General features: G+C 39.4%; 3 protein-coding genes across 15 annotated transcripts; 1 reads left to right on the top strand and 2 right to left on the bottom strand.

Moving 5' to 3' along the window:
- Nucleotides 1-11007: 11007 nt before the first annotated feature.
- ZBTB8OS (zinc finger and BTB domain containing 8 opposite strand) lies at nt 11008-23960 on the bottom strand. Of its 11 annotated transcripts, none has more exons than XM_031464635.2 (7): nt 23673-23960; nt 16506-16530; nt 16111-16284; nt 15664-15746; nt 14675-14727; nt 13044-13080; nt 11008-11663 (listed from the first exon to the last, which is right to left on the bottom strand). In XM_031464635.2, the coding sequence occupies exons 3-7, from the start codon at nt 16244-16246 to the stop codon at nt 11577-11579; spliced, it is 396 nt and encodes a 131-aa protein (XP_031320495.1). In that variant the 5' UTR covers nt 16247-16284; nt 16506-16530; nt 23673-23960; the 3' UTR covers nt 11008-11576. The 11 variants fall into 11 exon arrangements, with proteins under 11 accessions (XP_031320495.1, XP_031320492.1, XP_031320498.1 ...); XM_031464632.2 differs by having other exon boundaries at nt 16111-16232; nt 23637-23958; XM_031464638.2 differs by having other exon boundaries at nt 16111-16232; nt 23673-23958.
- A 237-nt stretch (nt 23961-24197) lies between these two features.
- RBBP4 (RB binding protein 4, chromatin remodeling factor) lies at nt 24198-42565 on the top strand. 2 transcript variants are annotated; one of them, XM_031464644.2, is made up of 12 exons: nt 24198-24349; nt 24915-25062; nt 28126-28271; nt 35428-35601; nt 35844-35959; nt 36073-36233; nt 36330-36456; nt 36591-36668; nt 38179-38255; nt 38362-38419; nt 38509-38619; nt 41580-42565. In XM_031464644.2, exons 1-12 carry the CDS (start codon nt 24334-24336, stop codon nt 41643-41645), a joined length of 1278 nt encoding a protein of 425 aa, XP_031320504.1. In that variant the 5' UTR covers nt 24198-24333; the 3' UTR covers nt 41646-42565. The 2 variants fall into 2 exon arrangements, with proteins under 2 accessions (XP_031320504.1, XP_031320505.1); XM_031464645.2 differs by having other exon boundaries at nt 24212-24349; nt 24918-25062.
- On the bottom strand, nt 42376-56369 carry SYNC (syncoilin, intermediate filament protein). Of its 2 annotated transcripts, XM_031464642.2 has the most exons (5): nt 56259-56369; nt 51130-52276; nt 45454-45578; nt 45198-45274; nt 42376-43937 (listed from the first exon to the last, which is right to left on the bottom strand). In XM_031464642.2, exons 1-5 carry the CDS (start codon nt 56309-56311, stop codon nt 43927-43929), a joined length of 1413 nt encoding a protein of 470 aa, XP_031320502.1. In that variant the 5' UTR covers nt 56312-56369; the 3' UTR covers nt 42376-43926. The 2 variants fall into 2 exon arrangements, with proteins under 2 accessions (XP_031320502.1, XP_031320503.1); XM_031464643.2 differs by lacking the exon at nt 45198-45274.
- Nucleotides 56370-56608: the final 239 nt, after the last annotated feature.

Genomic DNA, 56608 nt, shown 5'->3' with positions numbered 1-56608 from the left:
AGTTCACTGTCTCCCAACATGACCATTCCTGAGTCAGGAGTCCTAACAAATTGTACCAAATGATGGTGCAACTTGTCATTGTTTGGTCTCACCAGATGGTGGTAACATCTTTCAAAATTATAATCTGATATTTAATCATTGGAGCCAATAGGAAAAGTGACTGATTTGAGCTTTATAGAAATGAAGTAGTGCTTGCATGTGTATACTCTAACGCACTTTAGTCTATGATCTAAATGTTCTTTGATGCTACTATCTTCTGCACGCAAACATCAGCATGAGTCCCAGCAAGGTCCACTGAACATAGTGCCACCAGCACGTGTAGAGCCTTATCAGAAATAATGCTTTCTCATAATTGTTTATAACAAGCACCAAGCAATCCCCACAAAAGAGCTATCAAGTTCACAAACTAGACAGCACATCTGTTCTATCATTTTAGTACCATAAAAGAACATTCATGACATGTTTGTAAGTTGTAAATAACTACAGTTATCGTATAATATATATTTAAGACTTTAGAGACCAGTTCTTTTCTCGAGTGAAATTGTCTAATAATGGTTTCTAAAAAAACTGAATTCTTTAGCTCTTAAATGTGGGAAAATGTTACATGGGGTATAATATGTTAATATAAGCTTTATTTATGCCAAGATTTTTTTTTTAATATTAGGAAAATAATGGAAGTTGTTTAGACCAAAGTTTGCTCTTACAGGAATGCTGTTTATCACCTTCTAAACACCCTTCTAAGTCTATGGTTGTCAAAAGAGTATCTGGTTGATGGGATTAAGTTTTGCAAAAATAAAGCACCACTGCAGTACTGCCTAGTGTCTGGAGGAAGCAAAACAGACTAGATCAGTGGTTTAAAAGATTTTTTTTTTTTTTACCCAAGAAGCCCTTTATTGAAATGAGTTGTCTCATAGAGAAGATCAACATTTAAGGGAAACACTTAAGTCAGAGCTGCTCGGATTCAACCTCCTGTGAGACTCTCCCCAGACCCTTCTGCAGAGCTGAGTGCAGCACCTTGAAATGGATCACTTTTTTGAATTCCCTTTGAGCTTTACAGCCTCACCTCATTACACCTGTTACTGCGTTTATAAGTTTGTAACCATAGCATCTCTTAGAGCAGCAAATCACATCTTTCCTCTACAAGGTTCCTCCTATAGTTACCAAATCTCAAGACTTCTTAAGAACAAATGTTTCAGTATTGTTTGTCTGAGTGATGAAATCACAATTACCTCTTTTATATGGCCAAGTTACTGCTTAATGGATGAAAAATTTGTTACTTTTGAGCTCAGAGCTCAATTCATTAAAGTTATTTTGCCAAGTCATGCTAAAATATATTGAAATTTCCACTCAGATTCGTTATATATATTTTGAGTCCTAATATTAATACTCCGGAAAAATCACTAAAAACCGAACAGCATAAGATGTGTTTAACTGGGAAGGGTGATAATAGTGGTACTGGAGGGCCAAACTTTAGATTATAAATGGAAAGTTCTATGTTATTTTATATTAGAGTGGATCAGTATTACTATTTATCATTTATATGGCATTTTATATTTGCAAAGTATTTAATGATTTTTATGTTATTCTTTATATATCTATAAAATAGGACATTTATCACATGAAAGGTAAAGAAACTGAGGCACAGAACAGTGAAGCAACCTACCTAAGACAACCCAGTGAAACAATGGCAAAAAATAGGAATTAGAATTACCAGATTTTCTGAATCCTAGAATATCAGCTTAATTCACTGAGGTTTGTTATGTATTACTTTATTTTAAAAGATGATTTTATACAAATAACAGCCAATTGTTTTAAAGCTGATGTCATTGTGTGTGGATAAATCCTATACAGAATAAATATTATGTAAAGGATGTGACTTTGGTTACAAGAGTTTCAATGACAAAAATTCAGGTTGTCATACAAATGGCATTATTTAGCCAGCTGCTTTATATATTGTGAAGTATAATTAATATTTTATTTTGATACAGAAGTTTCTTAACTATTCATGCTAATGGAGCCATGAATAGACCAGAAAAAAGAAATCTACAGAGAATCTGTAAACTTCATTTTCTAACTTGTCAGTGTTCTCCCTAAAGTACTTGTATTAATGCCAACAAAAAGTGAAATATGTTAGTAAGCAATAAGCCACAGACAGGAGAAGCTACAGGGCTTTTTAACTTTTAAAGTCAAAATATTTTGAAATGTACTTACTTAAAAACACGATAAACACTTTTCCCCATCCCTTTTTGTTTTCTTCACACATGCAAAAACCATGGCATACTTCAACACCTTGAGATAGGAAACCAGTGACCAGGGTAATGCTGGTCGCCTCTTTACCTTTGGGCTTGATTAGATTATTTGCAAACATTGAATAGAGCTTGTAAAGTACATCTAAGAATTGATTATACTTTACTTCATTCTTTCCAATTTCTAGATACACATATCCATTATATAGTTTCTTGATCTTCCCATTGGGAAAATCTTTTAATTCCTTGTTATTATTTACAATTACTCAATTCTTTTATTAAAGTAACTCATTTTTATTCAACCCGTAAGGGGGAAAAATGGAACATTTCTGCCTAGATCAGTAGTTCTCAACCTTGGATGCACTTTTGAATCACTTGTGGAGCTTTAAAAATACAGATGCCTCAGTAAAGCAGAATTTCTGGCAGAACGGGCCCTGTGTGTATTTTTTTTAAATCATCCCAGTATTTTTTTATATGCAAAATAGGTCTCCTAGTCAAGGTTTCCTTCCCAGATAGATTGATGCTAAGGATGGACAGTGGAACCATTTCATCTTCCAGTGCACTGGTTCTCACCCCTATAAGTAAGGAAAAAAATTTAAATATGGATGCCCAGTCCAAGAAAATACTAATTTTTGTGAAATTTCAAGATATTGTGTATGTTCCTTTATTTAAGGTTTTTATTAGGGTCAAATAGTATGGACACTAAATTAGTGGATAGTCTTAAAATAGACCATTTTTGCTTTGGGATGCATTTGCATTTTTATTTAATTATGGGTGCCTATTGCATTCTGGGAGTTCACACAGTACTTCAGAGTAATAAAGAAACTATATTAGGAATATGTGACTGAAATACTATAATCTGAAATTTTACATGCTTTAATGTTTTCTTTGCTTTTGAATAAAAACCAAAACACTCTCCAAGCACTCTGAGGCTTAACTGCTACATATTAGAATCCCATCAATGAACTGAATTAAATTAGTTTTTATTCAAGTTAAATGTCATACTACAGAAATAGGACTCAAAACCAAGATGTCTTATTTAAAGAAGCTTTAGGATTAATTTGGAAGCAAAAATAAAGGTCTTTGCTTTACTTCAAGTATTGCCATTAAAAAAAACAAAACAAAACCTTGAAACAACTTTTGAGTAGGTTACCATCTTCATTCCCACGTTTGAGGTTATGTTTGCAATTCGAACTTGACAAGTATGTCCCTTCAGCAGTATTGTGTATACAGACACCATTGCTTAATCAACCAAAAAAAAAAAAAAATCATCCAGTAACGTAGTACTTTCTTGCATAATTCAGAAAGGTTAAATGCTGAAATAAAAGAGATAATGTGCCTTTTGTTGCATATTTGAGTTGATTTAAAACTTTTTTCCCCTGGAGGAAAAAATCCACAAGGGACATAGCAGTGGGAAACGGCGCCTAAAAGCATTGGCACCAGGCGCCCCAGTATTTCGGGACCGTGTTAAAAAAAAGAAAGTCTGGGGTTTTTCTCTGAGCAGCAGCGACATTTATTGGCGCTTAGGCTAGACCCCCAGAGAGGGCCCCCACCTACCAGACACCCCTAAAGCTAGATTTTAGGGGGGCGGGGTGGTAAATAGAAAATGTGATGTGCGTGGTGGGCGCCCAATAAAGAGCCCCTGTTTGCCGGCTCCCCACTAGATGCAAGGCCTCTTTAGGCACTCACACCTCCGTATTTAAAACTGGAGGAAACCGAGGCTTGAAACCTTACCCCAAAGCCATCACGATTCGAGCCCACGCGGTGCCCCAAACCGCCGCCCTATCGCCAGGGGGAGGTAGTCTGCTTTACCCAGACTCTCGGTTCCCAGGTGGTTCCCAGGTGGTTCCCAGGTAGCGGTCCATGCGTCACCGCGCGTCACTGCCTCGGGCGTCGCCCCTCTCTCCCCACAAAGCAGGGACTGCACGCTTGACCTTGCCGCTGGGAGTAGCAGCCCTGATGAGATCCCGGAGTCTGCAGCCCAGCTCGCCAGATGCAGCTGGTACTCCTTCACTGATGTATTTTCGTTTATCCCTCTTCCCTCCCTCCCCTTCTTTCTTTCTGAGGGTGTCATCACTCTTAAAGAGAAACACAGAGCAACAAATGTTTTAGCCTGACAGCCATGAGAGGTAGGCACTATTACAGCAGATGAAGAAACCAAGGCTTAGAGTGGTGAAAAGACTTGGTCAAGTTCACCAAGTTAGGAAGTTTCAAGAAGGAAACTGGGAAGAAAAAAAAAAAAAAAAAAAGAAAGAAACTGGAAGCAGAGGCTTTAACTCCTACCTTTAGGTAATAGACATAGATATAAATATCGTCATATTGGAAGATGAGGCATTTATAATGACTTCGGGAACCCCTGTCACATGCAAGGGAGAGAAATAAAGTCCTGGAGCAATTTTACATTCCAGCTGGAGAGACACATACATGGCCAATGATGATGTGAGGTAGAAAGTACCAAGTGCCAGAAGTACGTCCATTTATTCATCCAACTAATGTCTCACCATCTACCATTTGCCATCTCCTCCAAGCACCCAGATTCCTAGATGGAATTTTTGACAAATAATTTGAGCGGGGAGAGTATCACATTTATTAATTTTGTTTTTGCACAAAAACAAATACAGATAACAAAAATGGTCCTTAATGCTAACATGCAAAATAGCGATTCTATATTTAAAAAAAATTTTTTTGAGCTATGCCTTGAATGACGGAAAGGCCATCCAATTAGGAGACACAACGAAAGGAAGAAAGTTTATCAATATAACTAAGGAAAACTAGCAAATAGTTGAGAGCAGAGAATGAAAGTGTAAGAGGGGCTCAAGACAACTCCAGTGTGGGCTGTGGGAGGGTAAGGGCACTACTGATCGCAACAAGGAATGGGGAATTTGGATATGAAAACTTGATATTAAAGATCTCTCCCTGAGGAGCATGTCACCAGGGACTTTGGAATCAGGAAGAACTGGATGTGTCACTGAAACAGACCATTTAAAGATGGAAGGTAGGAAGATACAAAACCAGAAGCCAGTTCCCTTGCTCCTTAAGGTGCTTGCAACTTAAAAGGGGGTTGACTACTAGATATATTAACTGACTTAAGGAACTTTATGAAATTTGTATTTGTAATTTAAAATGTTGTCTAAGTATTTCACTGGAACTGAGAAGACCCAGTAAAGCAGGAATCAAGCAGGTGGGATGAATCCACACAGCTTAAGGGGAAAACTTTCAGTTATATTGAAAAAGGACGAGATTGGCAGTAAGAATCTGGACAACAGGACAGATTTGCAGAACAGAAAGTAGATTAATTAGTGGTTGCCTAGGACTTGGAGGGCTGGTCTGGGGGGTGAGTGCTTAAAAGGCAGTGGGCTGCTTTTTATGAGGAAAGTGTTCTAAAAACTGATCATTGCAAAACTGAATATACTAACACCCACTGAACTGTATGTACACTTCAAATGGGTAAATTGTATAATATGTGAATTATATCTCAAGAAAGTTGTTATAAAAACAGAGAGGAAAAGAATCTGGACAAAAATTCAAAGAATCTGAGTTGTGTGGCGTGAACTCTGACGGTGGATGACAGCAGGTGGCTGCACTGGTACTGAGAGAAGACTCCTGGAGAGGCTATGGGAACATGGATAGAGGCAGAAACAAAGTACCCCAAATTGATTCATCTTTCTCTTCACTGTGATATGCCCCCTGAATGATTAATATTGTGAGCTGCAAGGGAATCAGGGACAATAAATGGAAGGGAGCCCCATGGAAGGGCACCTGGTTTGGCATAAAGGGACAGTCAGCTTTTGAAAAGAGTTCAACTCAGATATGAGAGAAAGAAAACACAGGAACAATGTGGAGCAGAGAAGTGGAAAAAGAAACTAAGTATGAAGAGAAAGCAGGAGAAGCAGAAGGGAGTGGCTTTGTTCGCCATTCCTCATAAACAAAGACTAACAGAATGGCACTGGCTGCCAAGGTTGTCCTTGAGGCTGGCCACACCCCCTAGCCAAATGCAGTGGACTTTTTAAAAAATTAAGGTGAAAAAGTAAGGGGGCTGTTAGCATTTAAGCTTGTCTCAATAATAGTACTAGCCCTCACTTACCAAGCATTACTATGTGTCAGGCACTGTCTTGAGTTTAATTCTCTCAACAACTCTGTAAATACTATCTCCACCACTTAAGATTTGGAAATTGAGGCACACAGAGGTTAAGCACCATGCCCCAAAGTGGACAGTTAGTAAGTGGCAGAACCGGGACTTGAACCCCCATGATCTGGCTCTAGTTTGTGCTATTAACCACTATACCTCCAAAATCTTCAAAAATGTTAACACAGTAGTGTTTAAATTCTGCAGCTCCAAGTATAATTTCAAAAGGACTCCCTTTTTCTTCTTTTACAAAATAAGAATCTTAACTATGGTAGCAGAGCTGGGGACACCTGGTCTGTGAGTAGTCATTACCTCCATTTTAGAGTTGAAGAATCTGAGCCTCGGAGAGGTTAAAGAAATTTCCCATAAAAATAGACTTATCATATGATCCAGTAATCCCACTCCTGGGCATATACCCAGAGAAAACGCTAATTCGAAAAGATACATCCACCCCAACGTTCATAGCAGCACTATTTACAATGGCCAAGACATGGAAATCACCTAAATGTCTATCAACAGATAACTGGATAAAGAAGCTGTGGTATACATATATCACATATACATACATACACACACACACTGGAATATTACTCAGCCATAAAAATGAAATGTCATTTGCAGCAATATGGATGGACCTAGAGATTATCATATTAGTGGAGTAAGTCAGACAGAGAAAGACAAATATATGATATCACTTATATGTGGAATCTAAAAAAAAAATGATACAAGTTATATTTACAAACCAAAAACACTCATGGACATAGAAAACTAACTATGGTTACCAAAGGAGAAAGGACAGGGAGGGATAAATTAGGGGTTGGGGATTAACAAACATATATTATTATGTATAAAATAAACAAGGACCTACTGTATAGCACAGGGAACTATATACAATTTCTTGTAATAACATACAATGGAGAATAATCTGAAAAGAAAAAATATGTATATATGTATAACTGAATCACTTTGCTGTACACCTGAAACTAACATTGTAAATCAACTACACTTCAATTTAAAAGAAAAGAAATTTCCCAAAGTCAGCTAGTGAGAGACAGGGGCAGGATATGAATCCATGATTCTAATGTATTTAAAGTTTATATTTGGAGGTAACTGAAACAACACATAGTTCTGTATTTATTTGGCAGTGGGATAAAAACAATGTAAGTCCACTATTTCCTACTATCTTGTCTTGATGCATTTCTATAGTCAAAATATTTTTGCTAAATAACATTAGCTTTTGAACTTTCAGAGTGTCAAGAGAAATTGGGACAGCCTTTGTCAATCATCTGTTTTTGAGTTGCACCTTACAAATATCACCCAAACGTTAAGTGTTTTCCTTATATATAAAATGTGAGTAATAACAGCTGTTGTACTAACCTCACAGTTACTATCTGAATCAAAAGAACAATAGAACGTAAATGTGATTTGTTATACATTAAAGGATATTATATAAATGTAGTGAACAGAATCTGAAGTCCCAAATCTGCCTCTTCTAGCCAGATGGTTTTAGGTGTCACTGATCTCATTTGTAAAATGTAGGACAACTAAACTACACAGAGAATTGCTAGGACAAATGGGTAATATACTGAAAGCATCTGGAAAAATGTTTTGTACAGAGAAGAACTGGATATGCATTTATGACAAAATAAGTATGTTGGCCCTAAGAGTTCCTTCTTGCATGTTCAGAATTCAGCATTAAGTACCTGTTCATTTTACAGGTAACAAAACAAAACAAGAAAATGTACAGAGCATATTATATGGGAAACAACATTGAAAAAGTCCCACAGTCATTAAATTCTGAGGAAGTTTGCTCTAGAAGGAGCTTGGAGAGGGTATCTTTTCCAATTTCCTGGGTTTTTTTAGAGGAAGAAACTAAATTCTCAGTTTCAGTGTAGAATACTCAAATCTTCTGAAGCTAACTTTTTTTTGTTTTGTTTTGTTTTTTAAGTCTTTTTTTTTCTTTTGGAGGAGGGGGGTAATTAAGTTTACTTGTTTATTTTTGGAGGAGGTGCCAGGGATTGAGCCCAGGACCTCGTGCACGCTAAGCACACACTCTTTGCTGAGCTATACCCTCCCCCTTGGGTGGGGTGATTTGGACCTTTTAGGCTAAATAACTGAAAACTGTTTCAGTAACAACTACCTTCTCTTTCTCAGCTCAGTTGTTTAGAATATTACTGATCACAGAAACTTAGAACTGCGAAGGAATTAAGGAATCACTAAAACATACCTGTAATACATAGATGAGGAAGTAGGTCCAACGTCAAACAGTAGAGCAAAGGCTAGGAATTGAGGCTTGTGACTTGCGGTTCTCACGTTCTCGTAGACCAGCTCCAGGAGCTGACCTGCAGTCTCTGTCTAAGTCTGATGTAGCCCTAAAGATGCTTAATCCACTGAGCATTGTTATAACTTAGTAACTGTTATGTGCTATCTAGGAGTTTCCTTCTATTTAGAGAGACAAGACTAGCGAACATTAAACAATTGTAAAATTGAATAAGGCTGCAAATCTTTAAAGCTAACTGGAGAGGCATAGTTCAGACCCCTAAAGACTAAATGGTTAGGGAAGCATCATGAAGTGTGATTTGAGCTGGGTTGTAAAGCAGAGCTGCAGACTAGCAACCTGTGGACTGGATTCAGCCCCCCCACAATTTGTTTCTTCTTCACTGTGATGACCCACAGTGGTTTGGGTTTCTTTCCAAAAATTAAGGTGCCTTCACATAAAAATCCCAGTTCCCAGGGTGTCATGAAAAACTGCCACACTAGGCTTGTATTCCCACTAGTGTTAAGGGCTGGAGCTAAGAGGCAGCTGCTGGCTTGACCACCACATAAACCCTCAGCTCAACACCCACAGCCCACTCCCGGTACCTGCCTGATTGCTTGGGCAGTGGATTTGCTACCTTGACATCTTCAGAAATGAGAACAGCAGCCCAGACAAGAGAACAGTAAGACAGAAGTGAAGAGGAGTGGGTATGTTATGGGGTAGAATTAGCTCTGCGATGGGGGTATCTGTTCCCTTGGATAAGACACATACCTGAAACTAGGAGAACGATCTGGTGAGTGCAAGCATCTCAAAAAATAAACTAAAAATAAACAAAATGTGTGCTGCTGCTGCTGGATCAGAAATGCCATCATTACACTTATAAAGGGTAACATACTCAAGGTGGGGGTCAGACATACTCAGGGGGCCAGGGAGGGTGTAGCTCAGTGGTAGAGTGCATGCTTAGCATGCACAAGGTCCTGGGTTGAATCCACAGTACCTTTATTAAAAATAAATAAATAAATAAACCTAATTACCCCCCCCTAAAAATAAAAAAAAAATTTTTAAGGGGTAACATACTCATTTTCTTTCTATTTAGTACCTTTGTTTTAGCATATTTTAAAACGAACACAAACTAAATTTTAAAATGTACCTGAAATTGTAATGAATTATAAATTGATTATAAATATGGAAATATAATTTGTATTGCATATTTACATCTGACTTGTTTTTACCAAACCCCATTATACAGCTCTGGTGGTAAGAGATATAGCTACACTTTTTTCCTAGTCAAGTCTGTACCCAAGTTTGTACCCTACTTGGCTTAATACATCCCAAGAGCTCTTACTCTGGCTTCGGCTCTCCCATTGCCCTCAGTGATATCCCACTGATCATTTTCACCATCAAACCCCACCCCCCCAAGTAGCCCATGATGTGTAAAGGCGATGAAAAAAAGAGCCCCATCTCAGCCTGGAAATTCATCCTAACAGAAGGTTAAAAGGTTCTTCTTTTTTTTTGCTTGGAGGTCCACAATTTAAATTTAGAAAATGTGCCAGAGAACAAAGAAGATGGAGTGCTACCTCAGTGATCCTGCTGTGTAGCCATCTGAAGAGCTGCTATTCAAACCACAGGCTCTTGGCCTAGTCTCCATTACCCCTACTTTCTGTTAAATACCCAGAGGAAAATAATGCAGTGCTCAGAGAGAACACCAAGAAAGCTCACAATCTCTTCCTATTAGGCAAAACTCAGCATGCTGTAATGACATCTGGCACCACCCAGTGGCAGCCTTTTTTTCATGTACCAGTGAGTAAGCAGCAACTTTGCAAAGTCTTTTAATATTTGCTTGCACATTTTTTTTTTTACAAATTAGCTTTATTTTTTAATTGTATTTAATTGTTTTATTTTGGCAGGGGGGAAGTAATTAGGTTCATTTATTTTTAGAGGAGGTACCGGGGATTGAGCCCATGACCTCATGCATGCTAAGCATGCACTCTACCACTTGAGGTATACCCACCCCCCACAACTTTGCAAACACTTGCATCACAAGGGTAACTGCCTCAACCAACAGGGAATGGAACAACGTTACAAGTCAAATGAAAGCACTTTCATTTTTGAAAAATTACCTACTTTGGAAAGTTCAGATAACTTTAAAGTTATTTTCCTGGACTCCTGTCTTGTTAGTAATGAAGAACTTAGGTAATTCTTAAAAACCAAAGAAATTTTTAAAAATTCTTTTTTCTTCTCTAGTTGTATAAATATACTGGCTTTAATATAAAATTACATGTTAGAGAGAAGAGCCCATCTGTAAATGCATCGAATTTTTCTTACGGGAAAATAGGAAAGTGTCAGTATATCAGTGCTTAAAAAAAAGTGAGAGTAAATTAGGGCTCTTTCTAGAGAAGTCTTTTCATTGTTCAACTATAATTACTTCATCTAAGAAAATCAGCTGGAATACAGGATGGCTCTGTCCCACAGCAATGTAAAACACAACCTCTTTTAATATACATAGAAAATATGTCTCAACCAATTTGGATGAAAAGCAAAAGACTGGTTGTAGGAGTTCTCAAATTACTTTTTAAACTGCACAGATAAGAACACAGGTTGCCCTTACATCAATGAACCTTTCTGGGACCACGCTGGATGGCTTGCATTCTACTGGCAGGTTGTAAGGCACCTGCTGCTATCCAAGGAATTAATAAATGAGGAACCGTATTTGTCACCTGAAGAATCCTTTAAAATTTGATTACTTGGGTAACACAGACCAAGGCTGTTCCTTGATTTTCCATTTCTGAAAGTCACACTTCAAGTTAAAAAGTTCTGTTCTGCAGATCTCCATATACTAACAGATATGGTAGAATTTATGTCATGGTATCATGGTATCTTCTCAAAAAAACAAAAACAAAAACAAAAAACAGTTCTTCATAGGAGTCTCTCTCTTTTTTTTGGTATCTTAAATGTCAATTATCACAAAAACTTCCGGCTTCTCTTCATTATAGACCTGCATTGCTGAATATGTTATTGCTTTGACTTCAGTTCCCTAAAGTTGGGGTTAAAGGGAAAAAAAAGGGGGGGGGGGAAGGATATCAAAATCAGAATCATTAACTTTAGTAACAACTGGCAGGAAGTCAAAATTTTAATATTATTCTGATGACTCACATGAAACAATTAGTTACCAAATAAATATAGTATTATATGCTGATCCAGTAAAAATGAGAGGCAAATGTGCACAGCAGAAAAAGCACTGACCTGGAGTTAGGAGATGGAGCAGACTATAGTCCTGGCTTTGTCTGTACCTGGATATGGAAGCTGTTCGACCTCTCTGGGCATCAGCTTTTTCATTCATCAAATGGGTTGAACCCAGTAACACAAAGCTTTCCTACTGTTTGGCTCAGGGCTCCTTCTGAAGACTTCTTCCTTACATTCTAACCTGGGCCCTGGGAACTCAGCCCATTCCCTTCTCTGAAGGACAATCATCCTACAAACAACTGTTATCCAACATCTCCATTTAGATGTCTAATAGGCACCTCAAACATAGTGTGTTCAAAGGAAAATTCCACGGTGTCATTTATATTACAAAAATAATTTGTTTTCACTCCACATGTTACCCCTCTATTGATTTCTATTCTTTTTCTGCTTCTCTCCCTTGAACCCCCTCACCAGGCTTCATTTCATTATGTTGTGGTTGAAGAAATGCTACTGCAGCTACCGGAAGCAAACAGGATTTCCCAGTCACCTCCAACTAAGTTAGGTCTCGTTGGCCTAAACACAGGGGTCAGCGAACTACAAATCAAAGGCCAAATCCAGTCTGCCACCCACTTTTGTACAGCCCCGCAAACTGAGAATAATTTTTACATTTCTAAGTGGTTGAGGGGGGAGTCAAAAGTTCTACTGGAACACAATTACATTCATTTATTTATGTATTGTCTATCTCTATTTAGTGCCATACATAACATAAGAGTTGAGTAGTTGCCCTTGCATTGTTCTCTGCCCACAAAGTGTAAAACATCAGAAACAAATTGCCTACTCCTATTCCAACAGATTTGAATAGTATAGAGTGAAGCCATACATGCTGGCAAACACAGAATCTGGAGAAGCACAAAAGGGAGAAGGTACTTTAGAGAACATCCAATCCAACACCGTCATTACAGGGGAAGATATCAAAGTTCAAAAAGACAAAAAGACTTTTAAGCCCCATAACTTCTATAACAAGCACCACCCTATCACCCAAGCACTGACTCCTAACCCTCCAAATCCGATGTGTGACATCACGGTGTTTGAACATGTGTCCAGACAGGTCAGAGAAGTCTGAGAAAGATGTAGGACTTGACACCAACTTATTAGAACTAGCAAGTTAACTGCCATAGATACTGACTTTATGGTAAGGTGGTGTTTTTAGTGGCTGGATTTAAAAACATACCTGAGGGTGCTTGGACAATGAGAATTCTTCTCCCCACCTTGAGAAGGAAAAGTAAAACATGATTTAAGATTTCCACAATTTAACATTTGTTCTCTTTCCATATTTTAAAATAAGCCTTATAAATGTGGTTAGGATACTAGAAAGCCAAAAGCAGATGGGGGAGCGAGCTATTAATTTCAGTCTAACTGTCAGCAGATTCAGTTGCTGAGGGACTTAGCCATTTCAACAAGGTTGATAGCTGCTCTTTAAAAAGGGTCCTCGGCGGGAGGGTACAGCTCAGTGGCAGAGTGCATGCCTAGCATGCATGAGGTCCTGGGTTCAATTCCCAGTACCTCTACTAAATAAATAAATCTAATTACCTCTCTTCATTAAAAAAATTTTTTTAAAAAGTGTCCTCATATAGTGCACGTAGGTAGAGACTCAATAAACATTGTTTAATGAACACTGGTTCATAGCGGGAGGGTATAGTGCAGTGGCAGAGTGCATGCCTAGCATGCACAAGGTCCTGGTTTCAATCCCCAGTACCTCTACCAAAAGAAATAAATAGATAAACCTAATTACCTCCCCCGCCTAAAAAAAATTTGTTTATATGAAACAATAATAAATATTGGTTCATAATAGAGTAGTATGTTCAAAAGTTTTACTAAACTCAGGGCTATAGAACAAATTAAATAGTATCTCCCACTGGAGAAAGCAGGTCTGAGCATCATAAAGGCAAAATACTAGATTCTGTAATATGGTCTGAACTTGGTTTATATTTTTTAACCTTTCAAAAAATGTCCATGGTCTGTACATAGAAGGCCTGGCCCTAGGAAGGTACTCTCGGAGAACCTGGGTAAGTATCCTCTCTCTCTTCAACACTAACATGGCTGAAGATCACAGCAGCAGAAGCAGTAGCAGGAAGAGCAAAGTTTTAAAATTCTGTTCAACCATTTATTAGCAAAATACCCTTAGACCTTGGACAAGCGTGTTTTCTTATCCATCACTTTACAAAAAGAAACTTAAAAATTCAACATAACACGGAAAAGATGGCTTCATATGGAAATAACCTAAAGATATCATTAAGTGACTGAACAAACTTAGAAAACACCAAATCCAATCAAAGTGGCCTAATCAAGTGTTTGCAGACTCTGGAAGGAAAAGTATAACTTGTTAACACGTTGATCGCCCACTGTGGATCAGGTGCCCCTGAGAGAACACAACTGTCACCCAGATTTGGGTGGTGGAGTGATCAACGTGTAAATAGAAGGAACTGGTTTGAATGGAGTCAGGTGTGAGGATCTACAAGAAAGGATGCACCAGTGTTTCCCACCACCAAGCTAGGCTGTATGCAAGTTATCTGTGCCATCTAGCAATGGTATCTTCTTTGTGCTAAAAATCAAAACACTGGGCATCAGGTTTAACAACCCAAATCAACTTTGTTCTGGCAAGTTTCTGGTTCTCCAAAGCTGAGGTGAACCCTTGCTCCTAGGTATCTCACAAAGCTTAACCTGCAAAGCCCTACTGGCTGCAATTGGTCTTCTGACTTAACATTTCTATCTCTCTTCCTGCCCACTGAGTTCAGTGAAGAATATAACTAAACATTTTCTACTTAAACTAAACCTACTACTTAAAAGGTTTTCAGGACTTACCCAATTGACCGTAATTTGAAATTTCTTTGATCAATATTAAGCACTTTCACTTCCTAAAGAAAAAAAATTTTTCTTTTAATTTTAATATATGTTCATACCAGATTGCCTACTAAAACTTGCCTAGTTATCACTTTTTCTAGATAACAGCATAGAACTTCTCTGAAGCAAAGGAAACAGAACAACAAACTAAATATTTCAAAGAAATAAGGTTTTTTCCTTACATACTCAAGGGAAGTATTCTTGAAAATGTACAGTCTAAAAATATGTGTCAAAAGGATTTTTATGTAAGATACATAGAGGAGGATGACAGGATTTCAATCACTCTGGGTTTTTTTCAACTTTATTTATTTATAGTTGACAAAACTCTCAGCCTATCTTTATATAATATGGTAAGCACTTGAATTCTGTAGGACAAATGACCCAGTTGGAAGAATATACGTAGTGGAGCTGGGCAGGGAGAGAATGGAGGAACTGTGGAAGCAAGGAAGGCCGTGTTTGTCAGATAACAATGATGCTGGAGAGGCGTTCCCTTCTAGAGGTTGATGGCAATAAGTAATCACCATTTGGCTTCTCCTTTTTCACATTAAGGAAAACTAAAAGCTTCAATTTTTAAACTTAGGCCAAGATGGCAGAACTGCTAAATTTCAAATGGGACAAAAGAAACATATGGATGGATATAAATATAGCTCAAACTTAGGAGACATAAAAAGTTCAGATGGAGACAGTGAGGACAGTAGGTGCATTCTTATCATACAATCCTGATGAGTGGCAAGTTTGGAATAAGAGATTTAAATGCAAAATGCATATACAAGGGCAAACTCAGGTTAACCAAGAAAAGCCTATGGTTATTATAATTTCTGCAAATCATCATCTTACATATCTCTGTGGCTAGGTTTTGCATCACATGTTCTATTTTAAATCATTAGTTTTATTCTAAAATATGAACTAAGAATCCATTTGCTCAGTAAAAAAGAAAAACTTTTGCTTACCCGGGGTATGAAGAATTCATCAGCGCTGAATTTATAAAGCCACTCATCCAAAAAGTGAAATAAAAGAGACTGTAAGTCATCTCCTACACAGGATCAAAAAGAACCACAATGAGGGGGAAGGGTATAGCTTAGTGGTAGAGCACTTGCTTAGTACGCACGAGGTCCTGGGTTCAACCCCAGTACCTCCATTAAAATAAATAAATAAATAAAAACCTAATTACCTTACCCCCAAAATTAAAAAAAAAAAAAAACCCACAATGGTATGGTGTTTAATAATTCTCATCTCTAAAAACTTGCTTGAATTTAACAGTGCAATGAATTTCTTGGGCTACTTGAAAGAACAAGCTCATAATCAATTTTGTTGTTCTTACTGTGAACATTTACAGAAATTATGTAGAATACTGAACACTTGTATAACAATTTCTTCCTTATGAATAAACTGGTTACCTTGAGTTTCCACTTCTACTGTTTGGAGGGGCTCGACGGTCCCCGTATCTGTCATGTAACCAAACATGGCCATCGCACACTGCTCAAATGCTTCCTCCAGAGTATCTCCCCATGCATGTAACCTAAAGAAATGCATTCATGCCCTGTGTAATGTAATTGCTGCAAGAGAGAAAACTTGACAGCAAAGAAAAAATAAAATCAACATGTTAAATACAAAACCAAAGGCCTCAATCAATTTAATGACACAAACTGGGTGCTTTTAAATATTCATTTTCATGTTCTAAAGGAACCAAAATAGGCAGAGAAAAATTAAAACTAGGGACATCAAGATTAAAACATCAGCCTTCCTGTTTTAAGCACATGATTTCAAAGGCATAAACTCCAGCTATACTCACTGGACATCCGCTGTATGATCCAAATCTGAGGGAGAGAAGGAAAAACACTTGTAAGTAACTAAGACTGACTTGCAAATCACAAGAAAATAACTCTAGATCATTATTAAGAACATCATCCCTGAAGAACAAGAAAATGTGGGCCGATCACACACCTTTTACTAACCATTACCCCAAAGCTAATTACTTTCTTAAGGGTTATTTTTTGTTTTCAAAAATTTCTTCTAAGCATTTACAGTTATTCTGCTAATGTTAAATAACTGAACTAATATTAAATAAAAGAACTCATAGTTACATAATATTAGCATATTGATACTAAAGAGTTGTTTTTTTAAGCCAAGATTTATATTTAAATGAATGACAATTTCCGGAGGGCCACGGTCTTCTAAGGTTATTTACAAAATGTCTCATACATCGTAGTTTCTCAATAAACAAATGCCATTTGCTGCCTTTGTTACTTCTCCTCAATAAAACAAGTCAGTATCTTTTCTAAATATCTACTATGTAAATGATCAAAATTCTGGGAACTACATCATCGAAGATAGAAAATTCCAGATTTCCCTGTCTCACCTTTTCACGAACAGCTAGCCAACTCCCAGACAAAACAGGTTTTTATTTTTAACATAAGCCAAGTTTTTTCATTTCTTGGTTTCTTGCATTTGAAGGACTCCTCAATGATATCCTTGGCCAATAAAATAGTTTTGGAAAGTAAACTCTACAATATATATTACAAGCTTTTTCCTGATACTCTCACGGGAACACCAGGAAGTAACAGCTGCCAGGAACAGCAAGGTCCCCCTTGATCTGTTATCTCAACATTTCAGAGTCTACTCTTCACTCTTAGTATGACTTCTATCAATTCTTTCTACTTAGGATCATAGAATATTCAGGCTGGAAAGAAGTCTTAGAGATCATTTAATAGAATTCCTTCACTTACAAGAAGAAACCTGAAATCCAGAGACTATGTGACTTGTTTAGGACTACACTGCTGATTAGAAGCAGAGTTGGGACTAGAATTGAGATTTTCTCACTCCCAGGTTAGTGCACTTTACATTTTAACACATCTTCTGGTGGCATTCAAGATTCAAACTTATCTCTAATTTACTCAAAAATATTATCAAGGATCCAATACATTTTAATCACAAAGGGGCTCCATGACTAATAGAGATGACAAACAAGATAAAGAAAATGACAGGTATTAACCCTAGAGAAATGAAAGTATGTGGCCACAAAGTATGTGGAAATATCAGAATGTTCACAGCAATTTTATTCCCCCAAATAAAAAATCCAATGTCTGTCAGAAAATGGATAAACACACTGAGGAATACAATGCAACACCACTCAGCAATAAAGCAGCATGAACTACTGATACGTTCATTAACATGTGTCTTTAAAAATGTTAAGTGAAAATTGCAGAACTCTCAGCACAGAACAACGCCATTCAAACCCCCTGGACTAAGAGACCTGACCAAACTTTAGCGTGGCTTCCAACAGCTTGAGGCTGTGTTCCTAGCATCACCCCAGCCCCACCATTATAATGCCTGCCTGAGAAAGCTCTACACTGAGTGAGAATTTACTGTTCTTTCCAGCCTGACAATAAGCCCTTGACCTCCCTTTCTTAGCGCATTTACTAAAAAGGGCTTACAATTGTGAATATTTATCTCTTACAACTCAAAGTGTCTTTCTCAAGGACTGGAGGCCATTCCTTTGAAATGTAATCATCAGGAAGGACTCCCGGTCCCTGTGGGAGGATAGAATCCTGACCTTGATAACTGCCAGCCAGCAAACACTGAGGGCTTAAACGAATTTCTACTGACCAACCTTTGTGATTTTTCACTTCTCAGTGTCTGCTAAGCCCCTGCTCTCCCCTCACCCCTCATTTTCCCTTTAATAGGCCCAATCACCTCTGCACAGATCCAAAGGGAGCTCAGCTCTTTCCCCTACTGCCAGCAGTTACTGAATAAAGTCCATTCACCACTCTAATGTCTAGCTGTGTTTATCTTTGATCCGAGTGAAGAAATCAGGCATCAAAGAATCTATACTGTGTGATCCCACTTATACGCAACTCTAAAACAGACGAAAGTAAGCTGTGGTGAGAGAAATCAGAGCAGTGCTTGCCTCAAGGTAAGGGGGTAGACTGACTGGAAAGGGGCAAAAGGGAACTTTCGGAGGTGACAGAAATGTTCTAGAGCCTGACTGGAGTGTTCCTTACACAGATGTATCTGTTTATCAAAACTCACTGGACTTCATACTTAAGATATGAGCACTTTTGCTACATGTAAACTGTATCTCAATTAAAAACACAGTTTAAAAAGTCAGTGACAGATTGCTGTAGGGCAGTGATTCTCAGATCTTTTGGTCTCAGGAAATCTTTACTCCTTGAAAATTATTAAGGACCCCAAAGACCTTTTGTTTATAAAGGTTGTATCTGGCAATATTAACTATACTAGAAATTTTAATTTAAACAATTTAAAAATACTTATCAATTCACTTAAAAATAATAAGCCCATTTTATTGAACATGAATTTCACATTTTACAAACCACAACTACATTTTCAAAAAATTTAGTGAGAAAAGTGGCACCATTTAGCATGTCTGCAAATATTTTTAATGTCTGACTTTTCAACGTGTTGCAGTGTTGATTAAGTTGAAGTACATAAATAAAATCTAACCTCACAGATATGCAGGAGAAAAAGGGAGACATATTTTAGCAGCTTTTAAAAAAAATTGTATATAGTCTTTCTTGATATCACACCAAACTAGAATTGTGGCAGTCTTTTAAAGGTTAGTTGCAATGTAGGGGACAATTTTTTAAGGGTTAGTTGCAATGTAGAATCTGAAGCTGTAACAATGAACTTTTCACACTCTGTAACGTTAAAATCCATTGCTCTATCTTGTGCTTAGAACAGATCATATCCATGCCTGATTATATAATATTAAACATTGGTTTTGGGTAAAGTATTAGTTCATTGAATTTTACAAATAATGTTGACACATCATATAGAATTTATAAAAAAACCTGTTTGTTAATAGCACCACCAACCTCCACCTGAAAAAAATCTTTAAGCACTGGGAACCTGTCAAGCTTATGATGGCAAATACAAGTTTTCCAAAATTCTGATTTCGCTTGAAAGTTTGAATTTTATCACTGCAAACAAATACTGTGTTATTTCCCTTGATGTGACAGATCACTTTATTTTTAAGAAGATATCTGCCAAATACCCAAGTCTGAATAACAATGGTATGTCTTTTTTTATTCTTTTGAGAAAAAAGTGTTCCATGAAAAAAAGCAGCCCACAACTCAATTAGACAAGTTCTTTTCCTCACGGTAATCATCAATACTTTGAGATACAGCAGAAACACTTTAAGCTTACTTCCTGCTTTGCCAAACAGAATACTAAAAAGCCGTGTACTTATCTGTAATAAAATCAATAGTTCTTATCAAGATATCAAGGATATTTTTAAGTAAAAAATGACTTTTTCTTTTTTTAATTCTAAGTACATGGTGGTAAACAATACAATGACAACAATACAGTTGGATGCTGTTGCCTCAATTTGTGCTAAGGAGCCAGGACTTCTACCTTTACTGCTTTTGAACCACCAGTGCAAATATTAACACAGTGAAAGACCAAATAAAAAAGTAGTTCTGACTTCACAGATCCTCTGAAAGGGTCTGGGTAACCCTAGGGGTCTACAGACCACACTTTGAGAACCGCTATTATAGTACAGTGTAAGAGATACACTAACCTCGGCTAAGAGGGTCAGGTAAGAATTCCCAAAGGAAACAGGACTTAACACTTTTAAGTGCCAAGAGACTAAGGATGATCTCTATCTGCCTGCTTGTGCCATTTATTACCAATTTCTACTTAGTACCTGATACACAACAGGTGCTCAGTAATATTGCTGAACGAATAAATGGGAGGACAACTGAGCTGAGTCTTGAAGGAAAAACAGCTACAGGGAAGCTTCGGGTAGATCTGGGGGCAGTCAGTGGCAAAAAATGAAGCTGGAAGAAAACACAGACTAACATTACATCCATGCCAAGATTATGCACAAAATGTTAGCAAGTAGAATCCAGTAATGACCAAGTGGGATTTATTCCTGGAATGCAAAGATTCAATTATTAGGAAGTAGGTTAATGTAATTCATATAAAGGTACAGTCATCTTCATAGATGTAATCATGAAGCATAACATGAAAATGTTAACAGTATTTTTCAGCAAAAGGTCTTTCCTGCACAAAAAATTAAAGTTATTTTTCTCTCCTTTAAAAAAATTTTTTTTGTGGGGTAGGTAATTAGGTTTATTATTATTATTATTTTTAATGGAAGTACTAGGGAATTGAACCCATGACTTCGTGTACCCTAAGCACACTCTCTACCACTGAGCTATACCCTCCCCCTTTCTCTCATCTTAATTGCTGCTTTTTATTTAATGTCTTTGTGGTGTAATAAAAATATATATTTGGTCTTTGTCCCTGGTCCCTGGCACAGAGCTCTTAAAACCCTGGGAATTTTCTGAGTGACAGGAATGTCTTTCATTATTCATATAGAGCCCCTTTTGACCACACCTGAGTCTACGCTAATGCGGTGACTCAGAGTGGAGCCCCTGCAGAGCCTCAGGATGGGGCAGTCACCTCGAAGAGAAGATGAAACAAATGATCAAAGGGGCTAGGGGAGAATACCAATAGTAATTTTTATGGATCTGAGCAAGTTGATTTTTATCTACATATAGAGGGAAAAAAACAAGAATGGCAGAAAAGAAGCAAGTCCTGAGAGGGAGATTGTCCTACAAGATATTAAAAGATACAATAAAGCCTCAATAAATAAAAAATGTGGCACTGGCACATAAGAGAGCAAGAAAAAAGGAACAGATTAGTAAGTCCAACTCTAGACATAAATATAGGTAGGGGAATTCTGTATACAATAAAGAGACCGCATTTCAATCACATGGGCAAAAACAGACTGCTGATAAATGTTATATTATCTGGTAAGTCATCTGGAAAATAATTATATCAGATACTTAATTTCCACCTTACCCTAACTGTAAGGTAGTCAAAATGTAATTTTTTTAAAAATCGTAAATACTAGAAACAGGAACAAGCTGTAACTATCAGGAAAAATATTATTCTCACAAATATGAGCAAAAGAGGCCAAACACAAAAAGAATACACACTGTATGATTCCATTTAGATAATGTGCAAAAATAGCCAAAGCTAATCTACCATGTTAGAAGTCAGATTAATGGGAGAAGCAGGGAGAGAGAAGGAGCATCACGAGGAGCATCTGGGATGCTGTAATATTCTATTGATCTGGTTACTAGTTATACAGGTGTATCCAGTTTGTGAAAATTCACTTATGTGCACTCTTCTATATGTATATTATATGCCAATATAAGTTTAGTTTTCAAATGTACTAGAAAAAAAATGGAAGAATTATCTTACAGTCTCAGAGTAGGCAAGGCCTTCCTAAGAATGACATCCCAGAAGCTATAAAAAGGGTAATAAATTTCACTACATAAAAATTAATTTCTCCGAAAAAGACCAACAACTTAATAGAAAAATGGGTTAAAAAATATGAATGTACACATCTCAGAAGGGGAAATATGAATACTTCCAAATATGCTAAAATATTTTCGACCTCACTTATAATAAAAATGCACTTAGTGTTAACAAGACACTTAACAAATTGGAAAAGACCAAAAAGTATGGTAACACAGTAAACTGGTAAAGGTGTGAGGGAAGAGGCACACTCATACAATGCTAGTGAGAGTGTAAACTGGCACAACCTCAATAGACAGCAATTTGGCAATAATCAATGAAGTTAAAAATGCAGATATCCTTTGACAAAGCAATGTAACTTTTGGAAGTTTCTTCTCCAGACACATTTGCATGTGTGCCAAACAGTGATTGTACAAGTAATTCACTGCTGTATTTTTTCTAATAGCAAAAGAGTATAAACATAAATGACCACCAACCAGAAACTGGTTAAACAAACTAAAGTAAATGTATGTCTTTGCATGTACAGAGAAGAAAATGTTAAGGATGGTTGATCTGGAGAGGAAGACTAGGTGGCTGGGGATCAGTGCTGAAAGAAAGACTTACTTTTCACTGCATACCTGTTGTACTTCTTAAAGTTTGAATCATATATAAGACCTATTAAAAGTAACTTTTAAAAACTGTTAAGTGAGAGAAAAATGACCTAGGGAGGTATGCCGGGTTCAGAAAGTACAGAGCCTAGTATGCTGTGGCAAATAGTCGGACACCGGGAAATTAATGAAAGATTTTAAGCAGGGAAATAAGTCAGATTTGTGCACCCCCAAACTACACTCACCTTTAGGGATAACAGCTTAACTTTTATATATAGAACTCCAGGGCCTGCACTACACTTTCATATTTATTATTATCTCATTTACTTCTCACATGAAGGAACAGAATGCAGAGAGGTTGTGATTTGCCTAATTTCACTAAACCAAAAATGGCAAAACCAGATCTTTTTACTAAACCAAAAATGGCAAAACCAGATCTTTTTACTAACAACACGATACAGGTAAAACACCAAGTTAGAAGTCCCCTACCTACAGCTTTCCGAGTCCTCTAACCTAGCCACACTCTATAAACTATCCCACTGCTGGAGATACACAGAGGCGACAACCCCGCCAAGTTTGAAAACGCGGTTATCTTTAGAATACACTAGTAAAATTTCCACAAAAGAAGTGTGATTAGGCATACAAAGAAAAACTTCAAGAGACTTGTAAATGTGAGAGCCTGGGTTTCCCGACTCTCAGATCACGTGGTTTTTCCCTTCGGCATCCCTTATACAAGTACAGAAGGGACTACAATACAGGGCGAAATAATAATTTGCCGGAAGCACCCTATGGGGCAAAATGGAAGGCGAAGCCGGAAACCAGGGCAAAGAGAGAAGTGAGCCACCTACTCACACTCGTACTTCCGATTGACTGGAGGATACTTAGCCTTGATCGCCTTCTGCTCCTCAGTCAAATTGTAATCTCTAACATCTTCCCCTTCCTGCGCCATGATTGCGGCTTTGGATCCAAACCCAACTTCCGCCCTTCATCAGCCGGACTTCGGCCGTGACTTACAACTTCCGCCCTAGACTCCGCCCCTTAGCACACACCCTTAAAGGACCAGGACTCCATTCTTGCGGACGTACTTAATCCGCGAAAGCTGCCGTTCTAGGTCCCATCGCTTCGAGCACATCTTTAAAAGTCCAAGGCCCCATTTTCTGTGCTTGCTTCATCAAGTTATTTCTAATGACTAAATTGGACGACCTGGGAGTAAGGGATACTTAAATTAGAAACCTTTAGGTCTGAGTGATAAAGACCTTTGCTTGCTGCTTCACCCCTACCCCCAGTTGATAACTAGATCCGAAAGCATCCTAGATTTCTCATCTAAAATACTACTTTGAAGGGGCCGGTAGCTCAACACCCTTCAAGAAAATGGCTGCCCCCAGGAGCGTGCGGATTAAACCTCTCACGTGACCCTGGGCGGGCGCACTCCCACCAACCCCGCGCGCGCGCGCGCAATCGAAGGAAGTCGGCTCGGGGCCGTGTGGGGGCAGGGGCGGAGCGCGCGCCTCAGCCCCGCGACCAGCGACTCCGCGCGTCTGGATAGGCTGTGAACGTGGCTTCCCCGCCCACTTCGCCGTTCGGCGCGCTCCGATTGGCCGGTGTTGGCGCGAAGGTGCGCGAGTCGGCCCTCACGCAGGGGCAGCAGGAAACAATAGAGGCCGCGCGCGCACAGCGAGCGCCCGCAGCTTCCCCGCCCCTCCCGCAACGCTCAACCCCGGGATCCCCTCGGCTTGCCTACCCGCCATGGCCGACAAGGAAGGTGAGGGTGCTGGGGTCGCCCCAAGAGAGCGAGGGGTGCCAGGCTTGCGCTGCGGCCTCGACACGGCCTAACAGTGAGGGAAGGCCGGACTCTGCTGAGTGCCGTCCCCGCCATCGCAGGCGTGAGGAGAAATCGCCCCGCGGGGCGGGCTAACGGCGCGCCAGCTGCTCGGGAGCAGAGGCCCGGCGCAGCTGCGTGAGGCTGGCGGTGGGGGCCCCGGCGGGCGTTTGGTCCCTCCCCGCGCTCGCTGTCGGTCTACCCGCCTCTCCGGGTTCTCCCTGCAGCGCTCGCTCCTCGCAGGGGTCGGTGCTGGAACCTCCTCGTCGGTTGCGTGCTCCCGACGCCCGGCGCCGTCGCCCGAGCGGCTAACAGGGAGTCTGGCCGGGATGACCCGAGCCGTTCCGACCCGGCGGAGCTGGAGAGCGGCGTTGCTGCTTGCGCCTCTGGCAGATTTAGACAGCTCTCCATTTCAGAATCAGGGCTCGGGAGCCATGCCGGTAGCTTTGGAAGTGTTTACTCGGTTTCCATTTGTGTTCGCTAATTTAATTTGTTTCTAATTTTTTAGCAGCCTTTGATGACGCAGTAGAGGAACGTGTGATCAACGAAGAGTACAAAATATGGAAAAAGAACACCCCTTTTCTTTACGATTTGGTGATGACCCATGCTCTGGAGTGGCCCAGCCTAACTGCACAGTGGCTTCCAGATGTAACCAGGTGATAGGAGTTACTTGAACGTTATTTTGTTGTGTCCTCATTGTAGATTTCTCGCATTGATTTTTCCCTGTTTTCTTCTCTCCAGTCACCCGTGGAGGGCACGTGATCAAAACCTATTGGTGACATTTTTTTTCTAGGTCAAAAAGTAAGGCAAAGTGTGAAACTATTTTGTTAATTTGCCTGATAAGAGAGAACATGTTGCTGTTTTCTTTTCCTGATAGTGAATTGAGTAGTCATGTTATAACTAGTTGACCAAATAATAATGTAACGTTTTTTAGCTTTCAGAAAGTATTATGATGAGCCCAGTTCTTTAAACAAGACATTTGAATCTCACAGTCATTGATAGTACCTGGTTAATACAAAGACGAGTGTAACAGGGTACGTGCCTTCAAGTTTAGTTGAAGAGGCCGGTATAATTATAAAAGTAGCAAAGATAAAATGATCCGAGATAGGAAAAATTACTTCAACTTAGAGTATCAGGAAAGGCTTTCAGGAAGTGACAGTGAAAGGTGAAGGTTAATTTACATAATACAAAATTTTAGCAAAACCAGTATGCCTATGGGAATAGTGAATTTTCTGTTACAAAACTTCGTTGTGGAGGGAGTAGCTCAGTGGTAGAATGCACGCTTGGTGTGCACAAGGTCCTGGGTTCAATTCCCAGTACCTCCCTTAAGGGAGAGAGAAAAAAAAAACTCCGCTAGTCAGAATAACATTTAAAAATTATATGTGTATTAAAGTAAATTCTTTCAAAACTCAGGTCTTTAGAAGTCAAGATATTTGCAAAATGTGGCTATTAGGCTATGGTTCAGCTCAACAAGTAATAGGAATTTATATAAATGTTATTGATAAGAGTGAGCCCGCTACCTTCACAGTGGCATTTTAAAAAATGGGGAAACCTGTCATAAGATTTTAGTTAATTTTAGTTAATATTTAGAAGTTTAAAGTTGGAAGCTGCTTTATCATGACCAGGAGTTCCCATATTCAGCTGATCATCAGAATTACTTCAGGATAAGTGGAGTAATTTCTGTCAGGGGTTCTCAGTAGTAGTTCAAACCATTTAAGAACTTGTGGTAGAATAATTGAGAAATAGCTCCAGATTTACTGTGGTTATGTGCTAAATTATATTGGATCAGTGGATCCCAAATACAGGCCACTCCATACCTACAAAATCATTCTGGAACCCATGTTTTTAAAAAACTTTGCATATAATGTGATTAGCTAAGTTTGGAAAGCAGTGAATAAGACTAAGTTCCCCCAAGGCTGCAGTCTCTACTGTCTTAGTAACTTTCTGCTTTTAACAGATTTAGGTAAATAAACTTTTCTGGATTGTTAGACATTGGTCCAAATATCCTTCCTTTTGCTTTTCTACTCATATAACAATGTTTTCTGGTTTTTTGCCATCCCTAATGTCTAGTGTTTTTTTGTTTTGTTTTGTTTTTTATGTGTTCTTTTTTTGGTATTTGTTTTCTTTTTCTAACGAAAAAACACACGGTTGTAGTTTTATAATACTCTTCTTCCCTCCCTCACTTCCTCTGGTTCTTTGTTTAATTTTCTAAACGCATTCCCAATTTTATGACAGCCCTCTTTTCTTTCCACTACTTTTCTTACTTACGATATAGATGTCTATTACCTCTGTGTCTTCGGAGTATCTTATTGGCTTCCCCAACAGGACATGTTCCAGACTAAGTACAGTTTTCCCTGAAGGTCCCACCCCAACTTTCTTCTATTGTTTCCAGTTCCCTTTATCATAGTTGACTTTGGTTTTACACTTAGTAGGTTTTTCCCCTTTATCCACTTGTCAGGCCATTTGTAAGCCCTGATCAATTTAACCTATGCAGCATCTTTCCCATCTAGGCCAAGGATTCTCAGATTTTAACATTCATTGTAATCAGCTGGAGGGATTGTAAAACAGATTGTTGAGCTCTGCACCCCCCCCCCCCCCAGTATCTGGTTCAGTAGGTCTGTAGGAGATCTAGAATTTGCATGAAGTTCCCAGATGATGCTAATGCTGCTGTTTCTGATGCCACACTTGTTGAAGAACCTCTGTTAAATTAATCCTTCTGTGTTAACACAAATCATGCTGTCTCTTAGAAATTTTTCTTGGTTCTTCATTCTGCAGTATACAGTGCCTTAAGCTGGCATTCAGTACCTTAGAGTCTACTTTTAATCTGCTTTCTAGCCTTCTCTCCCAGTATGTTTTCCCACATTCAAAATCAGATTTGGACTTCAGTCCTAGTTCTTTTTCTTAGTAGTTGTGTGATTTCAGGCAAATTGCTTAATTTTCCCAAGCCATCTTTAAATTAGAATAGTACTTCATGTTTTGTTACGGTGTTTAAATGATACACAGTATGTAAAGTGCTTGACATGCTTAACGTTCTCCTTTGCTCAGTTCAGTTTTCTTGGAATACTGTCTTCCAAAGCCCTTGTCACCCTCCCTTGGGTTTTATCTCTTATTTTGAGATCTACTCAAGTGTCACTTCTTTCAAGAACATTTCTTCATTCCAGAAGTAACCTTTCTTACTTAAACTTCCATACTCTTGGGTATCTTTCATGAAGTGTATATTGACTTGTATTCTAACCATCTGTGTATAAGACTGTCTAATTGTCCCAGGTTTTTTGAGGACAGGAATCCCATCTTAATCATCTTTGTGCTCTCATAGTATTTGAACAGTTACTTTACCTGATGTTATTTCCTTTCCCTTTTAATGAAGTTGATCTAATGAAGTAACCTAAAATGTTAATATACCCACAATTGTTTTCTTTCCTTCCAATCCATTGTAAAGGGTGAGTCGTTAATTCATATTTTATTCCATTTATTACACTTTTCCCCAAAAGTAATTGTAAACTTTTGGCCAAGTTAAAAAATACTTAAAAAAGTAAGTGCTATGTAGTCCTTATACTCAGCTCCATGGAATATACATTGAAAGTAAGAAATGTGGCTTTTAATGACTTTTTCTTCAAAACCTGGTTAGAATAGTGCCTTTTGCATACATTTATGTGACTGACTTCATAATCTCCTTTAGTGTTACTAATTTGAATAGTGACCATATATTGCTGTTACAGACCAGAAGGGAAAGATTTCAGTATTCATCGACTTGTCCTGGGGACACACACATCGGATGAACAGAACCACCTTGTGATAGCCAGCGTGCAGCTCCCTAATGATGATGCTCAGTTTGATGCTTCACACTACGACAGTGAAAAAGGAGGTAGGAATCTTATAGGTGAAAGAAGGAATGATATATGGGTGATATTTTCATATCTTTGAATTATTGTGTAAAGTGTGTATAGTTTGATAAAGTAGCCTCTCCAGTTAAAAACAAGATACTAAGCTTTGGAAAGCCTGAGTTGGCAGTGTATACATTAAGTGTCAATACATACTTAACACATACTTGGTTCTGTACCTTTTCTATAAACCTTCCTTGACTAAATTTGATGGTGGAGAAATTTCTAGAATTTAGAGCAAAAATCCAACCCACCATATATTATTGCTGTGCATGATGCATTCTCAACATGGGTGATACTGCCCCTGGGGGGTTGAAAACATTCTTTGAATTATTGAAAGCACAGATGAACATAGACAAATATACAGGATATCTGTGGTATTACAGTTTCATCAGCGTGTCAGGAAAAATGTCTTACAAGGTTTCTTAGAGGGGCAATAATGAAAAAACAAAAAAGATTGAGAAACACTGGCTTAAATTACCCATTCCAGGTTTAAGTGGTAAAATTGACTTAACCATGGCATTTGCTTTATAGTATATAAAAATTAAATGAGTAATTATACCCTATTTTTAGGAGAGAACCAAAGGGTTTGACTGTTCCTGAAATATTTTTTCCCTTTCAGAAGAGGTGGAAATGAGTGAGTTTCTTTTATTGTTGTCCTTGAGCTCAAATTATAACCAAGAGGTAGAGGACAGATAGGCTCTCAGTATTGAGATTTGTGCTCTAAAAAAAATGAATGGTTAATGTTTTTTATCATACATTTCTCCTGATGAGCAGAATCCATTCTTTTATCAAAGTTATTTTGGGCTCCAGTTTTTTGCCAGGATTATAGCGTGTGGTTAATCTTTTAATCATTCCATATTTAGCTTAGGGTGATGCAGAATGCAAAGTAAGCTCTTAGGATAAAGGTCAACAAACATAATTCTATGTCACTGACCCAAGTGTGTGAACTATAGGATGTGGTTACTACAAAGTTATTCTCTGGGTAGGCATCAGTGATGGAAGAGGAAAAACACCAAAATTTAAGAATAAAAGACTAGGGCTTGAGACCCCGTGTGCTACTCACCAGCTGTGTCGTTTGGAGATAAATCATTTAGCTTCTCTGAGCCTGTTTCCTTTTTACTAAGTGAAGATAAATTATCTTTAAATAGGATTTTTGGTTATTTAGGCACAAAGCAAATACTCCAACTGGTGATACAATTATTTTTAAAAATCAAAAAAGCAAATACAAAACTGAATTCCTGCCCCCCCCATATGTCTGTCTTTTATGGATCACCATTAAATTGGTAGTTTTCTGAATGACTTATCTATCTCATTTATTGGATCACTTATACAACAGATATGTTGAGTACTTACTATATACCAGGCATTTTTGTTGGTACTGGGATACAGCATAGAATATGCTCTTCCAGCCTGATGTATCTTGGACATCTTTCTATGTGAACATATGGAGACCTGTCTCCTGTTGGTGGCTGTATACTATGCCACAATTAATCATCCCTTATTTATTGACATTTAAGTGATTTCTAATCTTCTGGTTTCAAAAACAGTTCTACACATCATCTTGCATAGTTTTGCTGTAGAATAATTTTTTAAGTGGAATGCTGATCAAATGGCAAGAACATTTTCAACTATAATGCCGCTAAGTTGTTCTCCAAAAAAACTTAGAATTTCAGCAATAGCAGATGTATTGATGTCTGTTTCTCCACGCCTTTGCCAACATTAGACCTAATACTACATTCTTATTTTACTTTGCTTTTTAAGTTATTTGGGATGTTGGACTTACTTAAAAAATATTTGTCTCTTGTCTGTCTCTCTTAAGCTGACTATTCATGTTTTTTGTTCATGTTTTGCTCTTGGGTTATCTCTATGTATAAGGTAAGTTATCCCTAACTTATTAAGGTTGTAGATAACGTTTCCTCATTTTATTTTATAATCTTAAGTCCTGTTGGTAGAAGCTGTGAATTTACATTTTTATTGACGTATAGTCAGTTTACAATGGTGTGTTAATTTCTAGGTGTACAGCATAGTGATTCATTTATCCATATGTGTATATTCCTTCCCATATTCTTTTTCATTATAGGTTATTACAAGATATTAGATATAGTTCCCTATGCTATACAGTGGGACTTCGCTGTTTATCTATTTTATGTATTGTAGTTACTATCTGCAAATCCCAAACTCCCCAATTTATCTATCACCCCCCTAGCCACCCCCCTGTAATCATAATTTTGTTTGCTATGTCTGTGAGTCTGTTTCTGTTGTGTAAATAAGCTCATTTGTCTCTTTTGTTTTTTATAGATTCCACATATAGGTGATATCATACAGTATTTTTCTTTCTCTTTCTGGCTTTCTTCATCTAGTATGACAATCTCCAGGTCAATATTCCATTGTGTATATATATCCGGTCATCTGTCAGTGGACATTTAGGTTGCTTCCATGTTTTGGCTGTTATAAATAGTGCTGCTGTGAACATTGGGGTGCATGTATCTTTATGAATTAGAGTTGCCTCTGGATATATGCCCAGAAGTGGGATTGCTGGATCATAGGGTAAGTCTATTTTTAGTTTTTTAAGGAATCTGCCTACTGTTTCCCATAATGGCTGCACCAAACTACATTCCCACCAGCAGTATAGGAGGGTTCCATTTTCTCCACACCCTCTCCAGCATTTATTGTCTGTGGACTTTTTAATGATGGCCATTCTGAGTGGTGTGAAGTGATTGTGTAGTTTTGATTTGCATCTCTCTCTAATAGTTAATGATATTGAGCATTTTTTCATGTGCCTATTGGCTTTTTGTCTGTCTTCATTGGAGAAATAAATGTCTATTTAGGTCTTCTGCTCATTTTTTTATTAGGTTATTTTGTTGTTGTTGTATGAGCTATTTGTATATGCTGGAAATGCATCATTTGCGAATATTTTCCATAAGTTGTCTTTTTATTTATAGTTTCCTTTAGTGTACAAAAGCTTATAAGTTTAATTAAGTCCCATTTGTTTATTTTTGCTTTTATTTCTGTTGCCACAGTAGACTGCCCTAGGAGATTATTGCTAAGAATTACGTTGGAGAATGTTTTGCCTATGTTTTCTTCCAGGTTTATAGTGTCTTGTCTTATGTTTAAATCTTTAAGCCATTTTGAGTTTATTTTTGTGTATGGTGTGAGGGAATGTTCTCACTTCATTGGTTTACATGTAGCTGTCCGGTTTTTGAACACGACTTGCTGAAGAGGCTGTCTTTTCTCCACTTTATATTCTTGCCTACTTTGTCAAAGATTAACTGACCATAGGGGTGTGGGTTTATTTCTGAGCTCTCTAATCTGTGCCATTGATCTGTCTGTTTTTGTGCCAGTACCACACTGTTTTGATTACTGTCGCTCTTTAATATTGTCTGGAGTCTGGGAGGATTATTCCTCCTGCTTCATTCTTTTTCTTCAGTATTTGTCAATTCTGAGTCTTTTTGTGATATCACATAAATTTTAAGATTATTTGTTCTAGTTTAGAAGTGGTAACTTTTTAATTATCCAACTTTTCCTCTGTTCTTCAGATTTTGTCATTCTGTTGAAAGGCCCTCGTCATTCCAAGAATTTTAAAGCTAGCTGTTGTTTTCTGGTACTTTTATATTTTGACCATTAAAACTTTAATCCTTCTGGTATTTGTTTTAGATTTACATAAAGAATAGGAATCCAAGCTTTTCTGAGTGGTTAACGGGTTTTTTTTTGTGGTTTTTTTTTCTGTCATTTGCTGACTATTCCATTTTCTTCACTGTTTGGTTTTGTTGTTTTAAGTATAGTTGATTTGCAATAGTGTGTTAGTTCTAGGTGTACAACATAGTGAATTGTTGGGAGGTTTGTTTTTTTCTTCATTACAAGATATTGGTTATAATCCTCTATGCTGTATAGTAAGTCCTTGTTGATTATCTGTTTTACATATTATAGTTTTTTATGTGTTAATCCCATACTCCTAGTTTGTTCCCCACCACCACCCCGTCCCCCCCCCTCCCCTGTGTGAACCATAAGTTTGTTTTCTATGTCTGTGAGTCTTTCTGTTTTGTGTATTCATTTGTATTATTTTTTAGATTCCACATATGTTTTCGCTGGTTTTTAAAGTGGCATCATTTAACATGGACACTCCAATCTTTTTCTAGTAACTGCATTTTTTGAGTGGCATCAAACCAGTTTGCTTTTATGGTTTTTTTGTTGAGCAAAAAGGGTAGCCACGTTTTTATGGGCTTGGTAGCTTCATATACTAACAAGTGGGAGGACCATTCCAACCACCCTGGTAAAGGGGCTGGGATTCCCAGGAATTGGGCCACCGCCCACTATGACCTTTTGTGGCTAGACTTGAAAATGTCCTGGCGCCTGTGGGCTGCTTTTATGTTCTGGTAATACCTTTATCCCCCTTACTAATGCTTAATAATAGAGAAACTATTAAAAATACTAGTAATAATATGTATGATATATTTGTTTGACTATGTAAATCACCCTGTGTTATCCTCTCAAGGAAACTGATACTCATAATTGTTTTGTAACTTGCCCTAAAATTACATAGCATATCGCCTCCCATTCCTTCTTTTCTCTTCCTTTTACCTCTCCTTCTTCCTCCAAATTATCCTCAGATCACTGGATAAGCTTAGTGCTTAGCACAAAGGTGGTCAGGTGTTCTCTCCATATGGTCTCAACAAGGGTGAAAGTAGTTTCTTGGATGGTTCTGAGCTTCCCAGTCTCTCCTTGTCCTCAGATGAAATGTCCTGAACGCTCAGATTGAACTTTTGTAATTGATTACCATCTGCTTGACTCCATTTGGCTTGAGGTAATTGGTGGCAGACAGCTTCCAAAGATCATTGATCTTTCAACGTGAAAGAACTAAAAACTGGTTTAGGCCTGTTTTGACATTAAAAAGAGTTTGTGTGTTTATGTTAGATTCAGCTTGGCTACAGTCACATTTTAAGCCCTGGAAATAGGTGAGGTTTAAAATTTTACTTCAGACTCTTACCAAGATCTTCAAATATCAACAAGTTTGTTTTCAGCAACTTATTTGGGGAATTGGTTTTGTTTTTAAATCTGTAGTCTTTTGTCTGAACTATGTATAATAAACTTACTAAATCATGAAATAATTGAGTATTTGACTCAAGATGTTAGCACTTGTTCTTTTTAGTATGAAAATGTTTATGGTCTCAAAAAGTGGCATGGTAGTAGAGATCACAATACTGGTTGTCTAGTTTGGGATAGTATTGATTGGGAAGGATACGGTAGCACCCAGCGGAGAGGGGTGGAGACTGCAAATGTTCCATATTTTTATCTGGGTGGTAGGTCCCCTGATGTATGCATATGTAAAAATTCATCAAAAAATTTTTTACTCTATTATATTATATCTCAAGTCTTTTTAAATAGTGTTTTACATGGAGAAAAGCAAACAAAATAGGAATATAATTAGAATTTGATATTAATTCAGTTTATTGTACATTGATAGCTTAATCTTTCTTACTTCAAATTTGGCCTTTTGCATATCAGCTTCAACTTGGGAAATCCCTAATTATTTTTCAAATAAATACTTGTCTTCATAAACCTCAATTCTAAGCTAATTTCTTAATACTGTGCCTTAACTGCTGTTCGGGCGACCCTCTGTTTAGTATATAGCTGATGCCTGAATAACCCCCCCACATTGTGTAACGAGTACCCCCTTTCTGTGGGCTCCATGGCAGCTATTGCTCTTCCCTTGTTGATACCACTTTTCTGGCATTTGTTGTTGTTGTTGTTGTCGTCGTCGTCGTCATAGTCATCCTTGTGTGCTTATCTCCCTGTGTCAGGACTAAAAGATTTTTGAGATCACATACCATATCTTGCCTTCTTTTTTTACATTATAGATGCTTGTGGTCTAGAATTCTGGGGGGATGTTTTTGTTTAATGTGGTTATTTTCCCTTTTAGATTCTATTTTGAACTTTAGGTTTTTAACTTATTTGAAACACTGCTTTTCAACTTACAAAGTTATTTTGAGGTTAAAAGTTCTCTAATCTGCCAGCCTTATTACCCAACTACATCTCTGCTTTTTGAAAAGATTTTTGTCCTTCAAAGTATAACACTTGTGTAACAGTGCTGTTGACAGCATTTTCATCTACAAGTTACTCTCACAACTTTGTTTTATGGATAAGGTGTTTGAGGCTCAGAAATTGAAAGCCTTCACCAAATCACCAAGATACTAAGTGGCAGAGTCAGGCCAAGGTCTGACTCCTAGGTACCTCATCATTCTGCTTTCTATAATTCTTTGACTAATCATTAACTACCTTTGTTTATATATTGCTTTGCCAGGATTTACATAATCACCAATTACATTGTTACACATTTTATAATGGTACTTGGGAGAACTCTGTAAGTGCGCTCAGTAGTCAAATCTGAATAAAAAGTGGTTTTGTCTAGTCCTTGCTTACTTGGTTTATTTCAACCTAGGACACTGGTTGGCAAGTATAAGTGGGGAGGGCGGGTCAGGAAAATGGAAACAGCTGTTGTGGTTCTGTTTTTCCTCACCAGATTAAGGGAAAGGATACGGGGAGATGATACAGTGGCGATATTTCAGAAAGGTCATCCCAATGTAAAGTTTCAAATAGTATAAGAGGGACTCTTTAGTACCTAGCACACCATGTACTTGATATTCATTAAAATAGTAACTTTGATTTTATTTATTCAGCACATTGTTTTGATAGTTTAAATGAGGCTTGAAAGCCACTTACTGAGAAATTTTGAAGTAGAGTCAGTAGTGTTCCTTACTTTCAGATAGTAATATATAATACTTCTTAGTATATAACTACCTAGAATCATTGTAGATATAGTGGAAAGAGTACCAGTATAGGGATCAGAAAAATAAGGATTCAGGTTCTGCTATTGTCAGGTCACCAAGAACAAATTAACATAGGTCATCGGAGCTTCTCTTTTCCCATGTAAAATTTTTGGAGGCAGTAACTTTTCCATACTCTGTAGTGTTGTGGTAAGAATCAAATGAAATAAGGAGTGTGAAAGCACTTTGTACTGCTAACAAGTCTCTAAATTGCTTCTAGTATTAGACTAGTTTGCTGATTGAAAATCTTGCCTGCATCATACTTGGACAGAGTAGCTCTTGCTTTGTCCTCATTTGCAGTTTATCTTATTTACAGAATTCGGAGGTTTTGGCTCAGTTAGTGGAAAAATTGAAATAGAAATCAAGATCAACCATGAAGGAGAAGTAAACAGGGCACGTTATATGCCCCAGAACCCTTGCATCATTGCAACAAAGACTCCATCCAGTGATGTTCTTGTTTTTGACTATACGAAACATCCTTCTAAACCAGGTACCTGCCCTTTTTGTGATTTATATTGATGTGTGTGGGTATTCATCCTTCTTTCTAGGTGGGAAGAAAATGTTTTACATAGAACAGAATGTGCAGTTTTAAGCATTATATATTGATCATAATGGGTCTATATTGCTTACAAAAATTAAGAGGTTTAGATCTCTTGATCAAAATTCCATTATGCTTAGTAGATCCAAAGAAGCAGTGGGCTGGATAGACTTGATGTGTCTGTTACTTTGCAGACCCTTCTGGAGAGTGCAACCCAGACTTGCGTCTCCGTGGACATCAGAAGGAAGGCTATGGGCTTTCTTGGAACCCAAATCTCAGTGGGCACTTACTTAGTGCTTCAGATGACCATGTGCGTATCCTTTCCGTTTTGAAGCAAATCTGGGCTGGTTATCAGTTCTTTTTCTGGGGTGTGTGGGGAAATGAGACTCTTTCTTTTGTATAATAATTAATTTTACGTTTAAGACCATCTGCCTATGGGACATCAGTGCTGTTCCAAAGGAAGGAAAAGTTGTGGATGCGAAGACCATCTTTACAGGGCATACAGCAGTAGTAGAAGACGTCTCTTGGCATCTGCTCCATGAGTCTCTGTTTGGGTCAGTTGCTGATGATCAGAAACTTATGATGTGAGTAGAATCCATCTTTTTCTCAATATATTATCTAAGTTTTATATTTAGTTACGCATTTCAAGCTTTTTTTCATATTTTTTCTTCTTACTAAAGCTGGGATACTCGTTCAAACAATACTTCGAAACCAAGCCACTCAGTTGATGCTCACACTGCTGAAGTGAACTGCCTTTCTTTCAATCCATATAGTGAGTTCATTCTTGCCACAGGATCAGCTGACAAGGTCGGTTTGATTTATTTTACAAGAAAACAGTGAATTTCTCTGCCTTTTTTTGAATACATAGCTTTTTCGTTTTAGTGTTCTCATTTTAAAAAAATATGTTCATCTACTGATCTTGCTTTCTTTTTTGTATGTAGACTGTTGCCTTGTGGGATCTGAGAAATCTGAAACTGAAGTTGCATTCCTTTGAATCACATAAGGATGAAATATTCCAGGTAAGAAATGAATGCTCCCAATTTTTTTTTTCTTTTTTAAGGAAAACCTGAGTGTGGAAGTGGGCACACTTGTGTTTTATCCCATTGCTATTTAAAAAAAAAATCTTCTATATGCCTGTGCTAATTTGTATAGGAATTGGCATTGTTTTGCCTCCATTGTGTCTGTACTTCTCAGACTGGTCATTGGTCACCTACCTTCTTGAAGTACTAAGAATTACTGCCTGATTATTTTATCAACCTCATTCCTGACACTTATCTCTTCCCTTATTTCCATTCCTTTATCTTTCATAACTTGCTATGTCAGTTTCACAGTTCATGCCTAAAGTACTGGCTCCATGTTTTCTGCCTCATCAGTTTAATTAAGCTTTCTGTGTATACTGAGCCTTCTGACTCAGTTCAAAAAATAATTGTTGAATCAATTATATGTGGAATCTGAAAAAAAAAGACAAATCAACTTATTTACAAAACAAACAGATTCACAGGCATAGAAGACAAACTGGTTATGGAGGGGAAGGAGGTGGGAAGGGATACATTGGAAGTTCGAGATTTGCAGATACTAACTAATATATATAAAATAGATAAGTTCATACCGTATAGTATAGGGAACTATATTCAATATCTTGTAGTAACTTATGGTGAAAAAGAATATGAAAACAAATGTATGTATGTTCGTGTATGACTGAAGCATTATGCTATACACCAAAAACTGACACAACATCATAAACTGACTATACCTCAATAAAATATATATATAAATTTTTTTTAATGTTGCATTATGCTCAAAGCTTCACAGCATTGTAAGCTGACTATACTTCAAAGAAAAAGGAAAAAAAGAATTGTTGCATTATGATCAAAGTTTAATGCAAGGGCACTGTGAGGAGTACATTATAGTCTGCTGTCAAAGAGCTTAAAATTCTATAATGAAGAAGAACCCATTTAAAACTGCTGTAGTAAAAGATTGTTTCATCAAATATTACATACAGAAGGGTAATCAAAAAAACTAATTTTGGTGTGTGAATGTGACATCTGAACTCGGCCCTAGGTGAGCCATACCCGTATACACTTAATCTCTTAACCTTATTTTTTTACTCTTCAGCCTACTCCAATGAATATTTTGTCTTCACTCTCTCTGTCTTTGCTTGTAATGGGGTTCTTGCTGAGAGTATCCAAATTCTTAAGTACTGGTCATGTGATTGTTGCATGTGTAGTGGCTAAATTTAATAAAATCATTGTTGTAAAGAGTCATTTTTAATCGGTCCTATGTATAATACTGAATTCGTTATAAGTACTTTATTAAATAATTGTTGTGTGTGTGTGTGAGGTTAAGTCAGCACTAGATGACATTTAGCTAGAGGCCAGATTTAGACAATAAGTATAGATGATGAAATCTTCAAAAAAATGCAAGATAAAATAGAATATAAGCTAGGGCTAATAATGGGTTAAATTGTTAAATATAATGTTAGGTATTTTCTCCTCAATTTTCTAATTGATGGCTTTTTCTTACGTATAGGTTCAGTGGTCACCTCACAATGAGACTATTTTGGCTTCTAGTGGTACCGATCGCAGGCTGAATGTCTGGGATTTAAGGTAAATCTTGTATTAATTACTCTTTGTTGAGTTATTTTCTTATACTTTCCAGAATTTGTTACTCAAGGTAAATCTGTTTTAACTTTTAAAAATCTTTTTGTGCTAGTAAAATTGGAGAGGAACAGTCTCCAGAAGATGCAGAAGATGGGCCACCAGAGTTGTTGGTATGTTACAGATATTGCGCAATACAGAAGGAGTTTGTAATTTATTGTCCTCTATCTGCTTTTCATCTTTGTTTTCCTTCCTCTTTCAGTTTATTCATGGTGGTCACACTGCCAAGATATCTGATTTCTCCTGGAATCCCAATGAACCTTGGGTGATTTGTTCTGTATCAGAAGACAATATCATGCAAGTGTGGCAAATGGTAAGTGTTTAGTTATTTGGGCAAGTTCAGATAAATGAGACCTAGTATCATTTCATATTTATATTACTTCATCAGTACAACTGGCAGCTCTGTTCATTTTACTCCCCGAGTGTGTCTTTAGTGCTTACCTGCACATTATCATTTTCAACTGCTTACTCTATCTAGTTGTCCCACTGGTATCTCAAACTCAGCTAAACAAAGCTGATCTTTTTTCTCTCCTCCCTTTCCTTACTTCCCTTTCTTTTCTCCTGACTTTTCTGTTTTCTGTACTGCTCCAGTGTTTCCCCAGCTCATCAAACTTGAAAACTCAGTAAGTTTCCCTCCATTGTCTATTCACCTCTCCGTCTGGTTTACTTATCAGATTTTATATTGTCTATCTGCACTATTTCTCCCATCTATATTCATGTTATGAATACAGACATACCCAAACTTTCCTGTTTCAACTCCACACCCTAGTTTTTTGGTCAAGTTCTCATACTGCTTCCTAGGCTGTTGTAGTAACCTCCTAATTGTTGGCTTGCCTCTTGTTTCTCTATCTTTGCAAGCATTTGAGTTCTTTAAGGAATGGTCATTCCCTTGAAATGACTTGTGAACATGCCTAGCATAGTTCCTACCACAATGTCACAGCATAATAGTACCATTTCTCCATGAAACTTGCCTTAGATTGCAGAAACATTCCCTGCCTTTATACCCCTGTTGAAGGTGATCATCCTTTGAATTTTCAGAGTACTTAGAATTTAATAAAAATAACTATAATGTCTGATAAATAGCAACATAAGAAATGGTTGCTCTCTGGATATGGGTAGTGGTGATGGTTGCACAAAGTGTGAATGGACTTAATGTCACTGAACTGCATAGTTAAATGGTTACAATGGTAACTCTTGTTATGTGTCTCTTACCACAATTTAAAAAACAGTTAATGTAAGTTTTAAATGACAGTATCCTAATAAGTCAAAAGAATTCAAAACAAACTTGTCTCAGAATTAAATAGGAAGAAAGCAGATTATAGAACAGCAGGATAGAATCCCTCATATTCAAATATGGGTATCTAGTCTTATATTTAGTTATATGTGACGACTTAATAAAAGGTTATTTGCCAAAATGTAGTTGGTATGTTTAGGAAATTCTTGATTTCTTCTTTATCTCTTTCTGTATTGTAATTTTTTATAATAAGGATGTTTCATGTGTTAACGAAAGTCTACCCTTTCCCTTGTAACGCACCCACACAATTTACATAAAAATTAAAGAGTTCTAATGGAAAGTGCAGTGGGCTACCTTGGATAGCCTATCAGTTGAAAGTATTTTAGTAGTTGTCATGGGAATGTTGTAGATTAAGCTATGTCACCTTCAAGGCCATCATCTCCAGTTTAGGTTGTTACTTTACTCAGTTTACTCAGTTGTTCTGGGTTTTTTGTTTGTTTTTTAGGAATTATTGTGGTAGAATAAGTAGTATTTGGTCTTTGTCTAGGTTCCTGGCACACAGTTCCTAAAACCCTTGGGATTTCCTGAGTGGTAGGAGTCTCTGTTGCTATTTATGAGAAGCCTCTTTTGGCCAAGCCTGAGTTTTAGGCCAGGGAGGTGACTTAGGGGCCCCCTGTAAACACTCTAGGGAAAGCTCCATAAAAAGCTTTTGATTTGATAAGCTTCTGGGTTGGTGACTATTTCCATGTCACCAGAGAGGGTGTGGAAGCTCTGTGCTCCCTCCCTCACCTTGCCCTATGCATCTCTTCCATTTGGCCATTCCTGAGTTGTAACCTTTATAATAAACCAGTAAAGCACTTTACTGGGTTCTGTGAGTCATTCCAGGAAATCAGTCCTGAGCCAGGGTTGTGGGAACCCCTCAAGTTTGGCAGAAGTGCTTGGTTATCGTGGGCACTCAGGGTTTAACACTGGCCTCTGAAGTTAGGACAGGCTTGTGGGATTGAGCCTGCTGTTCGAAAAGACATTATACATTTGTTTTCAGACTGCATCTCCTTTTTTTTTAGTTTATGAGGGGGAGGTAATTAGGTTTGTTTATTTATTTATTTATATTTGGAGGAAGTACTGGGGATTGAACCTAGGACCTCGTACGTGCTAATTATGCGCTCTACCACTTGAGCTATACCTTCCCCCGAGACTACATCTCCTAATTGTATACATTTCCCCTGTAGTCAGATTGTAAGGTAAGACTATCCATCCTCTGCAGCACCTACCCTAGTGATTTATGCATAGTAGATACTAAGAACAGTAAATTTTGCCCAAGGGAAAAGTGGTTTCTATATTTAGGATGCTTGTGGTGTGGATACTTCATCAAGTAGTAGAAGTGGAGTTTATTTTATACAAGAGCAGTTTCTCTTTTTTAAATATTTATAGATTGAGACTTGGAACAAGATTTTGCTGGGGGGCCAGGGATTCTGTCTTTTTTTTTTAATGTACAATTCAGTGATACTTAGTATAGTCACACAATTGCCCAACCATCACCAGTCAGTTACCCCCAGAAGAAACCCCATACCCAGGTAGCCATCACTCCCATTTTCCTCCAGTCCACCCAGTACTAGGCAGTCATAAAGGTACTTTCTCTGGATTTGCCTGTCTGCACGTTTAATATAAATGAAATCATACAGTATATGACTTTTATTCATTCATCAGTTGATGAACATTTGTATTATTTTTACTTTTTGACTATTCTAAATAATGTCTGGTTAAAGGCAGATGGTACCCATATTTCAGTTTTGGGGAAATATCCTAATCCAGGGGGTTGGCCTGTGGACAGCTGCGTGTTTCTATTGGTACACAGCTGTACTCATTCATTTGTAGGTTGTCTGTGGCTGCTTTCATGCAGCAACTGCAGAGTTGAATAGTTAAAACAGACGATGTGCCCCACAGTCTGTCTCCCTGGCCTCATGTATTTGAAAGCTTAACTTAAAGAAACGGCCTTCAGTTTGCTCAGTATCCTTTTCTCTTTTTCTTGTTTTTGGCAGGCAGAGAACATTTATAATGATGAAGACCCCGAAGGAAGCGTGGATCCAGAAGGACAAGGGTCCTAGATAATGTCTGCACTTCTTGTGATTTTAGACTCCCCTTTTCTTCCTCTCAACCCTGAGATTGATATAACACTGGTTTTGATATAACCAGACTTTGTTTGGTTATCCCTCTGTAATAAGTTCCATCAACAATGTTATTAGCTCAAACAGAAGGTGTTTTCTAAATATTAACTGGGGGGCTTGATTCAGCAAAGCCACAGACTTATATTTAAATTTTCTTCAGGAATTTTCTAGTAACAGAGGTCAAAGGGGGAATATTGTGTGTGGTTATTTTTCTTCTTATGCTATATCCCCAAGTTTTTCAGACTCATTTAAGGAAAGGCTAGAGTGAATAAGAAATAGAGCCAAGTGAGGTAGGTGTCTGAGCCATGAAGTATAAATACTGCAAGATGTCATTTTTATTCAGGAAATAGGGAAGATTCAAGTCATATAAATTCCTACTCTAAAATCTTCACACCTAACTTTCCAGGATGCACATTTTCTTAAATAGACCAGTCCCCTCTAATTTTCTTCAGTTAAATCAAAACTGCGTGTTCTTCTTTCCCCATATATTTTTGCTTGTAGTGTATTTCTTGAGCTGTTTTCATATTCTTTCCTTTCTGTGAAATGGTTTTTTTAAAAAAAACAAACAAAAAAAACTTGGGACCACCAAGTTGTAAAGATGTATGTTTTTACCTGACAGTTATACCACAGGTAGACTGTCCAGTTAAGTTGAGAAGAGTGAATTGATAGCTTGTATTTGTTTTTAAAATTAAATTAATCCTGGATAAGAGTTGCTTTTTTTTTTTTTTTAGGAGTTAGTCCTTGACCACTAGTTCGATACCGTCTCTTATTCTGGGTGACCTGTTTCACCAGCAGGCCTGTTACTCTCCATGACTAACTGTGTAAGTGCTTATAATGGAATAAATTGCTTTTCTACATAACCCCATGCTGATGGGTTTTATTTAGTATGTAACATCCATCAAACACCAGTCTCTGGCTTCTAGAAGAGTTGTTCAGATGACAGTTGTTTTCTATGATCTCTGACAACCAAGAGCAGAATTAAATATAATAGACCCAGAAGTATAGAAAAGAGCTTTACTCCTTCCCAGGGAAAGTGAAAGACATAAAATACTGAATCAGAGGTGCACAGATTAGTCTTTGATAAAATAACACATTTTTGAAGTCTCTCTCTAAGAACTACATGGACTTTCAAGAACATCAAAGGCAGTGTGGCAGAGAATTTAAGGCAAAGTTTAAATTTGGAAAAGGTGTTTGACCTTTTCTCAGAGAGAGGTTGAATCTCCCCAGTATGTTTTTCACTGGGGGCCTATAGTTAGAGGTTAGGAAAGTAGGCTCTTGAAAGCCAAGTGCCATAACCAGATAAAACTTCTGGTTCCTTGCCAATCACCCAGTTAAACTGAGTAGATTGCTCTCACCCCACATCATTGTCATGAGGTAAGGTGTTTGGAGAAATCTGAATATCCGTAAGCTTTAAGTTCAAATCTGGATTGGTTCTTTTCTGTAAGTCAGTAGTTCTTTTAGAGTATAGTGAAAATTGACACATAATCTACATGAGTCAGCACAGACTTAAAGAAAAGTAAACTTTGTAAAGGAATTCATTTAAAGTCTTAACACTCATGGCATAAAAGTTAAAATTGTAAACCCATATACAGTTAACCCTTGAACAACGTGGGTTTGAACTGTGCAGGTCCACTTATACACAGATATTTTTCAATAGTAAATGTCACACAGTACTACACCGTCAGTGGTTGGTTGAATCCATGAATGTGGAGGAACCTCAGATACCAAGGACCAACTAAGTTATATGCAAATTAACCCCCATGTTGTTCAAGTGTCAACTGTAATGAAAATCTGCTGTCTTTGACCCCATCTGTGTTCCTGAAGAGGTTTTTGGTTTGGGTCAATACAAGGTAAGATAACATTCTTCACAGCACTGCAAGGTGGGTGTGTCCATACATTCATCCTTTACTCAGTGCCACGTGGAGGGTTGCTTCTGGGTGATAGGCACATTTATATATTCTTCAGTCCGCTGAGATCAGTACCAGAAGCTTACAAAACAGAATCCAGCCAAGAGCTGATTGATAGTGTTCTGCCTCCAGCCAGCCCTAGAATCTTTTTAAACAGGTCAGCCAGTATTTGTAACTTCCCCAGAACTGCTTGCCAAGTCCCTGGCACTCCCTTCTCTATTTGGAAAAAAAAGTCTGTCCAAAGGATACTTAGTGATCCTTTGCTAGGAAATGTTTTTCTGTTGTTTCTCAGTTACAGATTCGGCCATAGGTTTCTAAACAGCCCCTGTAAGTTTGAGAGAAAAAAGGATGAGTTTAAATTTTCTGCAACTTGAAATAATACAGTATAAAATTTTTAACAATGAACTTCTGAAGCTTAGTGCAGGCCATGTTGGGGAGAGATTGCTAGAGTGTGATTGACATCAAATCAGGGATGACTTTTCCCCCAGCAAATATTTGAGTATCTCCTATGGTGGTGATGGGAGGGGCTAGCTAAAAATTTTCTCTGCCCATGTTAACTACACAGGTAGTACAAGAACTGAAATTCTGTACTTGTGATTCTTTGGATGAATCGTTGTATTTTCCCTTGTGAACTTTGATCCACACAAAGGCAATTAGCAGATCATTTTCTTCAATTACAAGTTTTTAGTAACCTCCCAAACTATCAGTTATGCCTGGATAAAACAGTAAAAGAAAATCTTAGTAAATTAGGGAAAGCATGAGTTATAATAGTTATTTGCGGGGAAGGTGTTAAAGCTCAGTGGTAGAGTGCGTGCTTTTAGCATGCACGAGGTCCTGGGTTCAGTTCCCAGTACCGCCATTAAAAATAACAGTAAAATAAACTCAATTACCTCCCCCCAAAAAATTTTTTTAAAAATAAGATTTTTTTTTAATTTTTAAAGCTTTAAAAAAAATTGTTATTTGTGTCCAAGACGTAGGATTAATTAGGAAATTTAAATTTATGGACATTTATCTAGTATCCAGCTTGGACTTTTTAATCCTAAATTTATCTAAGAGAATATAGGACTTTATAAGGAATATAAAAACATAATTGGTATGTAAAGAAATTGATGGATAGATGTGTTGCTTGTTTCACAAATAAAGCAATACTGTCGGCCTTCAATCTCAACAACACCCTCTTCAGCTTTTTTAATGATTATTTAGCAAATTAACTTAGCCTTCTTGGCTTCCTTTGTCATAGTCTGAATTTGGTAGCATAACTGCCTTCTCTGCTATTCTAAGGAAACTTTATGAATAGCAGAGAGGGTCAGATAGGGTGAGGAAAGTAAGACTGCACAGAGCCTAGATGTTTTATCCTGTTCCAGGTTTCCTGGTGATAATTAGGGCATATTTTGAGTCCTACTAAAAGTTAAAACATTACAAATGAACCCTGAATGCCTGCAATGGGCCATTTGAAGGTATGTGTTATCCCTAATTGGGATATCCTTACTTGTCGTTAGACACATTTTTTTTTTAAGGCATTAGTATTGTTAGGTTAGGATAGCAGCATCAATGCAAACACCACTCTTAAGCCCACAAGGATCACCTTGTGACTGTGTCTCAATTCCCCCTGCCTCAGAAGTGGGAGCGTTAGCCTGTTCCAGGCTCCTTGGTAGCATAGCCCTTTAAAAAAAGAGAGCAATTTTCCATCTGGTCATGGATGAGCACAATTTGAAAATCACTGCAAATTATTTTTTTGTTTTTCACTTTAAAGTGAAATTTCCCGTGAGGAACATCTATCTCCCCTCCCCACCATCCCTCAGCCAGTGTTAGTTGAGATTTGCATAGCAGCAAAAACTGACTTGTAAGCTGAGAGCTCTTCAGCAAGGTTGATCCTTAGCTGCTCCATCTCTTTGTTCTTCTGTTGCTGGAGTTGCACCGCGCTTCTTAGCTGCCTCTGTCGTTCTTCCATTTCCTCTAGCTGTTCCTGCAGGAGAAGGCCAAGAACATTTCTAATCAGCCAAACAATAAAAACCTGACTTCGCCCATACTATTATAAAGCACCTTCTTACACATCATTTAATCTTCATGGCAGTGTTGAGGTTAAGAACCTGAGATTCAAAGAAACTGTTTTGACAGAGATGCTGTTTTTGAAAATGGTGACCTGAAAGGAATCTTGTCTGTTAACCACAGCTTCTTAATGTATAGAATCCTGCAAAGGGTGGACAAGTTCTTAGAGGGACTTCTTTGTTTCACAATCTTCAGAAGGTGAGGATTTTGTCTAATTGGTGAGCTGAGAATTTTCTAGATCCCTCACTCTATGTGCAAATTTAGATATTCCCATTAAGATAATGAATAGTTTTTATAGCATTCTGCAACTTAAACAATTTAAGTTGGAAAAAAAACAAGTCTTTGTGTGAGCAGTTATTGAAATATTAACTAGAATTCTAGGAGCATTGTTCAGCTAATAGAATTCCAGGTTTAGAAGATTTTTGAGTTGTTTGGTTAGAGGAAAAACAGTAAATACAGTTTCATATTTGAAGCTCCCTGAAGTCAGAAACCTTAACTTAGTATTTACTACAACTTGACATGCAAATAGATGCCTTAGTAAGGATGTTGGCTATCGTGGATGTTAATTTCCTACATCCTTTACTCATTACACATAAGGACAAGTTGTTCTAAAATGCTAAGTTGGAAGGTGAAGTTGGTATGCCCTGGAGGCCCTCAGGAGTCTTCAGGTAACTAGTTCCCATTCTGCCAAAACAGGTGGGATACATTCTGTAAACTGTCTGCCAAGGTTTAATGCCTGAGGCATGAAGAAAGGAAGATGTCAGCAAATCAGCCTGGTTTAGTTGCTAGCTGACGTGGATCCTCAGGAATCAGGAGGGAGTTGGGAAGGGAAGGGAGTGTTGAAGGGCATATTTTTAAGGGGCAATGACTTCAGTGCAGACTTTGAAGAATAACAACATAGGAATCCAGTTTGGATACATGCTATCATTAGAAGGATCTAAATAATTTGTTCTGAGTCGCCCTTGATATACCTGTGGCATGTCAGTCTGCAGGGTTTAATACTCTGGTTGAATCTCAACTTTTGTCAACATTGTCAAAAGTTCTTTTTTTAGTGCCTAGCCATGCTTTGACACTACACAGAGATGTGGCCTTACCGTCAAAGAGCAGGTTATCTAAAGGAAAGCAACTGTATACCTCTGTGCCCCAGTTTCCCAAACCTCACAAAAGTGCATGCTTGGGAAGGCAGGCTGCACATCACTGATAAACTCTTGACAAGGAGAACCTCACAGATTGAAGGAAGTATTGTTACAGTGACAGACAGTAAAGGACAATCTCCAGTCTTAATCCTATGTAGCACCGCTAGGTTAACTTTCTAGAAACTGCTTTATCATCTCAATTTCATAAATTCCACTTTCCTTAGTCCCTTAGGGCATTCAGAACCCCTCTAGTTTGACCCTTACCTCTAACTAGAACCTCCATGACTCCTATATTCACACTGTCCAGTATGGAAGTCACTAGCTACAGGTGGCTACTGAGTACTTGAAATATGGCTAGTCTGAATTGAGATGTGCTCTAAAGATGAGATACAGCAGATTTCTGAGACTTGGCACCAAAAATATGTATGTATAAAATACTAAGTATCTCAAATTTTAATGTTGATTACATGTTACAATGATAATATTTTTGACGTGGGTTAAATAAAATTACTAATTTCACCTCTTCTTACATTTTTTAAATGTGGTTACAGGGAAATTTTAAGTGACATCTGTGGCTTGCATAGTACTTCTGTTGGACAGTGCTGCTCTAGTCTGACCAAGTCGGACTTCTGGGCCTTGACTCCTGCCATTTCTGTGACCTAGACAGCATCTGCTCCCTTATGTTGCAATTTATTCATGTCTAGCTCCCAACCAGACTGTAAATTCCTGGTTCTTAGTATGTCCAGCACCCTACACACAATGCTTATTGATGTGAAGCATGCAGATAGTAAGCATATTCCATCTTTAGCATTGGCACACTACCAATTTCAAACTAAAAACTATGGCAAATTCCTCACCCCATCACTGCAGTCACCAGATCCTACCCATTTTACCTCACATCTCTCATCTCTCTTAAAGTCTAAGTGGACTTTCTAGGCTCTATCAGTCCACCCTCCACATTGCCATGTAAAGAGTACATACCTATGTGCCAGGCCCCATTGGAAGTGCTGTACAAATACTAACTAGTTCATTTCTTGCAACAGCTCTATTAATCCCACTGTACATGTAAGGGAGCTGAACCACAGAGGTCAAGTAATTTGTCCAAAGGTTCCCAGTTGGTAAGTGGTAGAGCCAGGATTTGCCATTGGTTTAGAACTCATCTTCTTAATAACTGTTATATTGCCAGTAGAATCTTTAGTGGTCTTCAAACTGTTTTCCATGAAACCCCAGAAGGAGGCCATATTGGAGTGTCCTTGCTACTCTTTAGTTAGAAGTTAGCTCCACTTTTGCCTGCTTTATATCTTGGCATTTATATAAGATTGTTTTGGGGAAGGGGTCTGTGGCTTTGAAGAAAACTTTTTGAAAACCACTGACCGAAAGACTACATAAAGCCCTTTACAACCTGGTCCCAATCTACCTCTCCAGCCTCATCTTTCTGCTTCTCAAATTCCTTATGATCCAGCCACACCAAGCTGTTCGCGTCCCACAACATGTCTGTGTTTTCATGCTTTTGTATAAGCTGTTCCCTCTGCCTAGAATGCCTTTCCCTTGTCTACACAGTGAATTCATTCTTTAAGGCTCAGCTCAGACATCTTGTAGTGATGAATGTGGACTTGAGAAAGATTGCACACAGTGGCATCCTTCCTCCATCACTTGCTAGCTGTGTAACCCTGGACACATGACTCACCTGTTTTCTTGTTTTTCAAATGGTGACAGTAGTTCAGACCTATCTCAGAGGTAAGAATTAAATGAATTATTACACGTGAAGAACTTCAAGTACATGCTAGGTATTGTTAATCTTATGAAATACCCCGTTTCCCCAGGCAGGGGTAATTAGACCTGCTTCATCAGTACAATGCCTTATTCCTACAACTATTACAGTATCACATTGAAGCATATTAATTATTTCATTGATTCTAAAACTCACACTCTTTAACATCTTAGCTCAGGATAGATCTTAAAATCAAGTGTCCTAGATTTTTGAAATCATTTTATCTGGTATCCTTCCTGGACTATAAACTTTTTGGGGGTGGGGACTGCCTCTCCACCCCCAACCCCCAATGCCATTTCTTATCTGTTTTGCCAGCACATAGCTCACTGCCTGGCACATAGTAAACAGACACTTAGAAAATATCTGTTGAATGAATGGATGGTGGTGATGAAAGAGGCAAAGTTTGCAATTGTAAGAATGATGCCTATCCTTGAAAAGTAATCAGATGCTACATGTAACCTCTGGCAAACAGTTTAGGAAGAAGCCATTTCAGAAAGAAGAATTAGCTCCTTCAGACCTTTAGCCCTATTTTAATCATGGCATAGTGATAGAAGACAGTCACCGAGATTGTTTTTCATATAATGGAAAGCTGCATAGATCATCAAATCTGAAACAAGTACAGTGATGAAAATCACGGGGGAAAATTCTGCAACTCCAGTACCATGTCAGAACACTCTAATCCAGGGAATTCCTTATTTAACAGCACCACCATCCTAGTTAGCCTTGCCTGAAATGTCAGCATCCTCTCGACTTCTCACCTGTCTCTGCCTGACTCATTCTATAGCCAAGTTCATTCTACAGTTGTTCTTACATCCTTCCCCTTCCTTTTATTCCTGCTACCGTTGTGTTCTCTTACCTACTGTAGCTTCCTAGTGTCCCTTGCCTCTGGGTACCTAGCCCATTTTACACACTGACACCAATACTGTTTCTAAAAGTAGAGACAATCATGTTAAGCCCTTGATTAAATACTGTTAACAATGCAACTTATCGCTGAATAAAGTCCAAATTCCCTAGTTTGGATTTCAAAGTCCAATGTGATCTGCCTTGACCTACCTTTACAGTTCAACTCACCTCTCAGTTTTTCACCTTTCACATGCAGCCAAGTTACTAATTATATTTTAGATCTGTTGAGTCAAATAAAATATATTAAAATTACCTTCATGTATTTCTCCTTTTTAATGTGGCTATTAGAAAATTTAAAATTATATATGTGGCTTGCATTATATTTCTGTTGGACAACACTGTTCTAGATCTTGCCTATACTTCAATACCTAGCTCAAACAACACCATCTTCTGTGAAGGGTTCTCTGATTTAATCCATGGCTAAAATACGTCATCATCCGATAACACTCTTATCTGCACCTCTTAAATCACATGTTATTTTCTACCCTGGGTTACAGTTATTAATGGAACATCTGACTGAGTATAAGCTGCTAAGGATAGTATTTGTTTATGCAAAAATAATTAGTGCCCTAACACTAGATTGTGACCCTATAAAAAAGCAATGTGTTGGAGATGGGTCCGGTGTTGGGTGAGTGAGGGGTGTACACATATGCCTAGTTTGAAAATATTCAATATTATGACAAAAAAAAAAACCACCACGGTTTTCATAATACAATCTTCAGTGAAGTGAATGCAGCTGTTTTCAAAAGAGGACACATTCCCTTAAGGATGTATCAAAATCTCTGAGAGGGCATAAGTTTTTAAGTTTATCTAAAAGAACATGTATTTCACAAGACAAATGTACTGCTCTGAAAAGCACCACACCGTAGTCTTCTCACAGCGCCTAGCAGCACTTAAGTCAGCACTTGACTGATGTGTACTCTGAGCCTGGTGGCAGAGACAAGTAAAATATACTCCCTATCTTCTGAAAGCTCACAGTCTGGGGGAGAGAGAATTGTTTATGCACCTAGTGTTTATATCCCACTAGTGTTTATATAAAAGAGATTACAACTGGCTTATCAGCAGAAGCAGCTTGAATACAAGTGAAATGGTAACAAATGCACAAAAAAGGAAAATAAGGAATAGAGCTTTATAGATTTCATCTCAGTTTTTTAAGACTGGAAGAGATCAGCAGAGATCAGCCAGGTGGGACTTGAGGGTGAATATGGGAAAGGGGAGAGCATGAATTCTACCCAGCCCCATTCCCTCCTGCTCTATATAAACCCAAGTGTGAATCACTCAGAACTGGAAAACTGTGCTGTGGAAAGAGCACTGAAATATTTGGGGCTGGTTAGACTAGAGTTCAGATTACTCCATCTCACTGAGCCTTAGTTTCCTCATCTATGAAAAATGATAATAGTTGACTTGGAGAGTTAACAAAGATCAAGTGAGATAATTGGTGCCAAAGTGCTGTGTAAACTAAGAATGCAGATAACTTTCAGCCCTAGCACAGTCAGAATGAATGGAACGGAGCATGGAGTAAAGAAGTGAGTGACTGACCCCAAAGAACAGATTGTTCTTACATATGACAGTATCCTTCAGCCCAAAGGTATTTGACGGGTCACCTGTTCCTCCCCAGGCTAAAAGACCACACTTCCTTCCATGCCCAGTGGGCCTACCCTGTACTGCTGCACCTCCTCGTCTCGTTTTTGCCTCATGAGGGTGATCTGGTCCTCCAGGTTCCTGTTTTGCAGATGGAGCTGCCTGGCCTCTGCTTGCAGGGGTCTCAGAGCCTCCTTCATCTCCTGGATCTCGGCCTGGGTCTTCTGTAGCGCTTTGGCTGCGGCTTCTTTCCTCTCAAGGAGCCGCAGCAGCTGAGGCTCATACTCCTCCTCCAGGCCCTGGCGGCTCTCTGCCATGAGGTTCTCAAACTGGGTAGAGAGCCGTCTGCTTTCCTGGAGGAAATGCCCATCCCTCTGGCTTGGAGGTGCTTCGAGTTGCTGCCGTAGCTGCTCCTTCTGCCTCTGATAGGCATCCCGGAGCTGGGCCAGTTCCTCTGAGAGCTGGGCTGCCCGTGCGGTCAGCACTTCCCGGAGCTCGGCAAACTGGGCCACATCCTGCCGTCGGCACTCCAGCTGGTACTGGTAGGCCACACATTCCTTTGTCACCTTGAACAGCTTCTGCTTGACCAGCCGGATATCCTCTCTCAGCCCATCCCTCTCCAGCTCTGCCTGGGCGTGCAGTTTGTAGGCAGCCAAGATGTCCTGGTGGACCTGCTGCACCTCCTGTAGGGCTGGTTCTCGGAGCAACACAAGCTCGTGGATGAGCTGATCCCTCTCCTCTTCCAGCTGGGCCACGGCTTGGACACATTGCTGGAAACGCCCCTCCAGCAATTCCAGGTCCTCTATGCTCAGGCTTCCCTCTGTGCTGGGACTTGGCCCAGCTCTGAGGCTCTCCTCCAGGTTAGGTTTCTCCTCGCTCTGGGCAGTCTCGCCCCCATAAATCACCTGCTCTGGGTTTGTGGTCTTTCCTGGCTCCGCAGGCTCCTCCACACACACCGTCTCCTCGGGCTTCACTGGCTCTTCCACATACAGGGCTTCATCTGGTGGCCTGGCCTCCTCAATATACAGTGTCTCCTCCGGCATCTCTGTCTCTTCCACATACAGGGCCTCATCAAGGTTACCTGGGTCCCCCAGGTAGAGAATGTCCTCTAAGTTCAAGGTCCCCTCCAAAGACAGAGTAACTTCTGGGTTCCAGACGCCCACCTCATACAGGGAGTCAGAACTCTCCTCCTGAAGAGGAGACGTAGCCTCTGCTCTTGCTTCTCTGCAAAAGAAATGACAAGGTGAGAGGGCAGTCACAGTCCCCAGATGGTTGGTGACTAGAGCCACTAGACCACAGGCCTAGATTCTATCAGTTCTCACAGCTCAGAGGACATTTGTCCGCCCCTACCTGCCTTCGATCTGTCCCCACACAGCCCACTGCTTGGATCTCCTGACAACATCCCATGATGTCAATGTCGAGCCTTTGCCTACATACCTTCAAGGACAGGAAACTCATACCTGAGCCGCTATTTGTCACACTGTCAAAAGAAACTTCTAGCATTGAGGTAAAACCTTCCCAGCAAATTTCCCCTGGACTTGATTCTTCTTTCTAGAATCAGACAAATCTAACTTCTTTTCCATGTAAGTTCTTTAGACACTTGAAGAGAGCTGATTCATCCTTCTATTATTCCATGCATGCCAGGGTTTCTGGTGCCCTCGTCATTTGGGTCACTTCTTTCTGATAGGCTCCAAATTGACAGGGTCACTATCCCTTGGGGGTGGGTAGTGGAAGCAGCATCCAGGTGTGCTCTGAGCAGTGAATTTCTGGACACACTATGCCTATTGATGCAGCCAAGATGCCCTCAGCATCAAGGGCAGCTCCATCATATTCTTGACAAGTGCTGAGTTTGGCTAAAATCCTTAAGACTTTTTCACACCAAGTGCTTTTAAACCACATCTCTTGTCCCTGGAAAACTTCATCTTGTTAGCATTGGCCCGTTCTTCTGGCCTGTCAAATGTTCCTGAATTCAGATTCTGTGACTCTAACAGATGAGCCCCTTAATCCAGCTGCCTGTGGCCTGCTAGCTTACTCACTTCCTGTTAAAGAATGCTCTCCTGCCACCCTCAAGTGGCTTTGGTCTTTCTTGTTTCAAATGCATCTTACCCCCTGTGGATCTCTGAGCAATTCTTCAAAAATATAAAATACCATGGAAATAATAATAATAAATTACACTTTGGAAGGTCTTCTATGTGCCAGGCCCTGTTCTAAATGCTTTACATATATCAATTCATTTAATCCTCATAACAATTCTATAAGGTGTTTACATTTATTATCCCCATTTTACAGGTCAGGAAACAGGTTAAAGAGATTAAGTAATTTGCAGGAAACTCATACTCAGTGTGCACCAGTTATAAAACAGACTAAACTTGAATGTAGCTTTCAATAAACTTTTTTTGATAGGAAGTATAAATGAAAAGCGCCACATAGCAAAGAATTTGATTTATTTGTCTTGAAAAGGCTTACTTGTGTCCAGGTTTTAAGCTCCATTTCTTAGCTCCAAGTTCCCAAGAGATTATTTTTATTCCAAATCGTGCGCTTGGCCCTCCTCTCTTAACACCCCAGGAATCCCCAGCTTCCCTTTTGTATCTCATAGTGGCCCTCTGAAAACCGCAGTGTGGCTTCACCAGGCTCCAGACATCACTGGCCTCATTCAACCCCGGCACCTGCACCAAACCTAATGCTTGAAGACAACTCAACAATCACCTAATCCATTCACTTCACTTTACCTGAGATGGAGTGTTTTTTAAATATCTTCACCTGGTATTACTTGGCACATCAAACTCAACTGCCACCAAATTATCCTTTCCCCTGAGCTTGTCTCACCTGTATTTTCTAGCTCAGAGAAACACATCATCATATACGAGATGTGATGATGAGACGAGAAGTCTTTAAACAGCGCTTTCCCTCCCCTATACAGCCAAGTCACTGAGCACTGACCTCTATCTCAGAAAGTCCCCAGTCTCCATCCCCCTCTTCACCCCACTGCCAGGGCCCTGGTCCAAGTCATCATCTCTCATCTGCACTTTTGTACCAGCCTTCCCATGAGCCTTCTCCCCCGTCCTCCTGCTCCCAATCTATTCTCTACAGAGCTGCAGCTTTCTACAACATAAAGCAAATCACGTTGCTCCACTTCACGCCTAGATAGCCAATTATTTAGCATAGATTCAAGGCCCTTAAAGATGTGGCCCCAAACATACCTTTTCAGCCTCATCTCACATGACTCCCCACAGCCCCCCAATGCTTGACAATCCAGAACATGCATTAACTTCTTACACCTCCTACTCCTAGTCCACAATGTCTAAAGGGTCCAGCTGAGGTGGGAAAAAAAAAAAGCTCACTGAATACCACCTGGCTAGAGAACAGTCCTATACTACCTGCAAAGGTAGAGCTCCTAGTGCCAGGAAGGATGCACCTGCTTGGCCAGCCAGACCCTCCGAATCCTCCACAGTTTCTGCTTTCCCAGCCAGTCAGCCCCTACATCGTGCTCCAGCGGAGTCCTCCACCCAGGAATGATGTAATCCTGTTCAAGGCAGTATTCTAAGCATTTTACATGAATACTCATTTATATGATGTTCATCTGTTATCCCCATTTTGTAGATGAGGAAACCAAAGCACAGAGTAAAGAGCACACTGAAGTTCTACAATTCATAAGCGGTGGAGCCTGGAGAAGACTGGCAGTCTGGCCCCCAGAGCCCGAGCTCCTTTTTACCACTCTCAGGAGAGCATGAAGTCTAAAAGAGGCCAAACAAGTATAACAGAGCCTGGCCCCAGCATTTAAAATGTGTTTATATCTATTTACCTAACAAATTTCTACTCCTCCTTCAAGTCCTGCTTACACTCTACCTCCTAGTGAAGCATTTCCCAGACAACCCCATTCGATGCATTTTTGATGCAGCTCATCTTCACGCTAAGTGCTTTGTATTATAGAAGTGTGTGTCTGTCTCCCCTAAGAGTCCATTCCTAAGCACAAGTACAGTGATTCGCTCTATATCCCAGGGTGGGGCTCAATGGTAGAAGGTAGGCAGGCAGCAACTGACTGAGATCCAAGGAGGAAACTTGCCCAAGGTCAAGTGGCAAAGCTGGAAGTAGAACCCAGGTCTCCTGACTGGCAGGCAGTGCTGTTACCACACACCCTGTTGCCTCAGTCACCTCACCCACAGTGCCAGGCCTCTGCCAGGTGCTGCCCTCACACAGTGCCCTTCTCTAAGTTGCTGGGGAGAAAGCAGATTATGGAAGATGTAGGGGCAAGGGAGCCAGCTCAGATGGGACCCCTGACCTCAGGTTTCCTTGGGCCCCAAGCAGACTGCCTCTGCCACTCTGTCCCTGTCCTGAGAGGATTCCAGCAGCTCTCAACCCTGTCCATCAGGGCTGTGGCTGGGAGTGTTTGTGACACTGTGCAGGCATGAATTGGTGTGTGACTTTGCATGTACCCATATGTGTGTGTGGCAGTACAGGTGAGTATACGTGCAAACTAGGCTCAGTTGTGCCCTGATGACAGTGAAGTGGTGTCAGGTGTGTGTATTTGCACCTCCACCTCTTGGGACACTGGGAAGTCCAGGGCTTCAGGCTGACCTGGGGCAGAAATGCACCATATTCGCCCCAAATTCTTCAGCCACAGGTCCCTTCCCCCTAACTAGTGGCAAGCTGACAGTGTGGATGGATGGAGAGGCCCTCCCTTCCAGGCCTCCCCGGCTAGCCATGGCCCTCCTGCTGGTCTGGGACAGTAGACCCTCCCCACATAATCCCAGGCCCCAGACCAGAGAGAACGGGCTGCCTGAACAAACTCTCAACTCCAAGCTGGCAGCCGCCCAACCTTGCACCAAGTGTCTTCCACAGGCAGATTCAGCCTTCATCTCCAGCTGCATTTGGGGTGAGGAATGAAAGAAAACGGGTAGCGTTTTTGGCCACTAGGGGCCGAATGGCATCCGAGGGTTGACGCCCATTAGTCTGAAGGGGTTAATCCTTACACCGCCTGTGGGTGGGGGAGGGGGAACTATTTAAAAAAAAAAAAAAAACCCAGGCAAACGGTGGTGCCGGGGCCCCCAGGCAGGACTCCTCAACTCCCTTCGCGGGGTTCCTCCGCCTTGTGCCCCACCCCCGCAGGACCACTGCCCCCCGCCCGGTGAAAGACGCTCGCGGCGGGAGGGAATCCGAGCAGCACCCCCTCCCCAGGGGCGGCGACACGGGCCGGGGACCGTCCTACCTCGCGGCCTGGGCGGCGCCGTCCCCGCTGCGCCGGGGCTCCGGGCTGGCCATGGCTGAGCGACCCGGGCTCGGCGGCCGCGGTATTAATAGCAGGCCCCGCGGGCCGCCCGCGCCCGCCCGCGCCCGCCCGGCCGCCGCACTGCCAGCTGCAGCCGACACCGGATCCCGCCGGCCCCGGGCCGGGCGCGCCCACTTGGCCCGGGCTCTTGCCGCGGGAGGAGGGAGCGGGCCTCGCGGCTCGGGGTGGGGCGGGTTGGGGGAGAGGCAGCCCCTCCCGGGACCAGCCTGAGGGGGATGGAGGGGATCGACGTCTCCAAAGCCAGCTACCCTGAGGTCTTCCCGAACCTT

The sequence above is a fragment of the Camelus dromedarius genome, chromosome 14, assembly GCF_036321535.1.
Source record: "Camelus dromedarius isolate mCamDro1 chromosome 14, mCamDro1.pat, whole genome shotgun sequence".
NCBI lineage: Eukaryota > Metazoa > Chordata > Mammalia > Artiodactyla > Camelidae > Camelus > Camelus dromedarius.
Note: the sequence above shows the minus strand (reverse complement) of the source record. Positions and strands in the feature narration are given on the sequence as shown.

Coding starts and splice junctions, on each gene's coding strand:
- RBBP4 (XM_031464644.2), top strand. Junction 35,960..36,072: donor TTAGTGCTTCAGATGACCAT/GTGCGTATCCTT, acceptor TTTACGTTTAAG/ACCATCTGCCTATGGGACAT. Junction 36,234..36,329: donor GATGATCAGAAACTTATGAT/GTGAGTAGAATC, acceptor TTCTTACTAAAG/CTGGGATACTCGTTCAAACA.
- SYNC (XM_031464642.2), bottom strand. CDS start 56,311: ATGGCCAGCCCGGAGCCCCGGCGCAGCGGGGACGGCGCCGCCCAGGCC. Junction 52,277..56,258: donor GGCGCCGCCCAGGCCGCGAG/GTAGGACGGTCC, acceptor TTTCTTTTGCAG/AGAAGCAAGAGCAGAGGCTA. Junction 45,579..51,129: donor AGGAGGTGCAGCAGTACAGG/GTAGGCCCACTG, acceptor CTTCTCCTGCAG/GAACAGCTAGAGGAAATGGA.
- ZBTB8OS (XM_010976066.3), bottom strand. CDS start 23,536: ATGGCGCAGGAAGGGGAAGATGTTAGAGATTACAATTTGACTGAGGAG. Junction 16,233..16,505: donor GATCATACAGCGGATGTCCA/GTGAGTATAGCT, acceptor GCATTTCTTTAG/GTTACATGCATGGGGAGATA. Junction 15,747..16,110: donor AGTAGAAGTGGAAACTCAAG/GTAACCAGTTTA, acceptor GATCCTGTGTAG/GAGATGACTTACAGTCTCTT.